The following is a 72,089-nucleotide window of genomic DNA, read 5'->3' as shown; positions in this document are numbered from 1 at the left end:
AGAACAGTTACGGGCTCAGGCCCAATGAGCCTTAAACAATATGAATTTGTAGAGTGTGGGCTTGAAACCCAGGTTAGAAGTGTTTGAGGATTAAATGACAAGCCAAAGATTGCAAACACCTGAAAACAACAAGGAATATTGTAAATCAACCTGCTCGGACGTATGCCGAGAGCTGTTCTTATATTATCTCTTTCTCTTTTTTCTTTTTCTTTTTCATTACAAAGAAGGGAGCCCCCCCATTTCTGTTCTAAGTTGCTCCTTAAATACTCCTCTTTTTGATACTTTGTACACGTGTTGCCCCAACTCCCCCTTAGCCTAGATATTTCTTTTCTCAGTGCCTTTGAATAGTAACTAGAAGTTTCCCTTCCACTGTTTAGGTGTCACTTCCCCATTAATGCGGCCAGGGTGGTAGGTGCAGGGTCTTTAATGTGGAGGTGGCAGCCTTTATCTTTGGTATTTCTCTAACATCAGTGCTTCTAGGACATTCAAGGGTTTACCCCCTTTAACCATTGGTCTTGACCGTGTCATTCCCTAACCTTTACTATGAAGTCCCGGGTTCTCCGGTGTCCGTCCGAAGAGAAATTCACCCTCGGCTGGATCCTCGGATCCTCGGCGTATGGGCCGACCCGTAATACTAACAAGTTCTAAACCCAAGAGCAGGTCGGCTTTCCTTAGCATGGCCCAAAGGCCCACATTCCCATCAAGGTCTTTTTACTCCCCATAATAGCCCCTCAAAACTCTAATTTTCAACGTCCGAGGAGAAAAATAGGGTTTTGATCTGACGAGAACTTACTCCACACCCTTTGTGCGTGATTGCACGTGTGGAAATCGTTTCGCGACCCAAAAGATGCCACTTGGCGGTTTTATTTTCAAAAACGCGCGCATTTAATGCTGTAAGCTACACTTTGTCCTCCACGTTCAACGGCGAGATGGGTATCCAACGGTCCTCGTTACTCCACGAAAATTTGGGCGGGACGAATATAATTTCGAGGCCGCTTTTCCGCACGTCGTGACGCTTCGGGAACCTGCGCCTTCATTTAATTCCCCAGGGGCTAATCCCATCAAAACATCAGCAATCATACTTTACCTGCAGAAAACCGTGGAAATTTGCACACCTTCAACTTTGTAAGTTCTTGCTCTCTCTATTCTTAACCTTTTCTCCTCGGATATAGTCCTCGACTGTCCTCGTAGATATTCTCCCCTTTAGAGTTTAGCCTTTCGTTCTTTTCTGATGGGTAGGTTTAAGTGTCTAGTTGATACCGCCGCTGGAATGGAATGCTTTAGAGACAAGTATAACATTCCCGTAGATTTAGGTTTAAAATATTGCAAGTCAGAATCAGTGGACGGTTCTATAAAAGATGGAGAGGTTATCATCCAAATGATAGCATTTATAGAGGGTGGGATGACCCTCCCAATGAAACCCGTAACTAGGGAGTACCTTCGCAACCACGGCACGTGTCCCGATCGATGCCTCCCAAACGTTTTTAGAGTTTTGGGTAGCGTCGATGCTTTTAAACGAGCAAATGGGTCTAAACCTCACCTGGCACGATGTCGTCTTTTTGTACGAGTCCCATAAACTCTCCAACGTAGGTTACTATATTAAATCCCGCTCCAGCGTCGTTAGGCTAATCTCCTGTCTGCCCAAATCCAACAAAGGTATGAAGGATGACTACCTGATCGTCTCTGGGAATTGGCACGACGGCCTCCACTGTACAGTTGAGTGGGGAAATCCAGGTGCGACACCTTAGGATTAACCTCCCCATCTCACAACTTCCTTTAATACTCACAAACATGCACACTAACATGTATTTACATTTGTTTAACTTTATCACTGGCTGTGTGAATCTGACCATGTTGTTCACTTTCGCGTCTTCTTTGCGTATGCAAGCAACACGTGCGTCCACGCTTGAGCCACCGCCGGTTGCCGATCTAAACCGAGTGCTTCACTCCGAGGTGTTTGTCGTCGAGGACTTACAACTTAGAGCCGCCTCATCTCGATTCTCGGGGTACAATCCTATCTCTTCGGACTTCTAGGAGATAGAAAATGCCATAATCGTGGGTGACCGAAGACGAAGGAGAATAAACGTAGCCCGGCCCCACTTTTTGGACGACCACGATCTCCCTGACGCCCTCATACCGTTTTGTACAACCAGCCCATAGCGGCAATTCCTCGCCGTGCACTCTCAGGCAACTGTTGTTCCGGAAGAGCAGGTGTCTTCTTCACATACACTAGACGAAGAGATAGATCAATTCCAACTTGAAGACACCGAAAGACCTCGAGGGAATCAGTTCGTCGTACTTTCTGACGAGGAGGAAGAAGCCACCGAGGCCTCTGGAATTGCAGGGTTAGTCGTTGCCCAACCAGAGGACGAATCCGAGGAGGATATGGACAGGATGAAGGGTCTCCTAACCAATAGAGCTGCGAAGGTTGTGGAGAGAAAGACGGGGGGGTCCCAAGCTCTTCAATCTTTGCCACCTCCCCCTCCTCTAGCTGAGCCAAAACTTCCAGCCGAGGATCCCAAAAAGAAGAGAAAGGGGGAGACAGAGGGGACGATCAGCAAGGACCCCAAGAAACCACGACAACAACCTCAACCGGTTCAGCAGCAGAAGCTGGACAAAGGCAAGGGTAGGGCCCGCTCAGTTGAAAGCGGGGAGATCAGGGACGAGGCCGAAGTGAGCCGAGCACCGGTCACCTGGTCCCCTGACTTAAGATTGGATGGTGCACCCATCTCCTGTCAATCTAGTATAAGGGCGATTCAACAAAGCCATGCCCACTACTTGGCCGAAGTGTTGGAGCGCCCTCTTCTGCTGCCCAAGGACATGGAGACCTTGGAAAAAATGAGCCAGCCACAACTATTCCTCTCTTTAAAAAGAGACTTAGCGCTGGTAAGTTTACCACTTTTTAGGAAGATTCCACTTTTAACAATATTTTATAAGTTTTTTACTATTCCTGATTCCATCATACTTTGTTACAGGCCATTCAGGAGGTCTTTGTAGCCGAGAAGTTCATAGAAGACACTCGGAAGAAGGCCAGAACTGAGCAGGAGATTAGGATGGAGACTGAGAAGTCCTTAGGTACAGCCCTTGCTGAGAACGAGAAGCTTACCTCAGAGGTGGCTGATCTAAAGAGAGAGAAGAATGGGGCCAAGGCGAATCTGAAGACCATGAAGACCCAAATAGAAGGGCAGCGCAAGCTCCTTCACGAAAAAGATGATGAGCTCTCCCGAGCCCAAAGGGAACGCTCGGATTTGGAAAAGGAACTTGTGCTGATGAAGGAAGAAGCCAGCTCATTCCAACGCTCTTTACAGGCTGCCAAGCAGACGAGCTACGAGGAAGGGGTAGCAAACACCGAGGAGCAGCGACAGAGGCCTTCGCGGCTTCGTGCCAGGGAGTACCGTCGTAGGAGTCCTGGGGGAAGCCCTAAACGTAGTTGGAGTTCCTCTATCCTCGCATCCGAGGAAGTCCGAGAACGTTTGGCTTCCCCCGGAGATGTGAGATTGAAGAGGCTCCCGCGCTACTCCTACCCCCGAGTCAACTCTCTCCCGCCGCCTCCGATGGTCCCAGCCTAATTCCGTATCCTACGAACCTTCAAAGTTCCAACAAAGAGAAGGAAGGAGGCGGGGATGCAGAGAAGGACTTGAGCCGTAAAGTGGAACCCAACGTCTTTTCCAACGAAGACAAGCAGACAAAGGAAAGCAAGTCCCGACTCCCTTCAGCCGGAGTTAAGAAAGACCGAGGCCACCAGGACCTCCCAAGAAGACCCCCCTCCAAAAGCTTAGGACCTAGCTTTAGGACTTTTCTTTTTCTACATCTGGATTAAATATGTAATGTACATTTAAGTGATTAATGAAGAACTATTTCGTTTGATCCTCATTCATGTAGCATCCATTTTACTTTATTCTTGTTATATTGGTCATAAAGATTACCATTAGTACATGGTCAAAAAGGGGCAGAGCAAACAAATCTAACTTCAAGTTTTGCACAATCATAACCCCCGAGTTAACATTCGCGTGTTATTAAAAACTTAATAAAAAGTGATATGGCTAATATGTTTAAACAATGCCTTGGTTAAAAAAGAGAGACCTCATATAACGATTAAAACCTTATAATGTGTAGCATTGTTTTTAGTAGGATGTAAGATCCGAGGACCATTCCTTAAATAAATTTGCTTAACGTTTAAAGATATAGAACTTAAGATCCGATCTAACAAACAGTAAGGCGCTAATTTCCAGACGCAATAAGAAATTAACTTTAATCAAGTTTGCAGTCCGAGAACAAGACTTAACCAAGTTGCTGTTTTGATTATTTAGATCGCAACTTCTAATGTTAATTTCCCCAAAGTAGGAGGTCCGAAGACTCGGCATAACTAAGGTTCCCGTTTTAACAAATGACAAGACATCAATTTCCACAAGGTTTGTGGTCCGAGGACTACACTTAACCAAGTTTCGTGCTTGATTCTTAAGAACAATAACTTCAAATGTTAATTTCCCCAAAGTAGGAGGTCCGAAGACCCGCGTAACTAAGTGTCTCGTTTTAACAAATAACAAGACATCAATTTCCACAAGGTTTGTGGTCCGAGGACTGCACTTAACCAAGTTTCTGTTTGATTCTTAAGAACAGAAGCTTCAAATGTTAATTTCACCAAAGTAGGAGGTCCGAAGACCCGCGTAACTAAGGTTCCGTTTAACAAATGACAAGACATCAATTTCCACAAGGTTTCAGGGTCCGAGGACTACACTTAACCAAGTTTCCGTTTGATTCTTAAGAACTTCAAATGTTAATTTCCCCAAAGTAGGAGGTCCGAAGACCCGGCATAACTAAGGTTCTCGTTTTTAACAAATGACAAGACATCAATTTCCACAAGGTTTGTGGTCCAAGGACTACACTTAACCAAGTTTCGTTTGATTCTTAAGAACAAGAACTTCAAAATGTTAATTTCCCCAAAGTATGAGGTCCGAAGACCCGACATAACTAAGGTTCGTTTAACAAATGACAAGACATCAATTTCCACAAGGTTTGTGGTCCGAGGACTGCACTTAACCAAGTTTTTGTTTGATTCTTAAGAACAGTAACTTCAAATGTTAATTTCCCCAAAGTAGGAGGTCCGAAGACCCGACGTAACTAAGGTTCTGTTTAACAAATGACAAGACATCAATTTCCACAAGGTTTGTGGTCCGAGGACTACACTTAACGTTTCGTTTGATTCTTAAGAACAAGGAACTTCCAAATGTTAATTTCCCCAAAGTAGGAGGTCCGAAGACCCGCATAACTAAGGTTCGTTTAACAAATGACAAGACATCAATTTTCACAAGGTTTGTGGTCCGAGGACTACACTTAACCAAGTTTCGTTTGATTCTTAAGAACAGGAACTTCAAATGTTAATTTCCCCAAAGTAATGAGGTCCGAAGACCCGACGTAACTAAGGTTCGTTTTAACAAATGACAAGACATCAATTTCCACAAGGTTTGTGGTCCGAGGACTACACTTAACCAAGTTTCGTTTGATTCTTAAGAAATAGGAACTTCAAATGTTAATTTCCCCAAAGTAGGAGGTTCGAAGACCCGCGTAACTAAGGTTCTGTTTAACAAATGACAAGACATCAATTTCCACAAGGTTTCGTGGTCCGAGGACTACACTTAACCAAGTTTCGTTTGATTCTTAAGAACGAACTTCAAATATTAATTTCCCCAAAGTAGGAGGTCCGAAGACCCGCGTAACTAAGGTTCGTTTAACAAATGACAAGACATCAATTTCCACAAGGTTTGTGGTCCGAGGACTACAGTTAACCAAGTTTCTGTTTGATTCTTAAGAACAATAACTTCAAATGTTAATTTCCCCCAAAGTAGGAGGTCCGTAGACCCTGCGTAACTAAGGTTCTGTTTAACAAATGACAAGACATCAATTTCCACAAGGTTTGTGGTCCGAGGACTGCACTTAACCAAGTTTCTGTTTGATTCTTAAGAACAGTAACTTCAAATGTTAATTTTCCCAAAGTAGGAGGTCCGAAGACCCGGCGTAACTAAGGTTCTGTTTAACAAATGACAAGACATCAATTTCCACAAGGTTTGTGGTCCGAGGACTGCACTTAACCAAGTTTCTGTTTGATTCTTAAGAACAGTAACTTCAAATGTTAATTTCCCCAAAGTAGGAGGTCCGAAGACCCGGCGTAACTAAGGTTCTGTTTAACAAATGACAAGACATCAATTTCCACAAGGTTTGTGGTCCGAGGACTACACTTAACCAAGCTTCTATTTGATTCTTAAGAACAGTAACTTCAGGTGTCAAAGGTACTCATAACTTTGAAATATTAACTGACAAAAACCCCTTTTATTAATAATAATACCTTCTAAGATTATTTACATTCCACGGGCGTGGTACAATTCTTTCATCTAGGTCAGCTAGCCGATATGACCCTATGCCTGCTACTGAAACAATGCGATAGGGGCCTTCCTAGTTGGGTCCTAGCTTACCCCAAGTTGGGTTCTTAGAAGTGCCTACAACTTTCCTTAGTACAAGATCACCAGGTGCAAGTGGTCTTAGCTTCACGTGGGCGTCATATCCCCGTTTTAGCTTTTGTTGATAATAAGCCATTTGGACCATAGCTGCCTCACGTCGTTCCTCGAGCAAATCAAGATCTTTCTCCAGGAGTCCATTGTTATTCTCCGGGCTAAAGGAGCTCGTCTTTAGGGTGGGAAAACCAGATTCCAGAGGTATCACCGCCTCGGCTCCATAAGTCATAGAGAATGGCGTTTCTCCCGTGGACCTGCGCGGTGTGGTCCGATACGTCCATAGAACATGAGGGAGCTCTTCTACCCATCTGCCCTTCGCATCGTCCAACCTTTTCTTAAGCCCACTAACTATGACCTTGTTAACGGCCTCGGCTTGCCCATTTTCCTGAGGATACGCTGGGGTGGAGTATCTGTTTATGATACCCATGTCACCACAATATTGCCTAAAGGCCTTGCTGTCAAATTGAACGCCATTGTCGGAGATAAGTGTGTGTGGTATACCGAATCTAGTGACAATATTTTTCCAGACAAACTTCTTGGAATCAATATCTCTGATATTTGCTAAGGGCTCGCCTCAACCCATTTGGTGAAATAGTCTCGTTCCCACAAGAAGCCATCTTTTATTTCCCGCTCGCTCTCGAAATGGCCCCACTATGTCCAATCCCCATCGCGCAAAAGGCCAAGAACCTGGAGATAGGGTTAAGAACCCCACCAGTGTTTATGAATATTAGGGGCGAACCTCCGGTTGCATCGATCACATTTTCCCCGGCATAGTCCTGGGCCTCTCTCTGTATGTTGGGCCACCAATAACCCTGAGTTAGAGCTCTATGGGCTAAGGACCTTCCCCCAGTGTGGCTCCCACAAATTCCCTCATGCAGTTCCTCCAGTAATGCTTCCGTTGATTCAGGATGCACACATAACAAGTACGGTCCTAAAAAAGATCGTTTATACAGCTTCTGATCCTCGGATAGCCAAAAACGTGGCGCCTTCCGACGCACCTTCTCTGCTTCAGACTTGTCCTCAGGGAGGATGTCGTCCTTAAGAAAAGATACGACCGGGTCCATCCAACTAGGTCCAAACCTTATTAGATGGATGCGAGCCGCCCTGGCGGGGATAAGAGTTGGCTCCAGCAGATCCTCCACAAGGATAATCCTGGGCAAGTCCTGAGCCGAGGACGTTGCTAACGTAGCCAAGGAATCGGCATGAGTGTTCCCACTCCTAGGGATGTGAGTTAAGAGGAAGGAGTCAAACTCTGCTTGCTGACGCTTGACCTGGGTCAGATATTCTTGCATTCTTGTGTCCCTGGCCTCCATGGTCCCCATGACCTGGCCGACCACTAACTGAGAGTCCGAGAACGCATGGACTTCCTTTCCACCCATCTTATGTAGCATGTTCATGCCTACCAGAACTGCTTCGTATTCGGCTTCATTATTAGTAGCCGAGAATGATAACCTTAGAGATTTTTCAAAGATAATTCCCTCCGGGGATATCAGAACAAGTCCCACACCAGACCCTCTCTGATTAGCTACCCCATCCACATACATTTTCCAAGGCGAAGGCACTGCGGCCGTGATCACACCAACTGATTTTCCATCCATGCGTGCTTCTTTTAGAGTCTCTTCTGGTAATGGTTCAGTAAACTCTGCCACCAAGTCAGCGAGGACCTGGCCCTTCACCGAGGTGCGAGGTTTGTATTTAACATCAAAAGCTCCTAATATGGTTCCCCACTTTGCTACCCTACCAGTGTAGTCGGCGCTGCGTAACACTGCCTTGAGAGGCAATTGGGTCAGAACCACCACAGTATGAGACTAAAAAATAATAAGGGAGCTTCCGCGTGGCATGAACTATGGCCAGAAGCGCTTTCTCCAAGAGCAAGTAGCGCACCTCGGCCTCATTCAAAGACTTACTAACGTAGTAAACCGGTCTTTGCATCCCATTTTCATTCCTGATAAGGACCAGGCTGACCGCGTGTACGGCCACTGCCAGATAAGCAAACAAGACCTCGTCCGCCTCGGGGCGAGACAAAATGGGTGGCCGAGAAAGATATTGTTTAAGCTGCTGGAAAGCTAACACGCAGTCCTCGGTCCATTGAAACCCTTTCCACTTATTCAACAATTGGAAAAAGGGACGACATCGGTCAGCTGATCGAGAGATAAACCTATTTAATGCGGCAATCATCCCGGTCAATTTTTGGACTTCTTTTGGGTTCCGAGGAGGCTGCAAGTCCTGAATAGCCTTAACCTGTGTTGGGTTTACCTCTATGCCTCTATGAGTGATCATGTACCCCAAAAACTTTCCAGATCCAACGCCGAAAGAGCATTTTGAGGCATTAAGGCGCAGCTTGTACTTTCTTAACACTTGAAAGGTGTCAGCCAGGTCTCTCACGTGTGAAGGTATCGTTTTGCTCTTTACCACCATATCGTCCACATACACCTCAATAGTCTTCCCCAACTGCTGTTCGAACATCCTGGTCATCATTCTTTGGTAAGTAGCCCCAGCATTTTTCAAACCAAATGGCATGACCTTATAATGATAATTCCCCATTGGAGTAATGAAGGCAGTCTTCTCCTGGTCCTTCAATGCCAAGGGAATCTGGTGGTAACCTTGGAAAGCGTCCAAAAAACTCATCCGAGGATGTCCGACAGTGGCATCCACCAGTTGGTCAATACGCGGCATTGGGAACGAATCTTTGGGACAGGCTTTGTTCAGATCATTAAAGTCCACACATACCCTCCACGTTCCATTCTTCTTTTTAACAACAACTGTGTGGGCCAACCACTCGGGGTAGAAAACTTCTTTGATAGCCCCAGCCCTCTTGAGTTTAAGCACCTCTTCCTTCACAGCCTCGGAATGTTCTCTGGAAGAGCGCCGAGGTGGCTGCCTTCTCGGAACAATAGCTGGGTTGACATTTAAATGATGACAAATGAAGCTCGGATCGACGCCTGGAGCTTCGCAAGGATCCCACGCAAAAACATCAGTATTGTCCTTCAGAAATTCTAACAATTCGATCTTCTCTTGGTGTGGCAGAAGTATGCCGACCTGGAAGAACCTCTCTGGATTATCAGCTACTGGAAACTTCTCTAACTCCTCACAATGTGTCTCCTCTCCTGTCACCATCCCAGATGAACCAAGAGCTGTTAACTGCTATAAGTCTTTGGTTATTAAAGCCGAAGACTCGGCTTCTGTCTGATGCAATACTACAGCCGATATGCACTGCCTGGCTACCGATTGGCTGCCGAGGATTTCCTCAACACATTCTCCCGAGGGGAATTTAACTTTAACATGTAAGGTAGAGGAGACGGCTCCAAGCGCGTGCAGCCAAGGCCTGGCGAGGATGGCTGTATATGGAGAGTACGCGTCAACCACAATGAAATCCACCTCAACCGTTTCTGAGCCGGATTGAACGGCAAACTGGATCGTCCCTCTCGCACAACGGCTCTCCCCTCAAAGCTTATAAGCGGCGAATCATAAGGAGGAAGATCTTCCAACTTCAACCTTAACCCCTTAAATAGATCAAGGTACATGATATCCGGATGCCGCCCGATCTATCATCACCCTTCTCACATCATAGTTCCTTATCCCGAGGGTGACCACAAGAGCATCGTCATGGGGCTGGATAGTCCCTACCTTATCCTCCTCGGAGAAACCTAAGACGGGCAAAGTGCCCTTCAACCTCTTCGGCCTGCGACCCACATCCTCGGCCTGAGGATGGGAAACCACCATCACCCTAGTGGGACCTGAGCCGGTCCTACTAGGTGCAGCGAAGATAACATTAATTGTTCCTAATGCTGGCCGAGATGTATTGTTCCTCTGGTTGTTTGAGCCAATTTGACCGACTCGCCCGGGCCGACACAAGTGCTGCTTCAACTTTCCCTCACTGACGAGCTGCTCCAGATGATTCCACAGGGTCCGACAGTTCTCGGTAGCGTGGCCCACATCCTGATGGTACTGACAAAAGAGGTTTTGATTTCTTTTCGCAGGGTCTCCTGCCATCTTATCAGGCCATTTAAAGAAGGGTTCCTTACGAACTTTCTCCAGCAGCTGATGTACTGGTTCCCGGAATACAGTGTTCACGGCCTGAGGTGCTGCCGAGGCGGACTTTCCGACGTAATCTCTCCTCGGCCTGTTATTGTGGTATCTGTCCGACCTGAAATCCCTTCTCTCCTGCGGGATAACCTTCTCCTTCTCCTTTCCCTTTCCTTGCTGTTGGTCTTCCTCCACTCTCTTATACTCGTCAATACGGTCCATGAGGCGACGTACACTGCGAACAGGCTTTTTAGTCAAAGACTTTCTCAGGTCGTGATTAGTAGGAAGGCCTACCTTAAAGGTATTAAGCACCACCTCATCAAAGTCGCCATCTATTTCATTAAACATCTCCCAGTAACGGTCGGAGTATGCTTTCAACGTCTCCCCTTCCCTCATGGTCATGGATAACAGCGAGTCCAATGGCCGAGGTACTCTACTACACGTAATGAACTGTGAAGCGAATGCTCTAGTAAGCTCCCCAAACGAACTTATAGACCCCGACTTAAGGCCGTTGAACCACCTCATAGCAACAGGTCCCAGGCTAGAGGGGAAAACTTTACACATCAGGGTCTCGTTGTGAGAGTGCACCGCCATCCTCTGGTTAAAGTGACTCACATGCTCCACCGGATCAGTCCGGCCATTATAGATGGTGAAAGTGGGCTGGGTAAACCTTCTGGGAAGCCTTCCTTTCTCAATCCTCCGTGTAAATGGAAATTTGGAGAGCTGGTGCAACGCCCTACTCATAGAATCGTTGCCTAAGCCACTAGAATGAGGCTTCTTACGTCTGCGAGTTGGCTGGTCGTCCTCCTCACCGGAGGATGTTGCACTGGTGGGAGAGCGCGACCTTGAGCTGTAGCCACCTCCCCTATCCTCCTCCGAGGAAGAATTAGACGAGGACAGTGAAAGCTTACGCTTGGCGCGGCGTAGCTTTCTCTTTAAACGGTTGATCTCCTTCTGCATGACTTTAGAACCGTCCTCTTGGGGGGCGCTACCCCCACCATGAGTATGGCTAGCGCCTGGGTATTCTGTATGGACACTCCCCTCACGATCCCTTAGATGTTCAAGACGTTCGAAATGATCTTCCAGCTGTGATCCTTGTGACTCTGCATGGTGAGCCCCTAAGCCTGCCATAGTATCCCTACCTCTTCTAGACTAGATTTTCCACAGACGGCGCCAATTGTAAGTGCACAATTGCACCTGGCCCCAAGAACAGTTACGAGCTCAGGCCCAATGAGCCTTAAACAATATGAATTTGTAGAGTGAGGGCTTAAAACTCAGGTAAGAAGAGTATGAGGATAAAATTACAACCCAAAGATAGCAAACACCAGAAAACAACAAGGAATATTGTAAATCAACCTGCTCTGACCGTAAGCGAGCCGTTCTTATATTATCTCTTTCTCTTTTTTCTTTTTCTTTTTCATTACAAAGAAGGGAGCCCCCCCATTTCTGTTCTAAGTTGCTCCTTAAATACTCCTCTTTTTGATACTTTGTACACGTGTTGCCCCAACTCCCCCTTAGCCTAGATATTTCTTTTCTCAGTGCCTTTGAATAGTAACCAGTAGTTTCCCTTCCATCGTTCGTGTCACTTCCCCATTAATGCGGCCAGGGTGGTAGGTGCAGGGTCTTTAATGTGGAGGTGGCAGCCTTTATCTTTGGTATTTCTCTAACATCGGTGCTTCTAGGACATTCAAGGGTTTACCCCCTTTAACCATTGGTCTTGACCGTGTCATTCTCTAACCTTTACTATGAAGTCCCGGGTTCTCCGGTGTCCGTCCGAAGAGAAATTCACCCTCGGCTGGATCCTCGGATCCTCGGCGTATGGGCCGACCCGTAATACTAACAAGTTCTAAACCCAAGAGCAGGTCGGCTTTCCTTAGCATGGCCCAAAGGCCCACATTCCCATCAGGGTCTTTTTACTCCCCACACCCTTGTACACATAATCACATCTCAACAAAATCCTATTTACATAAACTAAAATCTAAAAATAAAAAACTCACTCAACTTAGACTAATAACCACCACAACGAAAAGTCACCGAAATCGTTGTCAATAGGGATGACAATTTATATCCGATCCGTGGATACTCTGTCTAGCCCGATGGGCCGGATTTTACCCAGTCCAATAAATTATATGGTCGGGTATGGGTTTAAAAAAAACTCAAAGCGAGTTCGTGTCGGGTCTGGGTTTTATCCATACTTGGCCTGAACTCGACCCATTTAAGGATAAAATACCAAAATACCCCATCTATATATATAAAAGTTTAAAAAAAAAAAAAAAAACCTAAGGCCTAATCCCATTTTACTCAGCCGCCCACATCACTCTCCTCTCCCACTCGGTTACTCGTACTCTCCTCACATCACTCTCCTCTCCCCGGCCATCACGTGCACCTCCGCTCCAATCAGGTTATTTTCTATCTTTCTCTCTTTCTCTCAATCTCAGCTCACATAGTCTCACACTCTTACTCACTCTCAATCTCACTCACTCTTAAGCATTGCCGCCTAAGCTCTTAGCCTTTCATCGCCGTTCCAAGCTTTCACCACTGCCAGTCCAAGCTCTCACTCACTCAATCTCACCGCCGGCCCAAGCTCTCATAGTTGTCCCAAGCTCTCACCGCCGATCTGTTCTCTATTTCTCTAGTTCTCTTCAATTTTTATTTTTATTTTTATTAATATTGTATTCGGTTTGAGTCTAAGAATATGAGATGTTTGTTTCAATTTTTTTGTTTGGTATTTTCTACTTAAACTATGGACTTCAACAGATGGGTTGTGCTACTTCTAGTTATTGTAGTTTAAAGACTTGAAATTCTGAGATTTTGTGGTGTAATTGTAATATATTGTGGAAGAAATTGTGTATATTGTGTTTTTGTTGTAAATGCAGTGCCTAAACGGAGATGGGAGACAAAAAAAATCTGGTTATATGGGCTTGAATATAGTCGCAAAAATGAATTTGGGCAATTGGGCTTCATTCAAAAAAAATTTTTTTGGTTGGGCCACGATTTGGGCTGCAGATTGGGCCCAAATCTGGTAGGGCTAAATGGGCCCGTGGAGCCCGTTGGGGTAGGTTTGGGCTCCGCATAAAAAACTCGTTTATTAAACGGGTCAGGTTCCGGTAATGGGTCTTGGACCGTGGGGCGGGTCCGGGTATGAAAAAACCCAGCCCGAACCCAGCCCATTACCATTCCTAGTTGCCAAAGACATAGCTAGAACCACAAGTTCTTGCTGCAATTACAATTCAAACACAACCCAAAACCACAAGTGTGATTCACAACCACCACACGTACCTCAATACCAACCAAAATTCCAAGCACCACCCATAGACAAAACCCACCATACTCACCTCAGATCTGAGCCAAAGAGCTCACTACCTTTGAAGTCAACGTCAAAAATTTTCCTCCCACACACCACTAAACTACCTTTAGGCATCGATCTAGACAAGGAGGGAGAGAGTGATGACTTGGGTCTAGGTCAACTCAATTGGAGAGAGAGAGAGAGAGAGAGAGAGAAAATGATATGACTTATAGAGAGAGGAAATGATTTGGGTTTGAGAGCTATTCAATTTTGGCCATGGAGATTCAGAGATAAATTTCTCTAAATGATTTGATTTAAATAGAGGATATGATTTTGGACCCTCACTTGAATTGCCCAAGCCAAGTTCGAAACCCACCAACATCACCTTCGTTTGCCTCCAATTCTAAGAACTCCGCCATAAGCCCTACAACTTCTCTCACTCCACCAGACCCCATCCCCTTGCACCAATCCTATTTCTCTCCTTGTTTATTTGTGGTTTGTATGCGTATGTGTTGAATTTATGGTTTGGACAATATCTTCGGTGGCATCTTTGGTGACTTTTCGATATGGTGGTTGTTTGCCCATGTTGAATCTGAGTTTTTTATTTTCAAATTTTAGTGTTTTTAAGTATTATTGAGATGTAATTGTGTGTGAAGGCATATTCATTAACTTGTAAAATTTTGACGTGACACGCTGGTATTGGAGGGTGTAAATAAATGGGTTTACACCACATCTAGTTTGAATTGAAAAACCTTTATAATTGGTGATATAGTTCGTTGCGATTGGAATAATTTCCTCTCAAATAGGTCCACCGCTCACAACATTTTTATTGTATCCCTTGAGGTATGGGGGAATAAAACTCTACCCCTAGCCTAAATAAAAACGCCAGTAAACTCCAATGACATTAGTTTGACAAAACAAAATTAACTTAATGTTAAACATTTTGTAGACTAACCTGCCCTTTGGTTTAAGGTTCATTATGAATATATATATATTTTTAATGTTCCCTATGTCTTTGCTAAAACATATTTCAAGAACCTCTTTTTTTTTAATTAAAAAAAAAAAAAAAAAACTTTAGCGACTTAATTGTAACTTTCCAAATAATGCTTTGAAATTGTAAACTAAATACACAATGTTCCCTGTTCTCTCGGCTGGGGCATATTTTCTAGGATGCTAGCTGCTTACTTAATCGTCTCAGATGGGTGGAGCTCAAATGTGTAAAAAGAAGTGCTAATTTAGTGGCTCACTCGCTTGCTAGGTATGCTAGAGAAGTGTCGAATGAAGTTATTTGGTTAGAGGACTCTCCTCCTTTGGCTATGGAGGCTTTGTACTTGAATTCTATTTCTATTCAATGAATGAAAGTTTGAATTTTATTTCAGAAAGAAAAAAAAGAAAAAAACACTGAAATTATGAGGAGTATCAGTTGCAACTTGACTACTAATTTTGGTGTATCAGTGCAGATGTGATTAATGTTTTTTTTTAGGTTGTTACGATTGGTATTGTAGCCAACCTGAAAATTCTATGCAGTTCTGGGAGACATTTCCTTACGACGTGGGTCCTAAAGACGATGTTAAGAATTTAAATGGGAAAATTGTGATACCCAAAAAAAAAAAAAAAAAAGGAGAGAGATGGCGTCCACTTGGTTCAATCACACCATGGAAGATATAAATTTTATCCATATAATCTGGACATTAACTTATATAAAATGTAGTGCATCATATTACATAAAGAGAAAAAATGAGGGGGAAAAAAAAAGGCGAGGACATCAATTTGTGCAACCACACCATGTAGGACACAACTTTTAATATAAGAATATGATATGATATAACTAAGAAATTAACTTATATAATATAAATTTTATTGTGGATGTTATGACTGCAATAAATAGATGACTGATTATTATATATTTTTATTATTTTTATATAGTATTCCGAATATTTTATAGTTTCACTTGGAAGGATGATTTTGCATATAGATAGGTTTTTTTTTTTTTTTTAATACAAATTATGTGAATATCTGTACATTAAGTTAATAAGTTACGGTTTAAAAAAAAAATACAGTTTTAATGAAAATATATTTAAAATTTAGGATATAATTTGAAATCGTCCTGAATTACATTAGAATTATATGATTTATCCAAGTTTTAATTAAAGAGTAGTCACTTGGTATAGAGAGAAAATAACTCTTTACCACAATTATGACTTATAAGACCTAACTTTTATTATATGGTATATTATTTGACTTAAAAAAATGAGTTAGATAAACTCATAAAAGTACAGCTATAATTTAAAATAAAGTTTTAAAAAGTTGTGTACAAACCAAAATAATAATGAACAAGCTAAAAATTATAATTTATTTAATAGGATTAGTAGTCATCACTTAGGTTTTTTTTATTTATTTATTTGAGAAGCGCGCGCACACACACACATATATATATATAGGGAAGGGGGATGAGATAAGAGAATTCATCACTTAGGTTGGTTTAATAAAAAGATAAAAACAGTATATATTGGTGATAGAGTAAAGCTTAATACGGACTAATGCAGCACACGCAATGTTTTGATCTTTTTCATTGATTAAGGTGGTAAATTGTTATTATTAGTTTTCATGTTTGCCTACAGCTAATGCTACTTTTTGTCACTTAGCTAAGGTGGAATTTAAATTCAAGGGGTTGACTTAGTAGTTCCTAAGGTCTCATGTATCCATAAGATCTCGAGTTTGAAGCTTCTTCCTAGCATCTTAGGGCCATCCTCACAAGGTTCCTCTATATAATAACTTGGCGAGTGAGATGGTGAAATTGTATACACCCGAAAAAATAGTCAGATTCTCAAGGTTGGGACAGCTAATGCTACTTTTTGTCACTTAGCTAAGGTGGAATTTAAATTCAAGGGGTTGACTTAGTAGTTCCTAAGGTCTCATATATCCATAAGATCTCGAGTTAGAAGCTTCTTCCTAGCATCTTAGGGCCATCTTCACAAGGTTCCTCTATATAATAACTTGGCGAGTGAGATGGTGAAATTGTATACACCCGAAAAAATAGTCAGATTCTCAAGGTTGGGACATTTGTAAAAAAAAAAAAAAAAAAAAACTAAGGTGGAATTTGAATATCAGATATTTTGGTTAAAAGAAAGGCAAAAAAGGAAATATTTTTAAAATAAACCCGGATTGGGAAGGAGTCGTTGTTGACTAACTTGGTTAGCAATCGGCGCAAAGCCATGATGGGTTAGAGCATCCACATTGGTAGAGTTATAAATTTAGCAATATAGCTTCGCAAAAAGTTACTTTATCTATTTTACTTTCTCACTTTTCAATACACCCAACATCAATGGATCGATATTTTTAGCTATTTGATTAAAATAATATAAAAAACTCATTAAAATAAAATAAAAAATATTAACCACAAAAACTTTTCACCTAGCCACAAGCACCTCCACCACCACTCCACTAGCTACAACCTTAACCACAACCCACTGTAAGAAAAAAAAAAAAAATCAAACCACACCCAACACAATCACAACCACCAAAACCACGTCAACCACAACCACAGCTACCAAACCACCATTTCAACTGCAACCCATAGTCATAACCAAACCCACAAACAAAAAAAAAAAAAAAAAACCAAACCACCACCATAGCCACCATCCTACCACCACCACCACAGCCACCAAACCCACAGAAAAAAAAAAAAAAAAAAAATCAAACACCAAACCACCACGATGGGAAGGCAACATCAAGATCAGCAATCTAAGGTTTTCCACGAGCTATCAGCTCTGGTTCTTAATATTCTACGATTTCCATCGACGCCAATCCCATTCTCTGATGACTGTCTAGGGCCGGTGACCACGACTAGGTCGACCACGATATCAAAGTTGTATAGATCAGTAAGGAAGAAAGACAGATCAACAAGGATGAAAAGAAACCAAGCAAAGAAGAAAGAAGTTGAAAGAAGACATTTAGGCATTAAACAACAGTAGCTTATTTTACTGTTTGTTGCTGTTGATTAAACTGCAAGGAGTTCAGTAGTGTATTTATGTGTAATTCTTCCACACGTGTTGTAACTACCTGTTGCACGTGCTATAACAGATCCACATAAGTTGGAAATTAATTTATGCTCAAATTTGTATAAAGACTCTTTCATGTATAGATTCATTTTTAGTTAGTTGAATACAAGTTTCTTCATCTCCAATTTTCTCTCTAGCACTCTGTTTCTTTCCTTGAATTCTTTGTGCTTTCTTATATGGTATCAGAGCTTGAGCCTTTGTCAATGGCATCAAACACTGAAACTACTTCATCTTCTTCCTCTCAGCGAGAGGTTTCTCCAATGGAAGATCCACGAAGTCAATTCTTCTTGTACCATGGTGAATCCCCTGGTGCGATCCTGGTTGCTCAACCTCTGACTGAGGACAATTGCCCTACCTAGGCCAGCGCAATGAGGATGGCTTTGGATGCCAAGAGTAAACTTAGTTTTGTTGATGGTTCTATCACTGCATCAATGGCAGTCACACCACTCGAGAAACAAGCTTGGTCAAAGTGCAATTCAAAGATCTCATCATGGATCTTGAATTCAGTCTCACCTCATATCACTGCTAGTGTCATTTATAGAGATACAGCCTTTGAGGTGTGGAATGCACTCAAGAATCGGTTTTTGCAAACTAATGGACCAAGAATTTCTCAACTTCAGAAGCAAATCTCCACTATGATGTAAGGGGATTCTACTATGACAAGTTTCTTCACTGGTCTTCAAGTTTCTTGATATCAATTGTTGAATGTTAGACCTTTACCATGCTGTTCATGTGGTAAATGCACTTGTGGTGTGAACGAGAAGATTGCACATCTTCACCACCAAGATTCGATCATGCAGTTTCTTAATGGATTGAATGACTGTTACTCATAAGTCAAAACTCAAATTCTCATGATGGAACCTGTTCCATCAATAGATAAGACCTTTTTAGTAATTAGGAGGAAAGGCAAAGATCATCAGGATATAATGTCACTCCTTCAGTTGAATCTACTGTACTTGCTGTCAAGAACCAAGTTTTCAATCAAGGTTCTTCTTCTTCTTCAAGCAACAATGGCAAGAATTTCAAAGGGAATGTTGGAAAGGGAAGGCCTATGAGTAGTTACTGTGGAAAGGTTGGGCACATCAAGGAGAAGTGCTACAAACTAGTTGGATTTCCACCAAGTTACAAGCAGAAGGGAAATGTTGCTATGGCTAATCAGGTCATAGTAGAAGGTGATCAAGGTCAGCCTGAAGTTGTGCATCAAAATAGCTCTTTCCCTTTCACTTTAGAGCAGTATCAGCAATTGATTTCTTTGTTGAATTCTTATGCATCCACTTCTGATAGTTACAATGATACTATTGACACAGCCAATTCTACCCTTTCAGGTACCTTTTGCGATTTCTTGCAAAATTCTATGTGCTTGAGCATGAAAAATTATATTTTTGCTGTAAATCCTTCAAATAAAACAGCTTATAGTTAAGAAACTTGGGTTCTTGATACTGGAGCAACAGACCATATTGTTCATTCGGTTAAAATGTTTACTAAAATTACAAGTTCTATTTCTTCCCTTGTTCAATTGCCTAATGGTGAAAGGGTTGTTATCACACACATAGGAACAATTCAAGTAACATCTAGCTTAGTTCTTAAGAATGTGCTATGTGTTCCTTCTTTCACTTTCAACTTGATATCAATTAGTCAGCTAACCAAATGCCTATCATGTTGCTTTATTTTTCTATCCAATATGTGCTTTATACAGGACATTTCTTGTTGGAAAATTATTGGAGTAGTTAAACTACATAACAACCTCTATTTGCTGCAAAATTCAGCTTCTTGCAAATCAGTTTTAGCAGTTTCTTCCATTCTAGGGTCTGTTTTTAGTCTTTTTGTTAATAATGTTGCAAAAATACTTGTCACTACAAAGCCATATCTTTGGCATCTTAGAGTAGGTCATGTATTAGATGCTAAACTCCAAGCTTTGTGTGATTGTCTCCCTGATGTAAGCAATGTACATAGCAATAAAGATTGTGCTCTTTGTCCCATTGCCAAGTAGAAAAGTCTTCCTTTTCCTTCCTTTAATCATTTGTCTAATAATATTTTTGATTTTATTCATTGTGATGTTTGGGGAACATTAGCCAAATTTACTCATGATGGTTTTAAGTATTTTCTTAAAATTGTTGATGATGCAACTAGATTAACATGGGTATATCTAATGAAATCCAAATCTAAAACTAGACCTTTATTGATTTCCTTTTACAAGATGACCTCAACACAATTTCACACCAATATTAAAGCCATTAGGATTGATAATGCTCAAGAATTTTTCCTAAAAGATTTCTTTGCTGAACATGGAATTTTGCATTAGCATTCATGTGTTGCCACTCCACAACAGAATTCAGTTGTGGAGAGGAAACACCAACATATTCTAAGCATTGCAAGAGCATTAAGGTTTCAGTTTAATGTGCCTATTTCCTTTTGGGGTGAATGTGTCTTGACTAGTGTATACATCATTAACAAATTGCCTTCTTCCACTCTAGGAAACAAAACACCTTTTGAAAAGCTTTATAACAAAATCCCTTCTTATATTCACTTAAAGGTCTTTCGTTGTCTTTATTTTGCTTCCACCCTAACTCATAATAGATCTAAGTTTGATCCTAAATCTATTCCATGTGTTTTTCTAGGTTATCCATTTGGTGTCAAATGTTACAAATTGCTTAATTTGGTAACTAAGAAAATTTTTGTTTAAAGTGATGTTACCTTTCATGAAACAGTGTTTCCTTTCATTTCATCCGCTTATTCTTCTTCATCTTACTCTACTATCACTTTACCTCATCTTTTTCCTTCTTTGGACACTTCCACTGATCCTTTGCTTGCTACATCTCCACCTGTTTCACTTGATTCAATTTCTGAGTCTATCAACCCTCAGCCACTATATGATTTTGATGTCCCTATTCCAGATTCTACTCCTTTGTCTAATTCATCCTCACCTGATGAATCTTTTTCTCCATTTTGTTATTTGCCACTTCCTTCACTTGTCCCTATCCCTAATACCACAGATTCTACAGCTATACCTTCCACTTCATCACTTCCACCCTTGAGAAAATCTACTAGGTTACTAAGCCTCCTTCTTATTTGTAAGACTATAAGTGCAGCTCTATTGTTACTGATCAGTTTGGTCATTCCAATCATGCCATCAAGTCTGGTTCATCCTCAAGCATCTCAGGTACTAAATACCCTTTATCTCACTTTCTTGATTCCTCCAATTTGTCTCCATCATATGCATATTTTTGTTCTCTTATCATTGCTGTTTCTGAGCCCAAGTCCTATCATGAGGCTGTCCAAGATCCTAAATGGCAGGATGCTATGGCTGCTGAGATTGCTACATTGGAATCTAACCAGACTTGGTTTCTCACCCCTTTACCTCCTCATAAAAAGGCTATTGGATGCAAGTGGGTGTATAGAGTGAAGTATAAGGTTGATGGCACAATGAAGAAGTATAAGGCAAGACTTGTGGCTAAGGGTTTCACCCAACAGGAAGGCTTGGACTTCATAGAAACTTTTTCCCCCGTAGCTAAGATGACAAATGTTAAAACATTGCTTGCTATATCTGCTGTGAGAGGTTGGCACCTGACTCAGCTTGATGTAAACTATGCTTTCCTTCATGGTGAGCTTTATGAGGAGGTTTACATGCAGTTGCCTCAAGGTTTTCACAGCAAGGGGGAGAATTTGGTATGCAAGCGTAATGAATCCTTGTATGGACTCAAGCAAGCATCAAGACAGTGGTATTCAAAATTTTCATCCACTAGTCTGAAGTGTGGATTCAAGCAATCCAAGTCTGATTACTCTTTATTCACCAAGAAGTTTAATCAATCTTTCATAGCACTTCTGGTTTATGTTGATGATATCCTTATTGCCAGTAATGAGGTTCATGCTGTTGAAGAGCTTAAAGTTTTCCTGGATCAAGAGTTTAAGCTAAAGGATCTTGGAAACTTAAAATACTTTCTTAGTTTTGAAGTGGCTAGATCAAATAAAGGCATTTCCTTATGTCAAAGGAAGTATGCTTTAGAAGTGCTCAAAGATGCAGGCATGGCAGGATGCAAGCCTAGCAAAGTTCCTATGCTGTAGAACTTAAAATTGAGCAAGTATCATGGGGAGTTGTTACCTGATCCTAGTGTTTATAGAAGGCTGGTTGGCAGGCTGTTGTACCTCACCATTACTAGACAAGACATCACATATTCAGTGCACAAGCTAAGTCAATTTGTGTCAAAACCAAGAAAACCTCATATGGATGCAGCCTATAAAGTGTTACAATACATAAAAGGAAGTCCTGGTCAAGGTATTTTGTTATCATCTAGATTAGATTTGCACCGAAAAGCATTCACAGATGCAGATTGGGCATCCTGTGTTGACACTAGAAGATCAACTACTAGTTATTGTGTCTTTTTGGGTGATTCTCTAGTTTCATGGAAGTCTAAGAAGCAATCCATAGTCTCTAGGTGTTCTGCTGAAGCAGAATATCAAGCCATGGCAGTGATTGTTTATGAGATGACTTGGATACTAGCTTTGTTAAAAGATTTAGGAGTATATCATCCAAAACCTACAATGCTTTTCTGTAACAATCAAGTAGCCATATACGTTGGTGAGAATCTTGTTGTTCATGAAAGGACTAAACATATAGAGGTAGACTGTCATTTGGTCAGAGACAAGGTGCAAGATAAAGTCATTAGGCTGTTCTTCACTCCCACACATTCACAGTTAGCAGACTTGTTAACAAAGGCTCTTAGTGGTCAACAATTGAAAGCCTTACTTACCAAGATGAGCATTGTGAATATACACAATTTTGGTTCTCATCTTGAGAGGGAGTTTCAAAGTTGTATAGATTAGCAAGGAAGAAAGACAAATCAACAAGGAAGAAAAGAAACGAAGCAAAGAAGAAAGAAGTTGAAAGAAGATATTTAGGCATTAAACAATAGTAGCTTATTTTACTGTTTGTTGCTGTTGATTAAACTGCAAGTAGTTTAGTAGTGTATTTATGTGTAATTCTTCCACACGTGTTGTAACTACCTGTTGCACGTGCTATAACAGATTCCACATAATTTGGAAATTAGTTTATGCTCAATTTTGTATAAAGACTCTTTCATGTACAAATTCATTTTTAGTTAGTTGAATACAAGTTTCTTCATCTCCAATTTTCTCTTTAGCACTTTGTTTCTTTCCTTGGATTCTCTATGCTTTCTTATACACAGTGTCGGCGTGGAGACGGTTGTTGGCAGAGGCAACAGTTGCGCAAATAACGCTGGCAGGGGTTTTTGTCTTTGATGTTGGGGATTTCGTTGGCTCTGATGCTTTGTGGATTGGTGACTTTCCTCATTGGGTTTTTGTTGATGCCGTAGGTTTTAGGTTTGAACAAGGTTTTCTATGTAGTAGGGATCGTCACCACGATTTCCATGTTGGGTCACTCTCTTCTTTGTTACTCCATGTCACCACCCACAGCGAGCTGTGGAAGAAAGATGGTTAGAGCTAGGCAGGGGAGATGGAGGAAGAGATAACTGAAGATGGAGAGCTTGGGAAAAAAGAGAGAGGAGAAAAAGAGAAAAATATATTTTTTTATTAAAAAGTAATGTGAACTCAACAGTTTAATAATTTTTTTTTCTTATGAGTTACAGTGCACAGTTAAAAGTAGATGTATACTGTAGCTATAGAGCCAAAAAAATATGATCTTGGCTCCATCAATGTAGTCACATTTTGGTATTTGGTGGTAATAAAAATAGTAATATAAATTTTTAGCACCACCAATACTAGTGCTCCTATATACATGCAACATGTCCAGCCGGTGGATCATTATTTAAAAAAAAAAAAAAAATCAAAGAGAGATAAAAAGACAATAAGGGATGAGTTTAAGATTAGTTAAAAAAGTCAACTTTTTTTACTATTTAACTTTATTTTTATTTATTATTTATAAGTTTCATTGTACTTTTTGGTATAATTTATGGGTTGTCAGTACTATTTCAGTTATCTTTTAAGCTTTATTTAATGGAAAGTTTTCGTTCCAACTAAATAAGATTTTCTATAATCAAAGTAAACAAAAAACCAAAATGATAAAGAGACAGCTTAGATAGATATGTGGAGAGCTGGTAGTGAAGAGGACTGTAGAGCAAACAAATAAAGACTGAGATTTTGAAAAAGCGAAGAGAGAGAGGAATGGCGTCTTGAATGGGCGAAGAATTCACAGCCTTTGGCTCTCTCTCAAACCCACAACACTACGGATCTGTCTGTATGTTCTGATTTTTGAAAAAAGAAACAAAAAGGATTTTGAGGAAACAAACACAACATGGAAGCTAATGCGGGAATGGTGGCTGGGTCACACAAGAGGAACGAGCTGGTCCGGATTCGTCACGATTCCGATAGTGGGGTCAGTGATTTTTCTACTTACCCATTTCCGATTTTCACTCCCTTATTAGTCCAATCCATTTCCTGCACTGTGTTTGTGTGTGAGTTTGTGGATCTTGGTGTTGACTGTGTAGAAGTGAGTGGAAGCTCAAAGTTGATGCTTTTTCTCTGATGGGTAGTGGCATCTTTGGTTAGTTTTGGGGATTTCTCATGTGGGTTTCTAAATTTGAACGCTGTTTTGATTTCTGTTAGATAAGACTAAATTTGATGTTTTGATAGCTGAATTTATTTGGGTGAAAATTTAATTAATTGCTGATTTTGATATTCAGTCAGACTTATTATGGGCTGGCTGGTTTCAAACTATTGACAGTACTTTGATTTGATTTGTTAGTGTTCAAGCTGATATTTTGATAGTTCAGATTCAGTGGAATTTAACTCCATTTTTGCTAATCTTAGATGAGATCACCCATTACCCACTAGACTCTTGTCTTTATTTTGTTCGACTTTCACTCACTGATTCATTCTTTCAGCTACATATCCAAGATCTACTCTAGCTGCGTTGATCTGGGATGAGGATATACTTATGTGGTTTACATGAATTTTGTTCTGTGAAACATGAATGTGATTATTCAGTCGTAACAATATCTTTTTTGAAATAGTATTCTGAATTAAGCAATGAATACAGAATAACATTGTGAGTTGCTGTGGCAAATGGTGTGCCATTGCATTTTGATCATCAGAAATTATTATTGAAAATAGAGCTAGTTAATTAAATCATAACTAGATTGTAAAGTTGCTATAGTTGCTTTGTGTTGTACGTTACCCTCTTTTGGCTTACTTTTCTTTTCTATAATTCTGATTCTCACATTGTTTTTGTACAATGCAGCCCAAGCCCTTAAAGAATTTGAATGGTCAAATATGTCAGATCTGTGGGGATTCAGTTGGCCTTACAGCTACTGGTGATGTCTTTGTCGCTTGCAATGAATGTGCCTTCCCTGTTTGCCGGCCTTGTTACGAGTATGAGCGGAAAGATGGGAACCAGGCTTGTCCCCAGTGCAAGACTAGATATAAGAGGCACAAAGGTTAGCTTGCGGCGAGTCCATTATTAATTTATGGTTGTAGGTTTTGGAATGAAAGTTGATAAGGTCTGTATTTCAGGGAGTCCTCGAGTGGATGGAGATGATGACGAGGATGATATTGATGATCTAGATAATGAGTTCAATTACACCCAAGGAAATAGCAAGGCAAGACGCCAGTGGCAGGGGGAAGATGCTGAACACTCTTCTTCCTCGAGACATGAATCTCAACAACCGATTCCCCTCCTCACCAATGGGCAGCCGGTAGGCAATTCAAACAATCCCTGACTCTTTTCTACATTCACATCTCTGATGCATAATTTCTGGATTTGCATCCTAAGGTTTCCGTGGTTAAATTTCATCTATATTATTTTGGAAATTTATCTTCGAACTTCCGTAAAATATCATAATTGTAAAGGAGAAACATAGACAGAATCCTTGCATGTAAAAAATATACCGGATTTGTCACTTGCACTAATTGTTACAAGTTTGCAATTACAATTAAAACGTTCATGTCTAGCATGCTTTTTGCAATTGATCATGCCAGTGATATAGTTTTGGAACCTTCTCTTTACTAATATGTAAATATGTTTTCAGATGTCTGGTGAAATTCCATGTGTTACACCTGACAACCAATCTGTGCGAACCACATCAGGTCCTTTGGGACCCTCAGAAAAGAATGTTCATTCCCTTCCTTATATTGACCCAAGGCAGCCAGGTAGACAAGTAACTTTAGTTTATTTATTCAGAAATCCTCAAACAAGCTTCTATATCACTTGTATGGACTTTACCAAATATCATCTGTTTCTACAGTTCAGGTGAGAATAGTGGACCCATCAAAGGACTTGAATTCTTATGGGCTTGGAAATGTTGACTGGAAGGAAAGGGTTGAAGGTTGGAAGCTCAAACAGGAGAAAAATATGATGCAGATGACCAGTAGATACACTGAAGGGAAGGGAGACCTGGAAGGCACTGGTTCCAATGGAGAAGAACTGCAAATGTTAGAATCCTGTTTTTTTTTTTTTCAAAATCTTTATTTCTCATGCTCTCTTGGCTGTCATGACTTCTTTATTTACTGTTAATATTTCCCTGATGCATGGTTTTGACTACTGAATACTGATTGATAATTTTTGACACCACATTGTATTAATGGCCTTTTCTTTTGGCTTGAGTAGTATCTGAATCAAGCTTCCTATATTTTTAATGCATGAAATTAATTTTAAGATCCTGTATTGGTCTTTGTTATCATATTTGTTAATAGCCTGTACCCCTCAAATTTTCCTTCCATCAATTACTTCATATTTACTAAATATATATAATATTATTCCATTATGTTCAATGCTCAGTTAGTCAGTGACATAATGTTGAAGCATGGATTTATGCATTTTGATTCTGTAGATTGACAATGGAGTGGCTTCTTCTGCCAATGTAGTTGGTTAACATTATTTTGTGTGATTTTTTCTTTTTTGGTGAGCTGATAGTTTCATTTGTCACAGGGCTGATGATGCTCGGCAACCTTTGAGTCGCGTGGTGCCCATCGCTTCCTCGTACCTGACACCTTATCGCGTTGTCATCATATTGCGGCTTATTATTTTGGGCTTCTTCTTACAATACCGTGTTACTCACCCAGTGAATGACGCATACCCGTTGTGGCTAACATCAATTATCTGTGAGATCTGGTTTGCTCTATCCTGGCTTCTGGATCAGTTCCCAAAATGGTTTCCAATTAACCGTGAGACCTATCTTGACAGGCTTACATTGAGGTTAGTTAACTTCATTCTAGTTATGATGGTGTTTGAACATGAGGAAGTAGTCTGTTTTTGCTGTTAATCATCATTTATGTTGCACAGATATGATAGGGAAGGAGAACCATCTCAGCTGGCTCCTGTAGACATTTTTGTTAGTACAGTGGATCCCCTAAAAGAGCCTCCTCTTGTAACAGCAAACACCGTTTTGTCCATACTTGCTGTGGATTACCCTGTTGACAAGGTCTCTTGCTATGTATCAGATGATGGTTCAGCAATGTTGACCTTTGAATCCCTTTCTGAAACTGCGGAGTTTGCAAGGAAGTGGGTGCCCTTTTGCAAGAAGCACAACATTGAGCCTAGGGCCCCTGAGTTTTACTTTTGCCAGAAAATTGATTACTTGAAAGACAAAATACAACCTTCATTTGTGAAAGAGCGCCGGGCGATGAAGGTTAGTGTGTGCTGCCATGTTGGATCTATATCTTTCTATTTTTGTGATAACTTGCTGGAAATAACTTCATTTTCCTTATCATATTACGGGGTGCATGGTTGATATGCAAACTTTATGATTACTGTGGTGTGGGGCTTTTGAAGCTGTCAATTTTTTTTTTGTTTTTTTAAATGATAAAATTGCTGATGAGATCAATGTGAGATTTGAAACATCTCTCAAGCTTAGTGGTTCATTTGGATTGAGGGTGAAGGAGAGGGAGTAGATTAGAGTAGATTTGACCCAAAATTTGCTTATTTTCAGCCAACTCTACTCTACTTCCCTCCTCTCTTCTCCCCCTCGTTCCCCCTTCCGTCCAAATAGGCCCTAAAAGTTTTTCAAAAGGTGATTAGGACTAAAATTTTTTAAAAGGAGAATGGGTGCTAGCTCAAATGGCTCCTTCTTCCCATGGGCCATGATAGTGGGTGGGGAGTATGAAACTTTTGACATGAACATATGTTATAATGACAATGTGTGTGTGTGTATATTAAATTCATACATTATTTACTCCATTATTTGTATTCTGGAGCAAAATTTGAGTTGCCCACAACAGATATTAAGGCCTTCAGATACTGTATAAGGAAATTCTAGAGAAATTCTGGAGAATGTTTGCTACACTGAAATTTTTGTCTTTCCTGAATGATAAGGAGAAAAAAAATTGGGTCAAAAGAAAATGCCATTATGGAGTTTTGCCTTTGTGCCTTGTGTTAGAATGTAGATGGTTTAAATAAGAAGATTATACTAACTTCACTGTTTTTGACATTACAAACCATTTTGTTTCACAGAGAGAATATGAAGAATTCAAGGTACGAATCAATGCCCTAGTGGCCAAAGCACAAAAGACACCAGAAGAAGGTTGGACAATGCAAGATGGCACTCCATGGCCTGGAAACAATCCTAGGGATCATCCAGGAATGATTCAGGTATCATCATTTTTTCCAGGTGATTTATTTTTAGACTTATTTATATTCTTGCTGTGATTTAATTTTCTATTGACTGGAAGAATAGGTGTTCTTAGGCCACAGTGGCGGGCTTGATACTGATGGGAATGAGCTACCACGACTTGTTTATGTTTCTCGTGAAAAGCGACCTGGCTTCCAGCATCACAAGAAGGCCGGAGCAATGAATGCATTGGTATGTCTACTGCAGGCCTTAAATGTAGTGATTTGATGGTTACAGTACACATATTGATTAGTAAATTATACACGCACCCTAATAGGTTTAGGACTCACGACCTTGCCCTCCACTCATTCGTATGAAAGGAAGTACAAATTTGATGGTTAGTCATCTACAACCATCGAATTATTCCTTTGTAGGTGGTGCAGTCTTGTGATTTGTAACTCTTATGACTACACTAGATTTCAATTATCATTACTTAGAAAAAAAATTAATTATCATAGAATTTTTAATTTTAGCTGTTATGGACTGCCTTAGACATTTACAGAAACTGTCCATTGGTTGGATGTTGCAAATAGATTGCATACATATGGGGGCTAAACAAGCCCATAATAAATTTTATTTAAGTATGAGCCTCATTATTCCATTGACCAATTTCAACATGGCTCATATGCTAAGTAGTAGATGCTGATGTTAACCAAAATGGAGAACAAACTAAATGAAAAAGATTTCTCTTACATCTTTAGTAAATAGACATCCCACCACTCTGTACCATAGTTTGCCAGTGATGTGAGTGGTTGTATGATGGATACGGGAGGTTTGTTGTGATAGGAAGGATGTTTAATCCCTGTTTTCTGACTTGGTTATATCTAATGTTTTTCAGATCCGAGTTTCTGCTGTCCTAACCAATGGTGCATACCTCCTGAACGTTGACTGTGATCACTACTTTAATAACAGCAAAGCTCTTAAAGAAGCCATGTGTTTCATGATGGATCCTGCTTATGGAAAGAAGACATGTTATGTACAGTTCCCACAGCGTTTTGATGGCATAGACTTGCACGATCGATATGCTAACCGCAATATCGTCTTCTTCGATGTAGGTTCCACTGGATGTTTGATCACAAATTCTTTCTCCATAGTGTTTTACTGTGCTTGCGCTTGGTTAAGTATAATCTTGTAATCGTTGTATTTTGCAGATCAACTTGAAAGGGCTGGATGGCATCCAGGGTCCTGTCTATGTGGGAACTGGTTGCTGTTTCAACAGGCAAGCTCTATATGGGTATGATCCAGTTTTAACCGAGGAAGATTTGGAACCAAACATTATTGTCAAGAGTTGTTGTGGTTCTAGAAAGAAGGGAAAGAACGGCAATAAGAAATACATTGACAAGAAGAGGGCAGTAAAAAGAACTGAATCCACTATTCCCATTTTCAATATGGAAGACATCGAGGAGGGTGTTGAAGGTTGGTTTTCTTTAGAAGCAGTTTTCCCTAATTTGACAAAAAAATCATTGTCAATCCAATAATCCTTGTTTTGTAATATTAAAAGTCCGTGACCACGTTCCCTTTGTTCTGCAGGGTATGATGATGAGAGATCACTTCTTATGTCTCAGAAGAGCTTAGAGAAGCGTTTTGGTCAGTCTCCAGTTTTTATTGCAGCCACCTTCATGGAACAAGGAGGCATTCCACCTACAACCAACCCTGCGACCCTTTTAAAGGAAGCAATCCATGTTATCAGCTGTGGATATGAAGACAAGACTGAATGGGGAAAAGAGGTAAGTATGTCAATATACAACCGAGCAGTTAGATACTGATTTGATGTTGTGCTTATGCATTATTTAATCAGGCCTTTTGTTTTACTGTCAGATTGGATGGATCTATGGTTCTGTCACAGAAGATATTTTAACTGGGTTTAAGATGCATGCCCGTGGTTGGATCTCAATCTATTGCATGCCTCCCCGCCCGGCATTTAAGGGGTCTGCTCCAATCAATCTTTCTGATCGGTTAAACCAGGTTCTTCGATGGGCCTTGGGATCAATTGAGATTTTGCTGAGTAGGCATTGCCCCTTGTGGTATGGCTACAATGGGAGGCTGAAGCCTTTGGAGAGACTGGCATACATAAATACTATTGTGTATCCCCTTACATCAATCCCACTTATTGCGTACTGTATGCTTCCTGCCTTTTGCCTTCTCACTAACAAATTCATCATTCCTGAGGTGAGTGATGGTTCGGCCTAATAACAAATTAATGAGGTGAATCTTTCAAGGCATCACATTTGTTTATTTCTGGTATATCTGCATCCACTGACTTGGCGGGAGATAATTTGGGAAGTTAAAATTTTGTTTGTTTCTGTTGCTTATTTTATGCAGATAAGTAATTTTGCTAGCATGTGGTTTATTCTCCTCTTTGTCTCCATTGCTGCTACTGGAATTCTTGAGCTTAGGTGGAGTGGGGTCAGTATAGAGGACTGGTGGAGGAATGAACAATTCTGGGTCATTGGTGGTACATCAGCTCATCTCTTTGCGGTCTTCCAAGGGCTCTTGAAGGTGCTTGCTGGGATTGACACTAACTTCACTGTCACTTCAAAGGCATCTGATGAAGATGGGGACTTTGCAGAGCTTTATGTGTTCAAATGGACATCACTTCTCATCCCTCCAACCACAGTCCTTATTATCAACTTGGTAGGTATTGTTGCTGGTGTTTCATATGCCATAAACAGTGGATACCAGTCTTGGGGTCCCCTCTTCGGCAAGCTGTTTTTTGCCATATGGGTCATTGCCCATCTGTATCCATTCTTGAAGGGTTTGTTGGGTAGGCAAAATCGTACCCCAACAATTGTCATTGTCTGGTCTATACTTCTTGCTTCCATATTCTCCTTATTATGGGTGCGGATCGATCCCTTCATCTCCAGCTCAGCAAGGGCTGCCGCGAATGGTCAATGTGGCATTAACTGTTAGTTCATTTTAAGACCATTTTCTTGTGGTATATGCCATCTCTCTTATTGAAGCTTGCTGTGTATATAACAAGAAATTCAGGTATCAAAATCTTCTACATATTCCCCCTACGATAAAAGAAAAAAATGTTGTCTACAGAATCTAAGTTATGTTCTGTAGGGGAGTTTGATGGAGCAAAACCCGAGAGAAAACCCTTTGTATGTTGTCTGATGTCATTATTGTGTAGTATTGTGATGAATTCTGTCAAGAGCATATAGAAACTATTTATGCGAAGTGCTTACAGTGCTCCAAAAGAAACAAGTTTGTTATTCTTTGGTTTCTTAGATATTATTATTCGGTATGATGGTGGAATAAAAATTAAGTTATGAATTATTCATTGTATATCAGAGTAAAGAGATTGGCTTGAAGGGATTATTTCACATCATCTTTCTAGTTTGTCATTGTATGCAATTCGAATTTTACCATGCTGTATAAGCACTGAATTTTTTATGATGCTTAATTTAGAGCACGCTCTTAATATGTTGACCTGAATATCAAGGCTGAACCACCATTTGTATTGATACTGAATCATAGTTTTAGAGATTGGTCACCAGGAATTGGGAATTTTGTTAAGGACAAAATTAAGATACAGTTTCTTAGGTGTGTTATTCTCAATTATATTGATACACGTGGTTGTAGTAATCAATAAAGCACCATGTTATCATTTTCAAGGATAATTCAATATAATGTAATTATATGCTTAAATTTGATGAACTGCTCCTATGGAACTGTATCTAAATTTTACTCAATAATTTACCCTATTGGGAGCCCTTTTATATTCAGACCAAATACAGTTAGCACTAAAAATCCTATGCATGCATAGGTGTATAATAAATGAGACAATTCTTCCTCCACGGAAGTATTGACGACTGCTTGATCATGTATGCAATATCCTCAATTCCTCACCAACAGGTAGATTCTTGGAATATTCCTGGATGTTGATACTTGTTGCTGTTGTAGTAAACACTGCTACAAGAAACTGAAAGCCCACATACAAGATACAGGATTTTAGAAATTTCCTATACCTTATTTATTAAATTTAAAAATAGTGAAGACTTTGCCACATCAAAAAGCAAAGTGTTGGCTTTTCTAGGAAGAATGAGTTTGGGGAAGTTTTATTAAAACTAAACTTTTTAGAAATGGTGAGGTCATTTTAGTTAGGGCAGCGATTCTTGCGTATTGTGTGCAAACAGAACAACTAAAAATGTGAGTTGAAGACACAATTTCAAACATACGGATGCTACGCATAGATGTGCAACAAGAATTATCGTTTTAATTATTTAGTTATTGAAAATCAAATGAGAAATGATATGTTCATAACATTTTCACAATATTTTTACAACAAATCATAAGTGCAAGTTGTTACAACAAATATATCATTTTGCCTTTTGAGAGTCATTTAAAGTTGTGTGCAACTCATATGATTAATTTAAAACACTAAATTGGTAAAGTGCATATTGACATATTTATTATAACTATGTTGCTGATTACAAGCTTTCAGAGTTTGGGATGTAGTATAAGTATCACATAGTTTAGGTTGGTTTTCTGCGGTTCACTGAAATATTTCTATGTCAAAATTTTCATTTTCCTCTTGTAATTCATTTTTGTAATTACACTTCCAGAAAATTCCAAATTTTTAACAAGTGAATTTCTAAAATAATTTTTAAAGTTAAGAAAAAAAAAAACATCAGGAAAAAAATCGTAGTCCAAAAATGTTAGAACTCAAACATTTCTATGTTGCCAAGAGCCTTGCTCCATGGTATTACCCAATATTCTTATAGAAGAGAACTTGGGTTCAAATCACCTCTCATTTAACTATCAAATTATACCACCGTACACGCTTGGTGCAGTGGTCACTCCACGAGTATAAATGCTTGTGGGATATGGGGTGGGCAAAGGTCGGGGTTCGAGTCTCTAGGAGGGAGCTTCACACACATATACACTTAGATTAGGCTATAGTAGAAATTCTATCTTGTATATAAAAAAAAAACTATCAAATTATAAATAAATAATAAATAACCCTCCCCATTTTATTGTGAGCCAAAAAAGAAAAAAACTAAGACAATCCTACAAAATATTAATACAATATCTTGAAAATAAAAATGTGTATTAAAGAAAATAATCATATTGCAATAAAAAGAATCAGAAAAGAATCTTATATTTAATATACATGTGGATATAAAAAATTACATAAAAAAAAGTACTCATGCACTCTTATGTTTTAGCAAATCAATTTTCATTTTTAAAAAATTTAAGTAATTTATATTTGGATAAATTATACCAACTTCAATGGAATCAATGCCCCAAAATATTGTCATTGTTAGAAACTTTCACTTTTGAAGTTTGTGTAAACACAAAAAATAAATTAAGGCCCTCTTACACCGCCATTTCTCTAGTGAAATATTCAATTTTTAAAGGTTTCTCACATCAATCAATAATTCGACCTGACCAAACTCATTATTAACAACGGTAAGGACACAATTTGCACTTGGACCCAACAGTACGAAAGGATCCAGCCCAAAACAATAAATTTATAGAGAGTGGGCTTGAAACCTAGGTTTTAAGGACGTAGGATAATATGAATGACGAGCCTAGATGGGCAACACACATGCATCAAAACATTAACATAGCAAAAAGTCTCCTCGGACGTAATTCGAGAATGATTTTGTATTTCTTTCTTTGTTCCCCGGTTAGATTACAGTTGGGTGTCTTTTGTACAGTCTCCTTCTCCTTTTATCCTCCCTTCCTTTTTCTCTCTCTCTTCCATGTATGTGCCAAATCATTAATTTAGATACTTATCCCATCCACCGCCATCTTGAAGTCTCCAAGCAATAGCGGTAAGGCTAATTGTTACTGTTCAGAGGTCATTTCCCCATTAATGCGGCCAAGGAGGTAGGTGCAAAGTTTTTAATACGGTGGTAACAACTTTTTCCATGATATTTCTCATGCATTCTTCCTTTCTATAGCTATGTGGAACATATCTTTACCCAACAGACCTTCCAAAATTCTCTCTCTAAACACCATGACGTGTTACATGATTTTCACTTGACTTAGTCGAGGAGATGCCCCTGCTCGGACAACCCCATCAACCTTTCTAACAAGAGCTGGCTTATGGGCTTCAAAGGCTCTGCTCTGACAGATTCGCTCCACCAAATCAGGCCCCAGGCCCAAATGCGTGTTTTGACTATTCTGCCCCCACAATAACAATTTAAAGAAAAATGTATTATTTTGGATGATGAGTCTTAGTTTCAAATGCGTGTTTTGACTATTCTACCCCCAAAATAACAATTTAAAGAAAAATGTATTATTTTGGATGATGAGTCTTAGTTTCATTTGTTAATTCGAATTATTTTGGATTTTTAAGATTTAGTTTTACTGAAGTTGGAAATGTTGTCGGAATGTAAAAATTATAATAATTTATATAATAATAGATAATTGTGAAAGTGCCATATTTTTCTTAGGCTTTACAAAATAAGTTCAACCTACAACTCAACTCAATTCCAATAAGTTGAGTTTGATTGATTTTTAGAACTACTATGGATTGCATTTGTGTTTTTCTAGCACAAAGAAGTCAAATTTGATTGAAAAAAAAAATTCAAACCTAACACAATGACCAACACCAATTCTTCTATTATGCATGTGGTAACGGGTGGGCAGTGAGTCGGTGACCATGTTCGTGGATACAACTTACTTATTAGAGATGGTATAATCCAATACAATTTAAGTTATTTAGAGATGTGGTTTAGTGGTAGGAAGTCTTTGTGACCCATCACACTTATGAGTTGTAAATTTGATTAGTACGCAGGTGGTCCTACTCCCACACCATAGTGCAATAGCAAAGTGGTGTGGAGGTAGTGATCACGCGTGAGACCCATTTTTATAGTAATTTAAGGAAAAAAAAAAAAACCAAAGAAATGTCAAATTTGAAAGCCCACAGGACAACAAACACAATGGGCACAAAAACGAGATGTGTTACAAAACGACGTAGTAAGACATATGAAAAACCCTCGAACCCAGAGCTGAGGTGTTCAAAGGGTTTTTGTTTGTGAGCCTTTAAAACCCTTCGTCTTCGTCCCAATCTCTTCAGCGATATAATAATAGAGAGAGAGAGAGAGAGAGAGAGAGAGAGCGAGTTAGAGTTAGTATTAGGGGTTAGGGTTACGTTTTTCTCTCTCTAGAAAGCTAAAAAATCCATACGAAACCAGAGAGAGAGAGAGAGAGAATGGAGGGAATCACGGAGGCAGTGAACAATCTCAACATCACCGATTCATCTAACAAGAAGAACCGCATCCAAGTCTCCAACACCAAAAAGCCCCTCTTCTTCTACGTCAATCTTGCCAAGGTAACTCTCTCTCCCTCCCTCTCTCTAATGTTTCTGTTTGGTTGCTGAGAAAACATGCAATTGTGGACAAGGAATAATAGAATAGAAGAACATATAACAGAAGATTTCTGATTTCTTTCCCGCTGTGGCGTTTCTCTCTCTCTGAAGCACAGACCATTGTTTTGATTTTTCTTATTTTGCTTTGAAAATATAAAATATATAAGAGGAAATATTAGTTTGTGTGTGGCAGGAAAATAGATTGGGTGTTATGATTTTGTGTTTTCTGAGATTGGGCTTAATTTATTTCTAAAGCTAGGAACCATTTAAAATAATCATTTAATTATTGCAGGACTAATTGATATAGCATGTGCAGAAATACCCAAATTGCATTTCATTTTAGTGCAGTGTATTTCTTATGAACTGTCTGTATGTTCCTTGTATGTATGTATGTATGTATGTGTGGATTTGATATAAACAGGGGCGGATTTATGTAGTGGTCGTTTGGTGCTTGTCCTTGTATAATAATTTTGTAATTGTTAATTGTTGTTGCAGAGATACATGCAGCAGCACAATGATGTGGAACTCTCTGCTCTTGGAATGGGTATTCTCTTTGTTAACCTTTGCTTGTTTCATAGTATAATTTTATAGTTCTAGCAAAACGATATGAAAGTCATTGTTTTGATTTTGATAATTGAAACTTTTTACATGTTGGAAGAATATGTCTTCTCTCTACTTTTGCGTTTAATATTTTAGAATTCAGCTCTTTTCTTGCTGATAACTGGAATTGGTTGAGTTTGCTAAAAGCAAGTTAGGAATTAAACCATCATATTTACTATGTTCTGTTAAACTCTGACATATGTTAGATTCTTTATTTCAGCTTGTATGGTTTAATATATACTAGCTCTACCATCTGTAAGATGTTCATTTGAAGCATGGATTGACTATTGTACTTGGAAAATAGTAGAAGGTTTTCATTGTTTCTATTTATTGTGCAGAGTTCGTGTGTAATATTTAAATCACATTAGTGGGGAAATACACTCATTGTTTGTATTGTTGGAAATTTTGATTTCGAAATGATTGACTTCTATATTATATCTACAGCTATTGCCACAGTGGTTACCATTGCTGAGATCCTTAAGAACAATGGATTGGCTGTTGAGAAGAGTGAGATTCTTGCACCTATGCCACTAAACCTTCTTCTTTAAATTACACTTAGAATACTTAATCTAATTATGATAAAAATATAACGTTTACAGAGATCATGACTTCCACTGTTGACATGAGGGAGGACGCAGGAGGGAGACCCATTCAAAAAGCGAAGGTATATTGTGACTATAATATATGCCAGAAAACTTTAAAATTTGTTGTTAGATTCACTAGTAATATCGCATGACAGAATAGATCCACACAATATGAGGTCATCCATTCTTTTATTGCCAACCCATAAGATCTTTATGGCTAATCCTTGCTATTGACTTTCTTGGAGTAGGTGATAATTCAGTCACATTCCAAGTAATGTCTGGTTTAGTCAACTAATTGGATTGCTATGATTCCAAAAGATGGTGTTAATGACTTAATGATTGGCAATTGCGGTCTTATTCTCATTCATAACTGCACATGTTATCTTCTCATAAAGTGACCACTCTGTGTCTAGAGGTTTGGGCTTGGATTTGGCATATTGGTAGGAGGGTTGCTTCATCTCTCTTCTAGTCAATTGTCATAGGTTGTATTTGGTAACTCTACTGTCAAAATGCATTTAAGTGGATAGAAGTCTAGTAAATGTATTCTAATTAATGCATTATGGCAGAATGTATGTCTCTAAGAAATTTGCATTTGATATTATGATGAAAGTTCTCATTAAAAAGTAATTATGCTGAATGTATCGTGTTGGGTAATGAATTAATTTAAAATGCATTTGGATCTCATTGGGCATGGATTTGACTCAGAGATAGGGGTTGAGTTTAGTTGGGTTAAATCTTGGGTTGTGTGGGTTTAGAGCTTACCTGTTTCTTATCTACTCTCTCTCTCTCTCTCATTTTATCCTAAAAATATCCCTACTAGTTCATCTTCTTTCTCATTTTCTCTCTTTGCAACTTATTGTTCTCTGTCTAGTTCTCTTTTTTTTGCCTCTCTCTCTCTCTAACACAATTTCTCTTTCACTCTCCCTCTTTTTGGGTTGGTTCGGAGCGAGTTTGGCCATGTATGTTTCACTTTGGCCTTGGCCTTCGTATTTGTTGTTATACTCATTGAGTGGCTCTCTAATGAAATGCTGATAGAAAAGACCCCACAAGATATGCATGTGGTTTGGGGTTTTGGCCCAAATCGAACAGAGGTGTAGGAAACCCAGAGAGAAACAAAGAGAAAAGGAAAAAAAAAACCATGTCCAAAAGAGCTATTTGGCCTCAAAATCTAAATGGGGCTCACATGTAAGAAATATTAGAATGAGAATGCATTTCACAGATTTTATTGCAAACTTGTGAAATAGAGATATCAAGTTGTCACCAAACTACACTTTAATTCATTTACTCCTGTAATTTTCTGACATTAGTGTCATCTTGTTTGATAGATTGAAATATTGCTGGGGAAGTCAGAGAAGTTTGATGAGTTGATGGCTGCGGCTCAAGAGGAGGCAGCTTTAGAATATGAGGAGCAGAGCTGAAGTGAAATGTTCCTGCAGTTTAGCTTTGGTGCAGTTGCTGTTAAGTTGGTTCTATCATGGACATTATAGTAGTGTTTCTTAGATTGGCTTACTGTTTTGTGAAGTTATTTAGCTGTCGTCATATTTATTCTAGGAATTTTTGTAAACTACTTCCTCCTTACTATTCAAATTCAAATTTGTTTCCAAGTTTACTGTTATCACCTCCTTGTTTTGGAATGTTTGGATGGTTTTGTCCTCTCTTTTATATCATCAAACTGCGTGTTTCTTATCTTATGTCCTTCGTGGTTACTGGTTGCAATGAAGATTGATTTAGACTTGACTCTTGAATGGTGCGATTGGTTTAAACGTAAACTGGGACCCCAGATCCATACTAGACGGTGCTGTTAAAACTGAAAATCGGAGCTGAAATTTTATTAAATTTTTATTGTTTATTTACACTTGCCAAAGACAAATTTGACTAAGAAAAAGGAAATGTGCCAAACACCATGCCCGATGTTGAACTAAAGAATGGGGTCTTCTAAAAAAAAAAAAAAAAGAGAACGTTAAGGTCAGCCTGACATCTAGCTAAGGTTCAATACTTAAAGTTCTTAGAGCATCTCCAATAGCTTCTTTAAAACCAATTTTAGAGAGAAAACACCCTAAAAATCCACTCTAACAGCTTCTTCATCTCCATTTTTTAGATTAGAATTGCTATAGTGCTTCTTTACAAGTAGAGAACACTGTAGCTTTTACTATTCATACTTCAAACGTTTTCTTTTTCTATTATAATAATTAGGTATTGAATAAAAAAAATGTTGGAAGATTTGTAGTTGTTAAAAAAAATGAATAAAGAATGAATGAAGAAATAATGTTTAAATGAGATGAAGAAAAAGATAGAGAATCTGTTGGAAAGTGTATTTGAAAAAGTAGGTAAGTAAAAGTTAAATATTATTGTTCATTATCCAAACAGTACAAAAATTTAGATAAGCTGCTGGAGATGCTCTTAGAATGCTATAATAGATTATGATTATTACATATTCGTGCATCACATTAGTTGAAATCATGTTTATAATGATGAAATTGTTTTTCATCTTACTTTTCAAAATATGATCTTAACACCCATGCATCACATCAGTTGAAATGTGTTTATAATGTTGAAATTGTTTTTCATTTTAGTTTTCAAGATATGATTTTAAGTGACTGTGTATATGGATGTTTATAACTAGTCGTGCATAACAAAGATTAATTTTTATAATATATGGAAAAAACTTGGTACATTTATTTATTTGTATATATGGAAAACCTAATATGTTTGTTGACCTAAGATCCTTTATAAGAAAATTTTTAAAATTGTGGGTCAATAATTAGTTTTTTTTATAAAAAATTTATAGGTGGACTCTGTGTTTTCCTTTCCACATAAGAAGGCTCTCAAAATTGGATCTAAACCAATTGAAATCATTAAAAAAAAAAAAGTTATGATTGTCATCTCATATTACCCCATAGATTCAAGTTTTCCTACGATTATTAATAAAAAAAAAAAAATTCCTACGTAAACTAATAAACGGAATGTTCAGGTTGAGCTTTGAACCAGATTTGACATCATTGAATGTGACAAGAATGAGTCATAGTCAATACTCTTTTAGTTTCACATTTTTCTTATGACACTCTTCCTCTTCGAAAATGCATGTGCAATAAAAACGGAAAACAATAAAAAAAATAAAAAAAATTACTGTTTACGTGTTTGGCATTGATCATAAGTTTAGAATCATTGTTTATGGACCATAAACAGTACCAGACGCGCGTCCGGGAAACAAAAAAAAAAAAACGCAGAAAATGCAACGCGTTTTACGCAGTTGCCAAACGGTCACATAGTCTAGGATAAATTTTACTTTTTTTTTTTTTTTTTGAAAAGGATAAATTTTACTTTTGACTTATTGACATAGATGTCTTTAATATTGCTGTGGGTTGTTGAACTGCTATAAGCACGTGCTTCTCCTATTTTTATCGGATGTCCCCGAAGGGACATAAGCACGTGCTTCTCTTTGTCTTGGATCAGCATATGACATTTAATTTAAACATATGTACTGTATCATCCAACAAAAAACTGAAACTTAAAATGCAAAATCCCTCTCATGAAAAAAAGAAAAGAAAAAGAAAAAAAAAAAGCATGTTTTGAGAATTTCTAAAGAATATGCATTAGCTGTTGGCAAACCTAACTTTCAGCAGCAGCCATCATAACGGTAAGATTTTGGGATTGAATCTAAGGAGGTTTGTCAATACTTAACTTTCAATTTCATCATATACCTATTCTGTTGTAGTACAAGAATCGGTTACCTAAAAAACTAGACAAATAGGTATGGCTAGTTTGCAAGTCCCACATTAAAAAAATTGTTTGATTTTGCTTTTGTCATTTTTTTTTTTGAGTCATTGTAAATGTAATTATATTCACCATAGCTTGCAGTGGGCTCCAAAATTTGGTCAGGGAAATGGGGGTATAGTATGTGGGGATTTGAAAGTTAAAACCATAGGAACCATATTACCCCAACCTGAATAAGCTAGACCAAATTATAAATGTTTGTTTTAAAAATTTGTATCTATCAAAATTCCTTGAAAAATATTGGCTACCCAAATAGCTAGAAGTTATTGTGAGTGACCTTAATTATGATTGATTTTAATCGTTTACAAAGAATTTGTAGTCTAATATTGTGCTTCTCTTTCTTGAAAGTTATAATGTTAGCACGAGAATTGTAAAATTTATGCGACATGTTTGTTTGGAAAAAGTTTTAGCTTTTAGCTTTTTATTTTAGTTATTTTGTTTTATTTTATTTTATTTTTTAAATTTAATATAATTAGTTATTTTGAAAATAAGTTAGTTTCTAGCTATTTTTTTGGTCACACATTTAACATAAAAGTTATCAACATACATACATATATATATATATATATATATATATATATATATATATACAATATAGTATAATATAAATACTGTGCAAATAAGTTACTAAAAACTATGGAGTTCACAAATAAATCATTTGATTATAGTCTAAAAAATAATTATTAGATTATGAAATAAGAGATCCTATAATGTGTCCCAAAAATAATAACATCTTCTATATCTTGTGGTCTAAACATTTTAACTTAGTTCGTTCTTGATTTAGTAGCTTTTAATTCCATTTTCTTGTTTCTCAAAAAAAAAAAAAAATCCATTTTCTTTCCATTAATAACTCTTACAACTGGCAATGGGCTGTGGAGTATGGAATTAAAAAAAATACATTATCCATTTAACACAATGGACATTCGGTTTGATTTGAAGAAAGAGAAGGAAACAATAGGGTCAAATTATTTTTCAAGTTTTAATAAAATAGAATAAATTTTACTATAACTTATTTAAGTGGTGAGTTATGAGTTGTGGAAAATAAAAGTGAAGTTAATTGAAGGTGCATTTAGAAGTGATTGTCTAAACGTCTCTCTTTTTTATTTTCTATAAATTTAGATACAATAAAAATTATATTCATGACATTAGATCCATAATGATTTATCTTTTTCATTAAATCAAAATATCAATTCATTTTTACTGTAAATGGGATTTGAACTCCCAATTTCAAAGCACCTTACTAGTTGAGCTAACCGGAACCCATTGACTATACATCATTCATGACTTATCATCTCAACAAATTGTAGAAAAAAAAATTACGTCCTTAACAACGTTTTTAAAAATAAAGATAGAAGAAAATTTAGTTTTGCTATTTCTCTTCCCTAATTTTCTTGACAAATTCAAGATGAAAATTGATAGGCCCAACGAACCTCCTTACCCAGACGAACCCATTAAGCACCTTCGTCCACCCCTCCACCTCGTGGACGAAGGAAGGCAAGCCATTAATAAAGAATTCAATACCTCAGTCAGTTACAAACTAGCTATCAGATCGTTGGAAGCTCATCAAAACTCACATTAATGAGCCCAGAGGTGTTACAAAAGAAGCGCTAAGTCACAATAAAGGCCACAACGGCTAGAAGCAATGGAGCCATATATAAACTCCCCTCAGAACTAGACAAGGTACATTCTCAGATACACATCCTAATATACAAATACGCCGTAGTTTTGATATTCTGAGCTCTCATACTTTCTTAAAGTTTCTATACATTGATTTTATCATCTAAGACTTTGTGGCAGACACCACACCAGTGACCACCTAAGGAGGGTTTTTCACGACAATTACAGACATAGGGACGAGGTTGCTGACTCATCTGGACGAACCTACTTGATTGACGATTTCCATTTCATCAAAAATATTTATTTCCCACTCCGTCTTACAGTTACAAAACCAGGCAAAATAATAGATTTTTAGAAAAAAATTTGGTACATAGTATGCGTTTGAAACTATTGTGTAAGTTGGACTGTTTTTGAAATTCGAGTTTAGCAAACTCGAGTTCAAAACAGTATAACTTACAAAATAGTTTCGGTGGTGTGTTGCTTTCCTCAAATTTTTCTAAAATCACGCTATTTGGCAAATTTTGCATACAAAACCAAGTAGGCAATTACTTGAAAGTAGAAATGAAGAGAACATTAATTATTAATCTAATAATCTTTAATTTTCTGTACTAAAGTATCAATGTTGTCATCAAACTCATATAATTAAAAATCAATTTTGTCAATTCTTCTTATAATCAGAAAAAAAAGTCAATCAGGAAGTAACATTTAAAATTTAAAAATAATTAATTATTACAGGAAAAAAATGAGCCTTGGGAAAACTTTTGGTAGGACAGCTTTGGCCAGTTTGTAGTCTGAATCTAGTCTCAAATCATGTCTATGACACATCAGGGAAGGCAAATGCAAAATTTGTTTTTATCTGCATTGCAAACCAATGGCTTCCTTCCAAAAAAGAAATTTACGACCAAATTACCAAAAATGAAAAAAAAAACTATAATTGTCAAGACGTGAATTTATCTTTTAAAATGGAAAGATGTTACGTCTATAATATTTTCACAATAAATTATAGGTGATAAATTGTTATTGATTCTAATTTGAATTCACAACTTAAATTACTTTTTCACCCATCCATAACAAGAAGTAACAACCTACCACCTATGATTTGTTGTGAAAATGTTATGAAAATGTTGATATAACATTTCTCTTTAAAATAATATCATATCATATATAGTAAGGAGTAATGCTATAACTACAAACTATTTTACAATTTTTTTACAAAATATTAATGTGACCAACTTCTTATTAGTTTTCATTTAGGCCCATTGTTAATATCATTTTTTTATTTACCAATAATCACTCACTACATCAGCAATTTGTAAAATTTTTTATAAAATAGTTTGTATTTTTAGCATTATTCATATAGTAAGAAACACAAATACTTTATAAAATTAATATATATATATATACACACACACACACACACACATATATATATTAAAAAAATATTCTTATTAGAAATTTGAAATATATTCAATTAATGACTAATTTAATCATCAATTATTTAATGATATTTAACAAAACTAACTAAATATTTCAAAATAAAATATTTATTATATCCACATCCAAAGTGTCAAATTGAAAAGTCATAATATATGATATATGTAATATGAGCTAAAACAATAATATTTTATTCACTATTTTACTTTTTTTTTTTATAAAATATTTATTATATCCACATCAAAAGTGTCAAATTGAAAATTCATAATATATGATATACGTAATATGAGCTAATATAATAATATTTTATTAATTATTTTACCTTTTTTTTGAGAGTCTATTTATTATTTTACCTAATCAACGAAATCTCAATAATCCAAATTAATATTATCATCATTTTCATAATCTTTTTAAATCGCATCTATTTTTTTTTTGTTTGAGAAACAATTTAAATCGTCTCTTCATTAAAATCTTTATGTCCAAAATTTACTATTTCTTCTTATTTTTCTATTTCAATAAATTATTTATTACTTTCTTCTTGACACTCAAGAATTTTGGAGTTATAACAAAAATAATAATTATTATATAGTCATTTAATACTTAACTTATAGTATAGAAAAGAAATTTGCAAATATGAAAATGAAGTGTCAAGTTTGTAATCCAAATTTTGTAAGAGAACCATCTAAAAAAAAAAAAAATTGTAAGAGAAAGAAGAAAAAAAAAACTCATGAAGTATTTTATTGTAAAGTGTCTAGTCTAACGACAACTTGTTAGACAAATGAGTGAAGTCAAATTGCAAAATTAAAAAAAAAAAAAAAAATTAAACCCATATATCTCTATGTATTATCATGTTTTTTTTGCTTCAAATATGTATTATCATGTTGAATACAAATACACAATACAATACAATACTGAAATCTTGTGTGAATTTTATTTGTAAATTGTGACAACATATTCCTTTGCTTGATTCCACAATAACCTCACACAACCTAACCCCCCTTGCCTTTCCCCCCACCCACCCAAGAGAGACAGGAAAATCAGCGAAGGTAAAAAAGCAACCTAAAACAACATATAATCTCCTTCTATGGTGGGCTATAATATATAAAAACCTAATAACATCAACACAGAAACAGAGAGAGACTGAGAGTTTTCATCACTTACCTACCCTCCTCTCTCTCTCTCTCTACTTGTTTGTGACTTTGTTCTTGTTTTTCCTCCTACCTGAGACTTTGATTTCCCTATCATCTCACACTTCCTTTCTCTCTTTTTCTTTGTCTCCAAACCAATAACGTAACCCATTTCTTCAAAATTGCTTTACTCCCTTTTTATCTATATCTCTCTCAAAATGAGAAAATAATGGAATTTCTGAATACCCATTTGGCCAAAATCGAATCTTTCCCTCCTGCCAAACACTCGAGACCATGAAAACAATGGCTTTAGCTGTTGTTGTTAGTTACTAATACCCCAAACAAAAAAGGCAAAGAAAACCAACAATTTTCTGATTATAAATGGGTAGGAAGAAAGGAATCCAACTGTTTGATGATAAACGAGATGGGTTTTTCTCTGTTTGTGATTTGGGTTGTCCAAGTCCGTGGAATCTCCAAGATGGGTCTCCTTACTTTCACCCAGGAGGCTTATTCGCCAGCGTTGGTCAGGTCGGAATGGGTTTCGGCGTTTCGCCGAATCCATCAGATTCCCGAGACAATGGCGGCGTGAAAGTGCCGCACAGTGATTTGTACGCCAAGTACGTGTCATCCATTGAAGGATTTCGGATTGTCAAGGAAGAGGTGGTGGAGCTTGAGAAGAGTAAGAAGAAGGGTGGCCTTAAATTGAAAGTTAAGGTGTCAAATCCTTCACTTAGGCGGTTGATAAGTGGCGCTATAGCTGGGGCAATATCGAGGACCGCCGTGGCGCCATTGGAGACTATAAGGACTCATTTGATGGTGGGGAGTAGTGGACATTCTACTACTGAGGTGTTCAATGATATTATGAAGACTGATGGGTGGCAGGGCTTGTTTAGGGGTAATTTGGTTAATGTCATTCGGGTTGCGCCTAGCAAGGCCATAGAGGTACTGATTCTAATTGGGTACCTTTTAATTTTAGAGCTATGTTTTACAATGGTGTTTTTTGTGGTGCTTGATTGATTCTTTGGTTTGCATTTTGCTGTGTTCATTTGTTGGTTTACTTAGTTTGATTTAGACATTGATTCCCATGTTGGTTGGTTAGGTTGCTTATACATTCTGCAACTATGTGTTCTTTTTGTTTATACCTTGCAGCCATGAACTTTAGGATCAAGTTAGGCATATATGCTCAGGTTAGCTGTTTTATATTTTAGTGTTTTACTTTAACTCTTCCTTGATATCATTATTTTGTTTGTATAACTCAGAACATGAAAATAAGATGACTGGATTCTGGAACTGCATTGATCGCCCCGTTTCTTTTGGTAGTTGCTTATCGACTTATTGCTAGAGGTGGTGACTGGTTTGGTAGTTTCAGTTTTTTATTTTTTTAATGATATGTTTTAAAATAAAAGAACACAAAACAAATGGTGTTACCAAATCCTTATTGCATTTAATCACTTACAAGAAGCATGTAATGATTTTTTGGAAAATATGGGATTATTCAAAGTGTTATACATTGACACTATATCAATTATTGTCAAATGCTCAGCTCCTCATTTCTTGATAAGCAATCAATTGTCTTCAACATATTAACTTGCTATTGCTTGAGGATATCTCTAATTCACTTATGCTTTCATTTCGATTAACATGCTTTCACAAGATGTGGTGTTTTTGTAAACTTGTCTATTTCATGTATGTTTCATCACATTATGCACATTTCTGTATGCATCAAAAGAGCTTTGTTAACCCTGGGGTAGCACAGTTGGTTGGGGACCACAGGGTCATTAGTTTGAGTCCCTCCTTTTCCCCTTTTCCCCTTCCCTTGGGACCAAAACTTGTTAAAAAAATAATTAAAAAAAGCTTTAAGTTCCCACCATTTTTTATTTTTTTAAATATCTTTATCTTTTCAGAAGATGTTTTGTGTCTAAAGCTGCATGCTAGTTGTTATGATACTTTCATAGTTAATATGACATAAGGTTAACTTATATTCACTTTGTTTGCAAGTCCTGGTTGTATTGGAAATTATGAATGTTTATAATTGTATATGTGTTCTCAGTAAAATTCTAATATCATCCTTGCTTTCCAAGCTATTTTAAATGAATTTGATGCTTATATATATATATATATATATATATAAGCTTTGGCTCAAAGGTGAGGTCATGGGTTCAAAACTTACTGGATATGTGTGTTTCTTACGAATCAAAATAAAAAATTATCTACTTATAGTTTGACATTTGAAGGTCATTGTTGATTTGAAGGTTACCTTGTATGCTCTTTCAGCTCCTGTGGCATGCGTATCTTTGACAGTTTTTCATAAATAAACAGAATTCGGACTTAGCGGACCTTATTTTAGTTTTGCTTCTGTGATCCAAAGTTGACTTCTTGATGCGCTTATCCTGCTGTAGTTTTAATTACACAGAACAGAAGAACTGGTTGCCATCCTGCCTGCCTTTCTCAAACCCCATGAACAATGCCATTCCCTTCATCATTAGTGATTAATTTGTCCCTTTATATGTTCTGCTATCCCATAGCTCTATGGTGGTAGTTTTGAGAATTAACTTCTTTTAAAAAAAAAATTAGGGTGCCAATTTGTTTTGGACTCAATTCACACCTTTAAAAAAAAAAAAAAACTGATGATATTGGGAGGATTGCAAAACCCAGGTACCTCTGCCCTAATGATGTTGTCCCTATAGCTGTGACCAAACCCTTCTACATTACCAATCTGGAGAAGTAATTCTTCATTTCATTCTAATTATCCAAACTCTCCTCACTGGGTAATTAATTGTGTTTGTCATTCTGAAAATCAATTCTCCTAAATTATAGTGAGATGCTTTTGGCAGGACATCACACGGTCCTCAAAACAAGCTTTGGTTGTTCAGTGAAAACTGTTAATTTCTTTTTGTATGGTAAACATCATTTTTGTAGAACTTATGTTTCAATCTAAAGAAGAAGATCGCATAGTGCACTTCTGAGGGTAGAAACCATTGGTGGTTGCAGTTGAACACTGACACACCTCCTAGAAGCATAAGTTTTTCAATTACTATTACTATTAGTTATTTTACCATTACTATTAGTTATTCTCCCCTTTTTTTCTCTTATATCTGAATTGGTCTTTCCTGGATTTGTTGAGTGAAAACCAATTGTAAATAGTACATTTTTCTGTGGTACTTCAGTAATCCAATTGGAAGAAGTAAATTAGGACTTAAACTTGCCCCTATATATGAATATGAAGGGCATGATAAATTTCCAAAGACGTTATTATTTTCCTCTTTATCTAAATGTTTGTAGTACTCTGTGTTTGCCAGCTTTTTGCTTATGATACAGTCAACAAGAACTTGTCACCCAAACCTGGGGAACAGCCCAAACTGCCAATTCCTGCATCGTTAGTTGCTGGAGCCTGTGCTGGAGTTAGCTCAACTATATGCACATATCCTCTGGAGTTACTCAAGACCCGACTGACCGTAGAGGTACACAGATCCAAACTAGAAATTGTTTTTCTATCTCCAATATGAATGTAGTTGTTAATTTAGTGGTCTGTTATGCAGAGGGGTGTTTACAGTGGTCTATTTGATGCATTTTTAAAAATAGTGAGAGAAGAGGGGCCTGCAGAACTGTACAGAGGCCTTACACCTAGTCTTATCGGGGTAATTCCATACGCTGCCACCAATTATTATGCCTATGACACACTAAGGAAAGCCTATCGTAAAATTTTCAAGCAAGAGAAGATTGGCAACATCGAAACCCTTTTAATTGGGTCAGCTGCTGGGGCTATTTCAAGTAGCGCAACTTTCCCACTTGAGGTGGCTCGCAAGCACATGCAGGTAGGGGCTCTCAGTGGAAGACAGGTATACAAGAATGTCCTCCATGCACTTGCAAGCATACTTGAACAAGAAGGGATCCAAGGTTTATATAGAGGGCTTGGTCCTAGCTGCATGAAACTGGTTCCTGCCGCTGGGATTTCTTTCATGTGCTACGAAGCATGCAAGAGGATACTGGTAGAGGATAACGAGGAAGCATAGGAGTTTTTCTGAAAGTAACAAAAGTTCTCACTTTATTTATCTCTTGGAACAAAGGGGGAAGAGAAGAACCGAGACAGCCTTCTTTTTTTTTTTACATACACTGGGTTAAGTTATTTCGTGTTCATATTTTTTCTCCAATTGGTTTTTGTTTGCTACTCAGTTCAGTTCAGGGAGCCTTGTTTGTGTGAGGTTAGAACTGATGTTTTTGGAAATCATTTTAAAATTAAATGGAATTGGTTTTCCTTTTCAGAGGTTACAATTTGAAAATTATATAAATTTTAGTGAAAAGATTGTTATGTTAGACTGAAATGGCTGAGGCCCAGCTGCGCTCAATTTTGTCACCCTGGACCCAATTTCTTCCAGCGTTGTCACGGACGTTTCTTCTAATTACGCAACTATATTCTCTCTCTCTCTCTCTCTCTCGCTCACACATCATCTGGCACCTTCAACATTTTAAGACTAATTTACTGTTAAAGGCTAAAATTTTCCAGTTGCTTTCCTCAGCTTTTAAACCATAAAAATTGGAGGTTCGTTATTAGGCACTGACAGCAGATCGAGGAGAGTAGCCATTTCCACAAGACTATATATGACATCAATACTAATACTAAGGAGATTATGCCTGAGGCCCAGCTGCGCTCAATTTTGTCACCCTGGACCCAATTTCTTCCAGCGTTGTCACGGACGTTTCTTCTAATTACGCAACTATATTCTCTCTCTCTCTCTCTCTCGCTCACACATCATCTGGCACCTTCAACATTTTAAGACTAATTTACTGTTAAAGGCTAAAATTTTCCAGTTGCTTTCCTCAGCTTTTAAACCATAAAAATTGGAGGTTCGTTATTAGGCACTGACAGCAGATCGAGGAGAGTAGCCATTTCCACAAGACTATATATGACATCAATACTAATACTAAGGAGATTATGCCTCGTTAAACCTTGCCAAAAAAAAAAAAAAAAAAAAAAAAAATCCAATGGAACAAAAAACTAGTGGCGAAGGAAAAGAAAGTATAATATTCAAAAGAATCCTTCATTTTTAATGGAAAAACTCCCTTTAGTCTAAAAAATCATGTTGATAGTGAGCAAAAATTACACAATGATATAGGATCAACTTTGCACCTGATTTTGAGAAGAATTGTAGATAAACTACTCTACTAACTTCTTACCGTGTTCTCTCTCTCAAAAAAAAAAAAAAAAAAAAAAAAAAAAAAATTCTTACCGTGTTTGCATAATTAGACCTTTTTTTTAATTAATAAATTAATTTTTTTTTGAATTTTTATGTATTGTTGGCCATAATATTAGTAATGGGTCCCTTGTTTGTTGCTATTGGGCAATAAAGACTTAAGTCATATTGGCAGAAGATGGGGTGTCTGGCAGACACTGTCTGCACATTGCATTGCATAGACATACTACTAGTCTTTTTATTTATTTATTTTTTTTTTGAGGTGAGAATCAACATACTACTAGTATTGATTTTCACATTGTTGTGTTATTAATACCGTTTTATTATTTGATAAGAGTCTTATAACTTAACTAACACCTTTTAATATTTTCAACTAAGATGTCTAGGGTTCAAATCCCTCATTTTTCAATTACCAAATTATATAATAAAAAATCGCTTTATTATATTTCATTAATAATTTACTAACTCAATAGTTGTGAAATGATTTATAAAAAAAGTTGTAGTTCTTTCTCAAAAAAAAGAAAAGAAAAGTTGTGGTTCTTGACTTATTATTCTTAGAAGTAGACTAAATTTTTAATATCCAAATTCAATATTGGATAAATATAATTGTACTTCTACATAATTTATTTGAACAAAAAAACAAGTTTAATAAAAGTGATTGACTCTTTTTTACTAAAATAAAAGATTAAAATCCAAATCCTACATCATAAATATCGTCAACAAATAAAACAAACAACCTCGTTTCTTGTCTCTTCTGTTCTCAGAAAACCCAATGAGTTCCTGTTCTTCTTAACCTTGGACATGGCCACAATATCTGACGATCTCCTTCCTGAAATCCTTTCACGTTTGCCAATCAAACCTTTGTTCCAGTTCAAGTGCGTAAGTAAGCGTTTTTATCAAATCATCACTTCCATCATCTCTGATCCCAAGTTGTTGGCTCTCAAATCAGTCCATAATTTCGTTCACTTTTCGTATCGTAGTCCTCAAGAACATAAGGTACCTTTCTCTTTATGCTCAACACCACCCAGTTGAAGATTCTACACAACCAAAAAAAAAAAAAAATTTATTAGATTATGCACAATTTAGAAACCAAAACGAAACAAATGAACACCCTAAACCTGGTACTTGCACCACCGAATTCAATAAAGGAAAACTTTGTGTCACATGTCATGAAAGAATTCAAACTTTTTAAGTTTTCAATCTCCGATGGAATAGTGCCCCGAGCCTATTGCTACTGAGTATTAACCTGTACAAGTTTGTGCAGCACTATATCAAAGCCAAGGAGGTTATTGGAAAGTAGCAACACCTTTGAAAGATTTGTCAATGCAAATATCTGCTTTGATATTGGATCAAACAAATTGTTACAAGACAGAGATCAAGTGACTGAAGTTCCTGGCAATCAGAGAGGCTCTCTGGATTATTTCCTGTTAGCCTATTTTCCGCCAGGCAAAAAATTGTGTTGAGCTCTTTAGATTGTCAATACCAACAAGAATCTAACCGCTAAGCTCTTTAGATTGCCAATACGAAGTAACGAACAAGAATCTAACCATTGTTTTTTCAAGATTTCTTTTGCAATTCATTAACAGAATGACCTGATACCATACTAGAGAACAAAATCACCTCATATGATATATATACTGTATTTGACCAACTTTATCTACAAAATTGGTTGTTACTTAAGACTATAACCTTACTCAATAATATATACATTATTACATATTTTAAAAATCTAATCGGTTGAATTACATTTTCTTTATGTTCTTAATACACATGTCAAATTTTGTGTCAATAAAATATTATTTACTATATGATCTGTAAATTATTTTATTTTATTTTTTAAATGCATAATTTTAAACTACAAAAACGTGTAATTTAAATAATTTATTGATGACATAGGTATTGATCTTTAATTTTCTAGAAATTTGGCAAGTATGAAGGATATAAGAAGAAATTGCAATTCAATGGTGGATTTTTCAAAATTCACATCCAATAAAAAGATATTGAATAGGTTGTAGCCTAAAGTTATAACAAATTTTATAGCTAAATTTTGTCTTACTGTAATTTCAAGTGCCAAATTTAATGTTTGTTTCATTTGCAATTTCCATTAATTTATACGAAACAATCTAACTCACATAAACTCCAACCCCTAAAATTATCATTAAGAAATTGCAAACCCATCTAAAATCCTACCAAACAAGCAAAATTAGAAGCTGGCCATATCTCTTTTAGGCATTTCATCAAACAAAATATATAGCATGCTCAAAACTAGTTTTGATCAAATGAAAATCTTACTACAACCAACTCTACCCAATCCACCAAAGCCCTTGAAACACTTACCAAATCAGTCAATTGTTGTTATTGTGTTTTATTTTAGTTCTTTAAGCACAAACCAATTAAGTAGTTGTGAAAACATTTATGAGAAAATTTGAGGATCTAGACTCATTCTTAGAAATATACTCCTTTTCAATATGCAAATTGAACCTTTTTCATAATTTTTTTTAACAAAAATAAAATAATAAAAATATAAACTTATCCAAACAAGTTCCTTACTTTTTAATTTTTGGATAAAATACTATTTTGGTCTCTAAAATTTGCCAAAAATTTGTTTTTTAGTTTTCACTCCTAAACTTTAAAATTTCTGTTTTTTTGTCTTTGAGCTATTGAAAAATTCGTCTTTTCTTTTTAAACTATTGAAAATGTTTTACTTTTTATTCTTAAATTTTAAAAAAGATTTTTTTTCATCCCTAAACTATTGAATTTTTTTTTTCATCTATATTTTTATCTCTAAACTATTAAAAAAAATTCTTTACAAAGTTTAAGGATGAAAAAGTATTTTTAAAAGTTTAGTGACTAAAAAAATACTTTTAATAAGTTTAGGGGCCAAAATAATATTTTACTTTTTTTTTAAATTAAAAAAAAACTAAAATAAAATGCTTTCAACGACATTCAACCCTAGTTCTTATTTTCATCAAAAAAAAAAAAAAAACCCTAGTTCTTATTTATCGTTCTCAACCAAAACAACGCCCTGCTCCTCTTCTTCTCTCAAAAACCCATTAGTTCCACACAAGGATTTTCGAAAAATCAAGAACATGGTCATAACATGTGACGAAGTCAGCGTTTGCCAATCAAATCTTTGTTCCGTTTCAAGTGCGTAAGTCAGCGTTTTTATCAAATCATCTCTGATGCCAAGTTGTTGGCAAAAAATCAAATTCATGCTCTCCAATCTGTCCATGGTTTCTTTCACTTTTCGTATCGTAGTCCTCAGAACATAAGGTACCTTTCTCTTCATCCTCAACACCACCCTTTTAACAATTCTGGGAGGCCTATTTATTCCTATCAAATTCTTGATTCTTGTAGTGGCCTTCTTTTACTCAATATTGTCAATGATTTTAGTCTTTATAACCCCACAATCAAGAAACACCGATATATTCTAAAACCAATAAATTGGTCCCCAAGTCCTAAGCAAAATATTGGGTTGGCTTATGATCCTAATGCTTCTATCTCTAACAAACAATATTTGCAAGTTGGTTTTTGTTTATAAGAGTGTTAAGAGGTAACAAGTTCTTGGAGTAGAAGAATATGAATTTAAGATATTCTCACCTAATGCAAATGCATGGAGAGTAGTGGATATGGCACTAGAGTGTATATCAGGTGAGTTTGTTAAACAAGGTCAAGCTGTGTATTTTAACGAATCCTTGCATTGGATAAGGGAGTCCTGTGATATTATTGTGTTTGATATGAAGGAAAATGTTCCAAAATTCATCAGGAAGCCCATTTTCCTCGAAGAGTTCAAAGACAACATGTGGTTTGGAGTTACAAACGGCTTACTTAGTATCCTATATATTTCAATGACAGATGTGGTCCTTTTGGTGCTCCATGATTACCTAGAAAATTCTTGGGGGCATGTTATAATTGAAATAAGTTCTTGGACTCCAAAGAGAGCATTTTCTCCCATCTTTTTTGATGAGGATTTGATTGTTTTGCAGAGCCAAGGAGAAGAGAAAGAAATTCATTTGTATAATATGAGGTTGAAAGAATGGAAGAAGATCGGAGTTATTCTAGATTCTAAGGATGGAGTGCACAAGTACATTCCTTTCATACCTTGTTTAGCATGGTTGGACAGTGCTTCATTGAATAATAATTATCTAGAAGAAAATTACTCTAATAGCGAATTTGAACACTTTTGGCCTATGGATTTAAGCACAAGAAAAAGAACCAGAGCCATTTCTCAAGTGCCATCAGAGAGTAGATCAAAAAGGGTAAATCCGAAAACCTGCAAGCTTTACGCTCTATTTGTTTTGCTGGAAAACTTTCTGTAAAGATAATTTTTCACATTTTCCAGTGTTTGGTAGTACAAAAAAAAAAAAAAAAAACTGGTTAATGGAAAACTATTTTTAGTCAATGGAAAATCCTAATAAAAATAAGTCTTGTTTTTTATAGGTTGTTTTCCAAAATTTTTTTTTGGAAAACAATCGCTCTCTCACTCTTTCTCTCTTCCCTTTTCTTTTTCTTTCCTCACACCTACACTGTCACTAACTCTGGTCTCTCCTCTTCTATAGATCTCTCTCTCTCTCTCTCTCTCTCTCTCTATATTTCTCTTCCCCTTTATAACAAAATTCTCTGATTAAATTTTTTTCCCTCATTGCTCAGTAATTATTTCATTCATCTCTATTAAAATCCCAATTCTTTACTTTGAATTTCAAACTTAATTTTATTTTTCATCTAAAAATTTTTTGGTTTGATGGATTCCAGGTAGAAGTTTGTTTTGCACATAAAAGTACTAAAAAAAATAAAAAAGAAGAAAGAATGAATGAATGAAGTAAAAGACAAAATTTTTAAACATAGTGCCTATATGACTCTAAGGTGGAGTTTGGATAGCGCGTCCAAGTTTACTGTGTCCGCGTTTTGCTTTTTTTTTTTTTTTTTAACCCAGCCGCAAGTTTGGACTTTTCAGCCATGAACAGTGCACAAATGCACTGTTCATGGGTCCCACAAATTTTACTTTTCAGCAATTTTTTTCCATTAAAAATGGGTCCCACAGCACTATTCACACATTTAAAAATTATTTTGCTACAGTATTTTTTCATGAAGGGATTCGTCCACATGAAGACCCCTAGACGAGACCTTTACACTTGGGAATTATTAAGTACATTTTACCACTCCGTAACTTACGCATAACTTTCGGTGATCGTTGTATGAGAAGATATAACTCCTAAACGGTTGTAAGAGTTATCCATAAACCCTAAACCTCCTCAAATCCAGGAGAGGTTACAATTCCAATAACTGCTCCTAGGACACTATATAAACATCCATTCAGACCAATGAAAGGTACATTTTTTGACAACTCCCAAAAAGTTGGAACTCCAAAAATATAGAGAGAAAACTAACTTCGCCATCGGAGGGTTCTTGGCCAGCAACCCCAGTCACCTTTGATCGCTTTTCTTTCTTTTTCAGGCCATTAAGAGATCAAGTGGTCCTTTCAAGTCCGAAGCATCCAGCCCATTGATTTTCTTTGCATCATCAAAAACCAAATTCATTCTTGGTTTTTTATTATTATTTATATTGATACATTAGTTGGTTTACATAATACACACGTTTTAAATGATAAGAAATATAAAAAATAAAAATAAAAATTTGCATACCAAACACCAGAAAACATTCTCAAGCTCATTTTCAGGGTCGTTACCAAACATTGGAAAATGATATAGTTTTCTAGAAAATGCTATTTGAAAAATGAACTATTTTCCAGAAAACGTTGATACCGAAACAAATAGAGCGTTAGTAATCTTCTTTAAGGTTGAGTAGTGTAATATGTTGATATGTGTCTTTAAAATCTCATTTTGTTACATGTCAAATTAGTATGCAATGAAAATTAGGAATATTGCATTATTCTGTGCAAGTTTGAAATTTGTTCTTTTCCTTTTGTTTTGTGTGTGCTGTTTTAAGGTATAAAAACTTGAACAAAAAAAAGTTAAGCCGAACCTCTTTTTATATATAAATATTAATTAAATAATAATAAAATATTATAACTATTATAATGTATTGATAAGTGTGATTGTAAGTTGAACATTATATAGTTGTGAACATTTTTTTATTACATTACATCTAATTTAAACCCCTTAAATAGTTGTTAGGGTACTTTTTTTTTTACACCTAATTCTATTTGAGTACCATCTATTTATACCACTAACAAGTTATTGGGTTTTCCCAAATATTTTTGCTCTATTATTCCATTAATCACAAATATTTCATTTTTCATTATCTAAATTGGGTCATGATATAAACTATCACAAAAGCCCAAAAACTCATATTTTATCCAATTTTATTATTATTATTTAGTTAAGCCCAAAACGGGTCCTATGAATCCAATACACACATCATATTCTATTTAAAGCCCAAGAATATTTATGCTTGGCAATATTCGAAAAGCCCATGATTCAAGTCCATGGCAAAACAATTTTATTAATGGAATTCAAATCCATGATCAAAGCCCATGATTTAAACTCATGGTAATATCCAAAGCCCAATTCTCATTGGCAATATCAAAACCCAATTCTCATTGGCAACATCAAAACTCAATTCTCGCTAACAATATTTAAAACCCAGTTCTCATTGGCAATATCAAAATCCAATTCTCATTGGCACTATTAAAAGCCTAAGCTAACTACTTGACACTATTCTATCAAAAGCCCAAGATTATTAATACTTGGCAAAATACTATATCATAATTATTCCACTTAAAAGTCCAACAATGAACAATACTTTAGATTCTTAAATCTATTACTATAATATTACAAGCTCATGGAATTTATGAATTATCTATTCTCAAAACCCATGGCAATCATCTTATAAAAGCCCATGGCTATTATTAGACCCATGACATTTATTTATTTCATGTTATAAACTCATGTTCACTATCTATCTTACATCACAACATTCATAATATTATTACCGCACACCCTTGGTGCGATGGTCACTCCACAAGTATAAGTGCTTGTGGAGTGTGGGGGGGCAAGGGCCGGGGTTCAAGTCTCCAAGAGAGAGCTTCACACGCATATACACTTAGATTAGACTAGAGTAGAATTCTATCTTGTATTAAAAAAAAAAAACAACATTTATAATATTTATTACCAAAACTCATGGTAATTATTCATCATACATGTCCATTATGATTATCTATAGAGAAACTCATGAGAACATCACATTAGAACTCATGGTAAATATTATTCTCAAGAAAAATATTGGAGGTCATTATTTAAAAAGCCCGAAAGAAAATATTATTTACAAAGTAATCCATAGCAAAAATTATGAGAAACTATACAAGTTGTTATTTAAAACCCATGGAAATTAATACCCAAAATTTATCATAAATATTTATTAAAGCTCATAGATTCATTTTATTTCTACTAACAACTAAAGCCCATGAGGGGTAAAAAACCCATGGCAAAGCATGTCTTTAATGCCTATTTTTTATGTCCAAGAATCTTATGGAGTAGGGAACAAGCTCAAGCAAAGAAAGGGCCATGTGGTCCAACTAAAGGTGCTAAAATGGAGCAAAGTTCCAGCCTAAAAGGGTCCCAACAAGAGGCTTGAAATGGGCAACCAGCCCTTGTTCATCCCTAACCAAAGAAACAACTAGAGGCCCCTACAAGAGAACCAAGCCTTTAAGGATGAACTAGGAGCTGTCCCATCAGTTTTCTGCCACCTTCTACTTGACGTGAACAGTGCCCAAGGGCTGTCATATCAGCTGAAGTCTAAAGGATGATGGGACTCCATCATCTTCCTCAAAGCTGTACCTCCAGCGGAAGGGGAGCTGAAGCCAAGTTATCCAAATTTCAACAAATTGATGCTATAAATATCAAAAATGTTCAAGACATGATTCATGTACCAAGCCCATGAATCCTAAAGGGGAAAAATTGAGAACATGTGGTTTGGATGGCATAAAGGGATCTCCAGCAAAACTCCCTGAAGTGAACTAAGAATTTGACACCTGGCTTGGGGTGTAAAATCTTACTTCTTGGGGACCAAATCTCAGTTGCAGCATTAGGATTCGTTCTTGATACACGCCATAGTTATATTGATTCAGTTCAGCCCCAAAAATCATGGCATTAAATGCAAAGCACTCTAAAATCCCATCATAACCCAAAGAAGCAAGGCAGCCCCTAAAGTAAACCATCTACTTTTGACCAAAAATCCCAGGAAGATTAACCTTGGTTTCCCACCTCTGATTAACATTGGTTTCCCACCTCTGATTAACCCTACATTTTTTTTGGACTATTGTTAATTAATACTTCCCTAAAGCTCCATTATAAAAACATACACACCTCAGTCCACGAGGGGGAGGCCTCTCTAAAGATTTCTGTCATTGACTACATTCTGTAGAAATTCAGTCCCTATTAAGCTTCCTTTAAGCTTCCCCAAGCTCTCTAGAGTTCACTCACAACCTTTCTCAACCTTTAGTCACCATAACACCAACATTCACCACCTTGCTTACACCTTCCTACTCCATAAACGTCCCATAACTGACAAGAGGATAGCTACCCTCTCCGAAATTCTGGGTTTGTTTGTTTGTTATCTTGCTCGTGGTTTAGCCTCCCTCAAGCTCACCACTCATCATCCTTAGCCCACACTCATCTAATATCAGATGTTCTCTTCCCTTTTTTCACACAAACACAGCCCATAAATGTCTCTCAACTAGTCATAAATAGACTACTCGCAAAAAGCCTTGATCTTGGTGTTAATCCCATCTCACTCACTCAAAATAGCCCACATTCACCTCATTCATGCCTTATAATTATACACTCACCAAAATCTTAGTTTAATACTTGCTGAACTGAGTTGGGGATCTTTCTCTCCCTTCATTCCATCCTATTTTTCCTCTTTTATTTGTAACTATGGAGCCTTTAATCCTTGTTTATTATTATTATGAAGAAGGATATAATATATTTGTGACAATTGAATTTTTCCCTAACATTAATGTAATGATGGCTAAAAGTACTATAAATTCCCCTAGTTGAGACACACAAGGACCCCCAGGACTGAATACCTTCATAAATTTATTTAATCATTAACTTCTGGACTTTTCAGTGTAATTTCACCTTTATTGTTGAAGGTCTGATTTGAACTATGACGTTGTAAAAAGGACTAATAATATAATAAACTAATAACAGTAACATGTTTATTGTGCTTTATTGTTGCCTTCTTGTTAGGGTGCACTTCCATCTCTTGCTTGGGCGAACTTACACAACACCGGAAGCCTTTGGGCTTTATTTGAAGGACCTATTGTCGAGTTTCGGCTTGGCTACTCCATATTTTATTTGGAACATCAAAATTTTCCCCTCAACAATAGTTACGGCATGTAAAGACAACTTCCAACATTAATACTTGAAGCCCATACAAATGGCTATTACAATCTCACTATTGATTTAAGAAACTACTAATAAACACCAAAGACACTAAGGGATCTTCTTATACTTGCAGCTTTGTTCTTTACCCATCAGTTAGTGTCCAGTAGTCCATTAATAACATTTTTGCTCCTTGGTGTGAATTCAATGTCACGCCACTCAAAGTAGTTACATATATTGTGATCATACACAACCAAAAAAAAAAAAAAAAATTATTGGACTATGCACAACTTAGAAATCAAACACAAAAGGAAAAATTTGTGTTACATGTCATGAAAGAATTCAAACTTTTTAAGTTTCCAGTCTTCGATGGAATAATGCCCCCAAGCCTATCGCTACTAAGTCTTAACCTGTACAAGTTTGTGCAGTTTCCTATATCAAGAGGTGTAAAGCCAAAGAGATTATTGGAAAGTAGCAACACCTTTGTAAGATTTGTCGATGCAAATATCTGCTTTGGTATTGGACCAAACAAATTTTTATAAGACAGATCAAGTGATAGAAGTTCCTCGCAATCAGAGAGGCTCTTTGGATTATTTTCAATTAGTCTATTCTGCCATGCGAAAAATAGTATTAAGCACTGATGATGCAATTCAATCAGTAGGCTGGATGATCCAGATTCGAAAGGACAACTCGCTCTCCAATGGCCTGAAAAACAAAGTAAAACAATCAAAGGTGACCGGAACCGCCGGTCAAGAACCCTCCGATGGTAAAGTCAGTTTTCTCTTAGTATATGAAATTCCAAGCTTTTTACTAAAACTGTTCAACGTACCTTTGCTTTGTCCGAATCAGTGTTTATATAGTGTTCCCATAGACGGTTATCGAATACTGGAACCTCCCCTAGATTCAAGGAGGATTAAACGTAACTGCCATAACCGTTTAGGAGTTACACTTCTATTTCACAACGGATACATGACAGTTATGCGTGGGATAAGGGATTGTCACATTATATTCAGAGATTCTCCTAAGTATGATATCCTCGTCCTTGAATTCCTTCGTCGAGTGTGCCTGATAATTCCAAGTGTAGCATCCTCGTCCACGAATCTTTATGTGGGCGAGTCCTCTCGGGACAGGCTGTGCGCATCCCATGGATGAGGGATGTAGCTTCGCTATCATCCTCAGGACGGCCTTGTCCGTTACCCTTGTCCTGAGGATAACTCCTGGACGGCTGCCGAGGTGATGACCGTCCAGGGACGGTCTGAGCGTTTTCATCCCACATCAAGCACTTTAGATTGCCAATACGGATAAGAATCCAACCACTGCCTTTTCAAATTTTCTCCTGCAATTCATTAATAGAATGACCTGATACCATACAAGAGAACAAAATCACCTCATATGACACACACACACACAGTAATTTCAAGTCCCAAATTTAATGTTTGTTTCATTTGCAATTTCCATTAATTTATATGAAACAATCAGGCTCACATAAACTTCAACCCCTAAAATTATCATCAAGAAATTACAAACTCATCTAAATTCTACCAAACAGCCAAAAACCATTAGAACACTGGCCATATCTCTTTTAGGCATTTCATCAAACAACTATATAGCATACTTAAAACCAGTTTTGATCAAATGGAAATTTTACCATAGCCAACTCTACCCAATCCACCATAGCCTTTGAAACACTTACCAACTAAGTCCATTGTTGTTATCATTTTTTTTTGTTTGCCTTATTTCTTTAAGCACAAAGGATGAACCAATTAAGTTCTTTTTTTGTTGTTGTTGTTGTTGTTGTTGTTGTTGTTGTTGTTGTTGTTGTTGAGAAACTCAATTAAGTAGTTGTGAAAAAATTTATGAAAAAATTTGAGGATCTCAACTCAATCCTAGAAATATACTCTTTTTCAATATCCAAATTCAACCTTTTACATAATTTATTTTAACAAAAATAAATTAATAAAAATAAACTAATCCAAACAAGTTCCTAACTTTTTTATTTTTGGATAAAATATTATTTTAATCTCTAAATTTTGTCAAAAGTTTGCTTTTCACTCATAAATATTAAAAAATTTGTTTTTTATCTCTAAATTATTGAAAAGTTTATCTTTTGTCTCTAAATTATTGATAATATTTTACTTTCTATTCGTAAATTTTTAAAAATATATATTTTTCATCTCTAAACTACTAAAATAACAAATTTTTAATAAATTTAAAGATCAAAATAATATTTTGTTTGTTTTTTATTTATTACTAAAATAAAAGGCTTTTTCAACAAAAGAACACCCTGCTCTTCTTCTCTCAAAAACACATTAGTTCCACACAAGGATTTTCAAAAAATAAGAACATGGTCACAATATGTGACTATCTCCTTGCTGACATCCTTTCACGTTTGCCAATCAAATCTTTGTTCCGTTTCAAGTGCGTAAGTCACCGTTTTTATCAAATCATCTCTGATACCAAGTTGTTAGCTCTCAAATCTGTTCATGGTTTCTTTCACTTTTCGTATCATAGTCCTCTGAACATAAGGTACCTTTCTCTTCATCCTCAACACCACCCTGTTGACAATCCTGGGTTGCCAATCTATTCCCATCAAATTCTTGATTCTTGTAATGGCCTTCTTTTACTCAATCTTGTCAATGATTTTAGTCTTTATAACCCCACAATCAAGAAACACCGATGTATTCTAAAACCAATAAATTGGTCCCCAAGTCCTAAGCAAAATATTGGGTTGGCTTATGATCCCAGTGCTTCAATCTCCAACAATATTTGCAAGTTGGTTTTTGTTTATAAGAGTGTTCAAGAGGTACCAAGTTCCTGGAGTAGAAGAATATGAATTTAAGATATTCTCACCCAATGAAAATGCATGGAGAATAGTGGATAGTGGACTACGGTGTAGTTCAGGCGAGTTTCTTAAACAAGGTCAAGCTGTGTATTTCAACGAATCTTTGCATTGCATAAGGGAGTCCGGTGATATTATTGTGTTTAATATGAAGGAAAACGATCCAAGGTTCTTCAGGAAACCCACTTTCCTCGAAGAGTTCAAAGACAACATGTGGTTTGGAGTTACAAACGGCTCACATGGTATCCTATATATTTCAATGACAGAGGTGGTCATTTTGGTGCACCATTATTACCTAGTTGAAAATTCTTGGGGGCATGTTATGATCGAAATAAATAATAAATTCTTGGCCATGAAGGAGAGAGTTTTCTCCAATCTTTTTTGATGAGGAGTTGATTGTTTTGCAGAGCCAAGGAGAAGTGAAAGAAATTCATTTGTATAATATGAGGTTGAAAGAATGGAAGAAGGTCGGAGTTATTCTAGATTCTAAGGATGGAGTGCACGAGTACATTCCTTTCATACCTTGTTTAGCATGGTTGGACAGTGCTCTGTGGAATAATAATTATTTGGAAGAAAATTACTACAATTGCAGATTTGAACACTTTTGGCCTATGAATTTAAGTACAAGAAAAGGAACCAGAGTCATTTCTCAAGTTCCACCAGACAGCAGATAAAAAAGAGTAATCTGAAAACAAGCACATTTTAGTGATCTTCTCTCAGGTTGAGTAGTGTAATTTGTTGATATGTATCTTTAAAATCTCATTTCTTTGCCATGTCAAACTAGTACGCAATGGAATATAGGAATATTGCATCATTCTATGCAAATTCGAATTTTTTTTTTTGGGGAAAAATTCTTAGTTTACATTGTATTAGTTTATATGGTACATTTTTTGTAAATGTATACAACATTTATCACAATTTGTGTTTATAATGTAAGTTTACATTACTATTATAATGTAAAGTGAAAACAGGGACGGATCCAGGATTTCAAGTTAGGGGGGTTAGAGATAGGCGCAAAAAAAAAAAAAAAAAAAAATCAAATGTGCATCCGTATATTATTAACAAACTATCAACTAACACGAATACACAAAATCATTGTTTCTTAATATATTAAGATGCAATCATCTATCAATAAAAATAAAAGACACAAAACACTATTGTTTCTTAATACATTATCTATAAAAAAGGAAATCAACACTATGAATTTATTATGCACTACCAACAAGCACTTTTCCTAACTTTACCATTTTTATTCCTTGAAAGTTGAATCAGTATTCCTCTTTTTATAGGCCCTTTTGGATATACACCATTGTAATTTTATTTAAAAAAATCTTCTCCTCTGTTCGTGTGTGTGTGTTAAAAATATTTAGTATTCTAAAAAAAAAGAGTATTTCTCTTTCTATTACTTGTCTCTATTATTGTCTGTTTCAGAGTGTTTTGGGGTTTAAACAAAAAAAAAAAAAATATATATATATATATATAATAATTGTTACTTATATATAAAATAATGAATTTAGTTTAATTTTTTTTAGAAATCTTAAATAAGGTGGGATTAAAAAAAATATTTATTTATAATCTTATTCACATTTTATACGAGATTTTTAACTTACTATTTACTTATGGCAATCTTGTAAATAAAGAAGAATATAAGATTATTCTTTAAGTAGGAAGTTTCCTAAAATTTCCTTAATCTCTCCACTGCTCAACACGTGTTTTACTTTTACCATCAGATCTCTTTTCTCAATTTTCGCAACCAAATTTCTTCCTCACAGTCTCTCACCAAGGAAGCAATGCTAGGATCTCAAATTAATTCTTTACTCAAATATTCTTTCATACTTTTTAGTTTTTATCATTTGACCATGAATCTGAGCACTCCTCTCCTTTCCTTCTCAGCATCTTTTTCTTCACATCCTCCGTGCTACAGTAAGACAAAGATCAAAGAATGCTCTAAGTAAATAGTAAGTTTGCCTAAGTTTTTTTATTTGTTTTTTTGTTTTCTTTTTTCTTAATAAAATTTGGATTTGCATTTTTTATTTATTTAAGATTTACATGGACTGGGTTAATGGTTCATGATCTTGGAGGAGCCAAGCTACAAAGTAAGGGCCCAAGTATAAATTTTTTTTTAATTGAAAATTTACCTACTAATTTTTTTTGTTTTTTTGTTTTAGGCGCAAGGAGGCTTGAGCCCCTTGGCCCCACCTGGGTCCGTCCCTGAGTGTAAACCTATAAAAATTTATTTTCTTTTGAATTTATGTACGTGTGTGTGAGGCAGTGTCTATTGGTACTATTACACACTGCATACACACAATACTACAAGGCCGAAAATGGGTTTTGAGTTTGGTGGAGAAAGACAGTAGGAGAGATCTGATTGGGCTAATAGACTGTACACTTTCAACCTTCCCAGGCCCAAGTTAAATTTTGTTGATGTTCAACTTTAGAGGGGCACTAAGCCACTAAGTGATAGGTGATAGGTCCACTCTTCTTTTTATTTTTAATAATTTTTCTAACGTAGGTGCTCAAACTTCTTTGAGCACCTGGTGTGAGTAGTCCTTGTCCAACACATCAGCTTACAAGAAGCTGGCTAGACATTCGGAACACAAAATCTTATGGATCTTGTGAGGTCTTAGGAGTTGTTAGGTCAATCATTGGTGTTATCGGCCCGCTAATTGCATTAGGTTTGGAAGATGTAACTGTTCTCCAATCACCAAAACATAAATTTGACGCTATTAGTGTGGACAGAAGATCCAAAGAAAATAGGCCACCAAAACTGACGATGGCTTCCATGAGCTTAGATACCTATTTCCAAAAAAGAATGGATCGCTCTGTGCTTTTAGGCCCTTGCTAAGCTTTAAGCTTTTTCTCCGTTTTTGGGCCTAAGCCACATTGCCAATCTTTTTTTTAGACTCTGAGAATCAGCCATGTTTCCAACTTAACTATGGTGAATCAAAGAATGGATTGCTCTGCTTATCAAAAAAACAATGGATTGCTCTGTGATCATTGCATGCATCGGCCTAACGATCACAAACCTCTCCTAAATTACATGATAAACCCATGGCTTCGAAAAGTTAAAAAGTTATGTTTCACTCGTGGTCAATCATGTAAAATTCAGAGTAGTGATTATCATGTACGGGCTTGTATATTTATAATACACACGCTATCACGTGGTTTAATTGTAAAATCATATTTTTAAAACAAGATTTTATACGGAATATGTATAAATGTACAATAAAAAGTGTGTAACAAAATTTAGGAGTAAAAAAATGGGTAAGGAAAGGATAATAATCAGTAAATTAATAATACATAACGCTATAACTAAATTACTTAACTCAGTTGGACTAGTGATTATCAAAAAAAAAAAAAACTTAGTTGGACTAGTAAATTTTCACATGAATATTCATGCAGGGCATGGCGGCTTTCTATAACGCATTGGCCTTTTAACAAAAAAATGCACATGTATAAGCATGTCATTTTAAAAAATAAAACCTAGCTAGAAAGTGGTGGAACATTTGAATATAAAAGTGTTCTTACGCGTTCCATCTAAAAAGTGGCAGCGTCGTTACTTCTTGTGATTTAATTAATAATTACTAAAAGAACGATAGAATCACAACTAATATCTTATTAAATTTTTAGGTGGCTCTTGACTCTCAAGGTTGTAGACACTATTTTTAGGCGGCTCTAATTTTTTTTTTTTGTTTGTGCTACCACCAAACACTGAAAAATGTGAAAAACTATCTTTATTAAAGGTTTTTCAGCGAAGCAGACAAAGTGTAACGTCATTACAAAAGCGAAACAATCATTTTGCAACTTAAGGGAAAAATAATAATTTTGATTGTTTGATCTTTTAATGCATCATTTTTAAATCTTGAAGTTGAATCTATCAAAATGATATATCGCGCACACAAATCCGGCCTGTGGAGTAAAAGTTATGATTAGATAAAGTTTTGATGGTTAACATGCAATTTTTTAGTGAATCAAGGTTAAACACGTGATTATCACTAATCAATTATAATTGGTATGTAAAAAGATTAAAAATAATTGATTGCTTGGCATAAATTTATTGGAATTTCATGAAAATAATCGTAAGAATGCATTGCATGCAATAAACTTTAAGAGTGTGAGATAATTATAAAGTCCATGAGGTTAACAAAACTATAAATTATATCTAATTAATTAAGTGTTTAAAAGTGAATAATATTCTACAAAATGAATTTGGACTTTAAAAGAGCATTAGCATCTGGAATTCTAAATAATATCTCATTTTACACTCTTAAAAGCTAATTTATCTATTATACATTACCATTTTACAATATATCTAACATCTCAACTTTTATTTTAACATACAACACATTAAAATAATATAAATTATACAATAAAATAATTTAAAATTATCTATCTCTCTTCTATCCCTAATTTTTGTCAATGCCTCATTCTGTCAACCATACCACCACTAACGACAAAGGCAACACCACACCAAAACCCATTATTTAACCATCACCAACCCAGCCACGATTTTATATATATAAAATCAACCAAGAACAAAGCAGCAAACCCATCATCACAACAAACCCACCGTGACCCAAGAACCAAGTAGCAAACCCATCGTGAGCCAATGCCTAAATAAAACCCAAAAACCACCTACCACCGCCATCATCACCGTGAAAAAACCCAAAACCCTTGGCAACAGACACTAAAACAAACCGGAGGAAACACGCCACCACCACAAACCCATAGTGAAACCTACCCCCACCACCACAACAACCCTCTACACTACCATGAACCTGACCCACAACAAAAATCCACTGCCACAACAGCTAACCCATTGTGAAACCCACCCCTACCACCATGGCAACCCCCTGCCCCCCCCTCCATCACCATCACTACATCAGTCACAAACCCAACTACACCCACACTTATCAAACCCACCATCGTTGCAGCCACCCAACACCATCACACAATAAAACCCACAACCCAATTAAATGATCCACAAAACCCAACTTATTGCCACCACCACCTCCGTCAACCAAATGACCCACAAAACCCCCAGCAATCGAAAATCAAACAAACCCCCAAAACAACCATTGAAACTTAAGGAAACCTGCCTAGCGACCAACCTATTTAAACCTATAACCGCTGGTTTAAGCCTACCACACCTTCACTTTTCGTCCTCAAAGTTGCCACCACCTACTAGAGAGAGATTTTTGTTTGGTCAAGAGAGAGAAGCAACAGAGGTCAAGAGAGAGAACTGGACTAACAAAGTAGAGAGAGAGAGAGAGAGAGAGAGAGAGAGAGAGAGAGAGAGAGAGAGAGAGAGAGAGAGAGATTTGAATAAATTATAGAATTTATGTTTAGAACACATGAACATTGAGTTCTATAAGTAAGAGATTATTGTAGGAGAGTTGTAAAATTTTTTAGGTTTACAAGCCCAGATAATGGTGAGTTTTAGTGATTGTGGGTTATAAAATAGCAATTTGGGGGTTTTACAACCCCCATTGCTAATGCTTTAAGAGGATAAAATTTAAGATTAAAGTAAAAAATTAGTTTAAATACTCATCCACAAGAGAAAAATATTAGGCAAAACTTGAATTAACAATAAAGGCGAAAACTGGGTCCAAGTTTTGAATCAACACTTGGATGAGGGCGCCGAATGCTTATTGGCACTTAGAGGCCAAATTCAAGTGCTGATCAGCACTTGAGCCCAAGTTCCCGCCAAATTTGTTTATTTATTTTTTAATTCCAACTTATATTGCTCAGTCCTATCTACACATATGTGCAAAAATTAAGTTAGGGAAGGTTTCAAACTTATCCTAACTCATCCCCAAGGTCTTCTATTCCTTCTATATATTGAGGAGACCCCTTCATTCACAAAGCACATTGAAATCCTTTGAAAATTCTTAGATAAAGCCACCAAGGTGGTTGCTAATCATTTCAATCAATTCATGAGCTTCTCAATAGTAACCAAATCAAAGATTGCTCCCTAATTCGATGATTTGCTACCACTCTACCCAAATTCTAAGCTTGAAGGAAGAACATGTTGCACACAATTTAAGCCTCAAGAATGTTCAAAGCCACCCTTGAAATCCAATATCACAATGAAGGTATAAACTTATAATTGAGTAGTTTAGATCCTAGAAATTTAGATCTATGATATACTATGTTGTTTGTGATTGATGATATGGGATGAACCTTTGAACATGCTAGATTTACCTAGGGTATATGAAATAAACTCACTTGCTTAAAACTCTCTCTCTCTTCCAAAAACCCTAATCTTTCTATTTGTTTTCACACAATAACATGCTATTTTCTTATTTCTATGACATGTTTGGATGTTATGATTGCATGACATGAATCCATGGCTGCTACATTCTTCAAGATCGATCCATCGGACAGGTTAGTTTCTAACACATTCTTACTATGTAACTTGACTTCTGATCTTAAATCAATGGTTAATAGATCTAGCTTTATCTATGTAATTTTCATGTTTTAGAATGTAGGCGAAAATACTATTTTGGTCTTTACATTTTGGGGTCATGGTCAATTTGGTCCCTCTATTTTGATAGTAGTCAATTTGGTCTTTGCTATTTTCAATTTGCAATTAATTTGGTTTCTACCGTTAACTTACTAATGAAAAATTCTTACATGGTAAAACAGTTTGCATTGTTGGCCCACACATAATTATAATAATAATATAAAATCACGTAATTAACATTAAAAAAGCCACCTAAGCGTAGTAATGAAAAAAAAAGCCATATCAAATTAAAAAAAAAATCTGAAAAAATTAATTGAAAGAAATTTAAAAAAAAATTCTAAATCTCTTTTTGTATTCTCACACTTTCTTAGCTGCCGAACACATTACCCAGCAAGGAACACAATAATCTGAAACAAGACACTAATCAAACGTTCAGACCGTTATCAAAATCATACACAGATCCAAACAAGAAGCATATTTTTTTCTTTGTCATGTATATAGAAGAAGCTAATTGAGCATTTATTAGCAAAATCAACTAACGATGGCTGATGGGTACATTCAGCTAGAATAATAGATTAATACAATCTTCTTCTTCTTCAACGCCTCAGCCCTCCTCACAATGCAGCAGCCGCATGTTGTCCTTTTTGCTATTGTTTTGGCGGATCTGATGCAAACAGAGCCAAGATGTGGTGGGGGCTACCGTGATCTGATGGTGGTGGTTGTGGTGGGAGCATGGTGGTGGTGACAGCGGCGTTTTGAGTAGAAACAGCGGGATTCCCATGTGGGCAAAGTGTGAACTAAGAGAAAAACAATTTTTGTTATCTTATTGTCTTCATTCTATTGTTCTTAGTGTGTGTGCACAGTGCAAATCAGAGATAGATTGTTGTGTTTCTTGCTGGGTAATATGTTTGGTCCCTAAGAAAGTGGAAGAATACAAAAGAAAAAAAAAGAAATTGATGATTTTTAAAAATTCATTTTCTTAATTTTTCTTTCAATTAATTTTTTCATATCTTTTATAATAATTGACATGGCTGTTTTTTTTCTCATCAAAATGCTTAGGTGGATTTTTTAATGTTTAATTATATGATTTTATATTATTATAGCTATTGTGCGCCAACAACGTAAACTATTTTGCCACGTAGGCATTTTTTGTTAGTGAGTTAACGGTAACAATCAAATTAATTGCAAGTTGAAAATAACAAGGACTAAATTGATTGTTACCAAAATGTAGGGACTATATTGATCGTGACCTCAAAATGTAAAAACTAAAATAGTATTTGCGCCTAAAATGTAATTAGGAACGAAACTCATGTATTTTCCTAGATTGTATATAGGACCAATGCGATGTATTTCTTTTTTATCTTTCTATCAAATGTAAATTTTCTATTCAATTAATAAAAGGTCTAATTTATTTTTCATTGTGGGTTTCTTATTATTATTTTTTCTTTAATTAAAATAAGTGACAGCTCCAAATGTAAACCCTCCATTTAGGTGGAACAGTAGCATTATTCTAATTACCATTTTGAGACAATAGCGTGGTTTCACTCATTCACATGGATTTGGCCAATGAAACCTTTAGTGGGCTGAGGTCGCAATCTCTCACAAACTCCTAAGGAATAAATTTAAGTATGTCCTTATACAATCAAAAAATCAATTAAATAAATTTATTTAATATTAACAAAACCAATATTAATTTCATATAGTGAATCAAATATCATCATTCAAACATAAAATTTAACAACAAAAATGATTCTTACTGTGTCAGCAAGACAAATTCCTAATTTTGTGATGTATTCAGTTTAAACCTCTTTCCTTGGTATTAAAAAAAAAAAAAAATCTCTTTACTTGGTTAAAAAAAAAAAGAAAAAGAAAAAAAGAAAGAAGGAAATTCACGGACAAGTAAAGCTGTAATCCATTATTTAAAATTTATTTTGGTGTTAAGGGAGATATAGATTATTTAGTGTGTAGTCATGTGGAAGATTAGGAGGCTAATTTTGACAAACTACCATTTAGGATATTGATTTACAAAAATTAAAGTCTCAAGTTGTTAGGGGAAGTTGATCATCGTTGACCATGCTACACATTAACAATATTTTTGTTAAACAATTTGTGATTTCAATTTTGTTGAGTTTCTATTGGTTGAATATTTTAGAGACCTTGCAAGAGATAGGAAAAATAGTGCATATATAATTTTTTTTAAGCAAATAAGTAAGGATGATATTAAAAGAAAGGAGGGGGAGAGGACCCATATGCATCTCTAAATAATGGGTAAGGGAACCAATTAAGAAAAGAAGAAATGACTATGGGCCCATCCCATTTACAAAAGGAGCCTAATAAGCTAAGTTGTGAGCATTAATTAAGGTCATTGAATACAAAGCATAATTCCTAAGTAAAAAGGGATTTTAAAGAAGAAGAAGTAAAGGACAATAGGGCGCAACTTTCAATAAAAAATTTGGGATAATAGAAGGATGGTACTGCAGATCTGTCAATCACAGATTTCAAATCTCCTTCAAATTAAACAAATGAGAGATTATGATGAGGGGCCAATTTTTCAGCTAAGAGGGCAATAATTCACTACTTCAATATAATTCTTTTTAGAAAGCAATTATTATCAGAAAATTTTGAACAAAAGATGGTGGAGTCTATTCATAAATGTACGGGGAATATTATTTAATTTGGAATTTATTTATTTTGTTAAAATTAAAATTTTTTTTGCTGAAAGTACTGTAGATAAAATGTAAAATTTAACTGAAATAGTATAATGAGACTCATGAGTAGTATTAATAAATGCCGTGGAGCCCATAAATAGTAGTAAAAATAAACTATATAATAAAATAAGTTAGCAAAAATAATTTTTTTCAAACACACTAATGGTAAGATCCGAGGACCCTTTCAATGCTTATGTTAGAAGAAACTTTAACATGTAAGCAGTAAAATATTCGTGAACCTCCTTTCACGAGAACTAAAATAAGCTCTTCAAATCTCAGCAAAAAAAAAAAAAAAAAGCTCTTCAGAGGGAGAGAGAAATTCCCAGCTATATAATTTGACACGAAGCAAATGTATTGTAGAGCAAAACTTATTTGGTGTTTTCCTTTGCTAATTATATATGAGGCACTTGGTGATCATGGCAATTGTGTCTGGCTTAATAAGCCGAGTTCTTAGGGACATATGCACAGCTGCTTCTTATGGTCCTCCATATATGCGTAAGTATACTACGCAGTTTTTGCTCATATATATATATATTAATTTAATTCGATAGTTGCAATAGTAAGAGAGAGACTTCAATTTTGGTTCACTCATAAGGAAGCGCAAATAATGCCACTAATAAG

The 72,089-nt window shown here is 36.4% G+C and overlaps 3 protein-coding genes across 3 annotated transcripts; all 3 read left to right on the top strand.

Moving 5' to 3' along the window:
- Window positions 1-23,925: 23,925 nt before the first annotated feature.
- LOC142609936 (cellulose synthase A catalytic subunit 1 [UDP-forming]) lies at window positions 23,926-31,806 on the top strand. The gene is made up of 14 exons (XM_075781665.1): window positions 23,926-24,231; window positions 25,096-25,291; window positions 25,368-25,549; window positions 25,883-26,003; window positions 26,099-26,285; window positions 26,782-27,048; window positions 27,136-27,481; window positions 28,303-28,440; window positions 28,526-28,651; window positions 29,298-29,510; window positions 29,611-29,875; window positions 29,990-30,186; window positions 30,278-30,628; window positions 30,782-31,806. The coding sequence occupies exons 1-14, from the start codon at window positions 24,151-24,153 to the stop codon at window positions 31,367-31,369; spliced, it is 3,258 nt and encodes a 1,085-aa protein (XP_075637780.1). The 5' UTR covers window positions 23,926-24,150; the 3' UTR covers window positions 31,370-31,806.
- A 3,559-nt stretch (window positions 31,807-35,365) lies between these two features.
- LOC142613616 (uncharacterized protein At2g34160-like) lies at window positions 35,366-38,585 on the top strand. The gene is made up of 5 exons (XM_075786046.1): window positions 35,366-35,747; window positions 36,279-36,327; window positions 36,828-36,890; window positions 36,983-37,047; window positions 38,293-38,585. The coding sequence occupies exons 1-5, from the start codon at window positions 35,628-35,630 to the stop codon at window positions 38,383-38,385; spliced, it is 390 nt and encodes a 129-aa protein (XP_075642161.1). The 5' UTR covers window positions 35,366-35,627; the 3' UTR covers window positions 38,386-38,585.
- A 6,291-nt stretch (window positions 38,586-44,876) lies between these two features.
- Window positions 44,877-49,188, top strand: LOC142621602 (adenine nucleotide transporter BT1, chloroplastic/mitochondrial). The gene is made up of 3 exons (XM_075794899.1): window positions 44,877-45,861; window positions 48,219-48,380; window positions 48,459-49,188. Exons 1-3 carry the CDS (start codon window positions 45,301-45,303, stop codon window positions 48,930-48,932), a joined length of 1,197 nt encoding a protein of 398 aa, XP_075651014.1. The 5' UTR covers window positions 44,877-45,300; the 3' UTR covers window positions 48,933-49,188.
- Window positions 49,189-72,089: the final 22,901 nt, after the last annotated feature.

The sequence above is a fragment of the Castanea sativa genome, chromosome 1 (assembly GCF_040712315.1).
Source record: "Castanea sativa cultivar Marrone di Chiusa Pesio chromosome 1, ASM4071231v1".
NCBI lineage: Eukaryota > Viridiplantae > Streptophyta > Magnoliopsida > Fagales > Fagaceae > Castanea > Castanea sativa.
The sequence above is the reverse complement of the archived record's forward strand: the minus strand, read 5'-3'. Positions and strand labels throughout refer to the sequence as shown.

Coding starts and splice junctions, on each gene's coding strand:
- LOC142609936 (XM_075781665.1), top strand. CDS start 24,151: ATGGAAGCTAATGCGGGAATGGTGGCTGGGTCACACAAGAGGAACGAG. Junction 26,004..26,098: donor TATTGACCCAAGGCAGCCAG/GTAGACAAGTAA, acceptor CTGTTTCTACAG/TTCAGGTGAGAATAGTGGAC. Junction 27,049..27,135: donor CTTGACAGGCTTACATTGAG/GTTAGTTAACTT, acceptor TATGTTGCACAG/ATATGATAGGGAAGGAGAAC.
- LOC142613616 (XM_075786046.1), top strand. CDS start 35,628: ATGGAGGGAATCACGGAGGCAGTGAACAATCTCAACATCACCGATTCA. Junction 35,748..36,278: donor TCTACGTCAATCTTGCCAAG/GTAACTCTCTCT, acceptor TTGTTGTTGCAG/AGATACATGCAGCAGCACAA. Junction 36,891..36,982: donor TGGATTGGCTGTTGAGAAGA/GTGAGATTCTTG, acceptor TAACGTTTACAG/AGATCATGACTTCCACTGTT.
- LOC142621602 (XM_075794899.1), top strand. CDS start 45,301: ATGGGTAGGAAGAAAGGAATCCAACTGTTTGATGATAAACGAGATGGG. Junction 45,862..48,218: donor CGCCTAGCAAGGCCATAGAG/GTACTGATTCTA, acceptor TGTGTTTGCCAG/CTTTTTGCTTATGATACAGT. Junction 48,381..48,458: donor AGACCCGACTGACCGTAGAG/GTACACAGATCC, acceptor TCTGTTATGCAG/AGGGGTGTTTACAGTGGTCT.